Below are 72,089 nucleotides of genomic sequence, written 5' to 3'. Positions count from 1 at the left end.
AGGTGATTTCTCTCTCAAAGCTATGCCCATCCAAATTATCTTTTATAAGCACATACATTTAATTCAATTGTGTAAGTCATTCACTTAGCACAATGCTTTCATGTTTTTGTGTACATTTGGGATTGGGGATTTATGAACACCAAAAGGGTCCATAACAAGGTTTTACTTGTGTGAATGTGTTGAGTTGTTTTGCTTGATTGCACATATATTTTTCATAGTATAAAATGTTCTTGGTCATTTTTAAGAGGATTGAGATTGATTTTCCAAAGATTTTGCATGTTTTTGACTAAGCGGGGGAATTGGGGGATTAGCTCTATTTCTTGCATGTGAGAACTTAAGAATCATTTATGGTGCTTTCAAAGTAATGGTGGATCCCTTGGCAAGTGTTTGTGGGTATCGCTCTGATAACCCCTCACGAGACTACAACTCGTCCACTAGGGTGACCTAGGGGTTTGAAGGCTTGTTGCATATGCTAAATGCAACCGTGATTCCTACGTTAGTGAGTTAGGTTTTTATTTTTAGGTAGTGTTTGCATTGCTAGGGACTAGCAACGTCTAAGTTGGGGGGTGTGATCGGACCTCTATTTTGAGGTCCTAATACCATCTCAATAGGGGGTTCTAGTATCTTAAGTAATGTATTTGTGTTTAAATAAGTTAATTTTACTCTTATAGTTGCTTCTCTTTGGTTTTGTAGAAAATATGATTAAACCGACAAAGTTGGAAGCTCTCGGGACTGAAGAAAAGTGCATAGAGACGAAGAATTGTCCGGACACCTTCATTGGATGTTCGGATAGTTGAATCCAAGGGCAAAAAGATCAAAGAATCATGAAGCTACAACAAAAAAATGAAAATCTGCACAAACTGTCCAAACACCCTATAATCTGTCTAGACAGTTGGAACCAGAAGGTTTAATCCTCCACACAGATTTCAACCGTCCAGACAGTTGCCCGATTTCTGCATTCCGAGAATGATTAATTGAGCTGGGTTTTTGGGTATTTCTCAAATGTAACCAATGGGAGAAAGCTTTGTAAGGGTAAATAGGTCATTATACTTGTAAAAAGAGGGGAAAACCCTAAGATTTGGGTTTTCTTTCTCATTCATTCATTCTCCAACATCTAGCCTCCATAGTTTTTCTCTCTCTTTCTCTCTCTAGGGTTTTGCTTGGTTCTTGTGATTTTGTTTGTAAACATTGATTTTCATCTATAAAATTGATGTTTATATCCATTATGATGAGTGGCTAAGTTCCCTTTCTAGTTTCTAGTCCCGAACGGTGGGTGCAAGGTTTCGATTACTCAAGGTATGCTCAATGAATCGTAGCTTCGATTTTTTCTCTTTTAATTCCGTGATAGTTGTGTGATTGGATACATAAGAATGACATATTTGATTGTATTCTTGGATTGTCTAGTCTAGGGATTGCATCTAATGTGTTTGATTGAGAATTGTTAAATGTATTGATGATGGGGTTTTGGGCTAATTTAGGAATGTGCATGGGAGAGTTATGGTTAATTGATCTTTGAGTGTGAAACTAGGGTGTTAGCCAAACCGAGCCCCAAGGGGAACATTAATCCATAATATTAGGTGCTTATCCCTTTGCGTTCATCGTAGATTAAGAGACCCGATGGCCTACATGTATGAATTGAAGTCTTATATCCCAATTCTCTTTGCATATGCATGATTGATAGTATCACACAATGCATTGTGTATGGTTGTGTGTGTTTGCAATGATACCTTGAGTATGAGAACCAAGTAGCCACCGGGACGGATTAGATACTAGGTTTTTAATTAATTGTTTTAAATCCATTTCGTGCTTACTTTGATTACAAAATCGCTCATGCTACCGAGTCATTCGACCCATTTCATTTACTTGCTTTTATTTGATATTCATTGCGTTTATTAGTGTTAGCTAGTCATTTGCATATCATTCACTTCAAATTTGCATTGCTTCCTCGTGGATCGATACCGGACTTACCGGTTTATTACTTGACGATACCCTACACTTGGGGTAAGTACACACACACACTTTGGTGTCGGTCAAGGGGGCATTTGCCCCCTCCTTAACCCCACTTAACTATCTCACCAGCAATAAATCAAATCAAGTGGCTTAAGCCATGTGCAAGATTGCGAGTGAGATTTCTAGAGTTATGATAATCAGGTAACTATTGTAGCTTCCCGGTTAAAAATATCTTCCATTTCTACATAGTTTCTTGTAAACAATGTGAAACTTTGTCACTTGCCATACACATAGTGAACAACATGCACGTAGGGTAGTCCCACAATATTTTTACAGTCTGGCTATTTCAAGACCAGAGAGTAGAGTTGTAAAGAACACAAAAGTACCTTGGTTTCCATTCATTTTCTTATGTAGGGCAGTTTCCCTGTTGACAGACAGATTGAAATGTCTTAGTCTTACTAAATGGACTTTACCTTCTGTCTTTATATCTTTGTGAGTCTCGCAAACGTCAATCTGCGAATACAATGTGGCCTTGGGAGATGTTAATACAACTCAACAACATAATCTTTGGATCTAGATAAGAAATACAAACAAAAATATTGTAAACTACAAAGCCAAGCCAACTTTTTTCTTGTTGAAGGTGACTTAAGTTTCCTTCAACAATGCAGCATAAACTTCATCGACTACTATCATCAAACCCCACTATATATAGTTGAGCAAGTCCGATTGCTTACTATGAGTTATAAGTGAAGTAGTCTCACACATAAATACAACCAACCAACCATGTTTGTGTTTGTGTTTCTCTTTGCTTTCCTTAACCAAGCTTTTTCTAGCCCAGTTTCGGTTACCAGTGACCAAGCTTCTTCTAACCCAGTATCTTTTCCATTCCCTACAATCACCCGTTTCAACTTCCCTTCATTCACCCCAACAAGTTGCATTGATGGTAATTTAACTTGCACGGGTTCAGTTACCAGTAACGACGGCTACTTAAGCCTAACGCCAGAGCCACATCCTGGCAATCCAACCTTGCAACTAAATCAAGTTGGCAGGGTTCTATACAAATACCCTGTGTTTGCGTGGCCAGCGTATATCTATTCTACGTTCACGTTCAGGATTCTTACCTCCCCTTATTCAACCGAATCTGCAGATGGACTAACATTTATTATGGCACCCAATAGTAGTCCCTCGCCAGCTGACAGCTATGGTTCGTATCTTGGAATAATGGATCCAGCACAAGATGGTAATATAATGTGAAGCTGCGGTTCCTATCTTTATTATATGATGTAACATCGATACATATACATATTCAACTAAACCAATACATTTTGTGGTAAATGCAGGTCATGCTGGTGGTCAATTAGCTGTGGAGTTTGACACTTACAAGAATACAAATGATTTGGATGCAAATCACATTGCGATTGTCACAAAAAGTGTAATACATCCGATTCAAGTTAGGAGTCTCAATTATACCGGAATTGACTTGAAAAGTGGAAGAGATATCAAGGTTCTAATAGTATTGGATGGCATCACAAAGTCCATTAGAGTGCACATTGGATATGCATCTGATCCAATAGGTGAGACTTTTCTTGAGGTGCCTATTAACATCCCCAATATCCTGCCAAGCTTCATCTATGTGGGATTCACAGCATCAACAGGGCGTCTTACTGAGCGCCATCAGATTATCAACTGGAATTTAGCATCATTTCCAATTAAGAAATGAGGAGAATCTGTGCAACCAGTGTGATGTAGTACTCTTCTTGGGATATACATCACACAATAGTGAAGGCTTTCGAATTCTATGCAAATTTTAATTTCTTAAACTTGCAAAAATAAATGAGGAAGGCTATGTAATCCATTCATATATCAAGTTCAATAAGGAATGGTGATGTTCTTCTCTTATTTTAGTCCTTGTCATGAAATATAGACGTCATTTATTTTCCACCGTCTTCCTTATCATGAAAAATGGACATGGCATTTATTTTCCACCGTCTACACTGATTTCCAGAAGAAGGATGGTAATGTTATATTACACTGGTGCGGAGATTATTTGATATCTTCACAAAACGGGTTAAGTGCAAATGGGTCACTGAAAGATAGGTTAGTTTGCAAATAGGTCACTCAAAGAAAAAATTTTCAAATTGGGTAACTCAATATTTCAATTTTAAGCAATTAGGCCATGGGAATCTAATTCCGATCAATTGGTCGCCGGAATTTGCTTACTTGTCAGTTAACTGCCAATGTGGAGCCGATGACTGGTGGCTTTTTAATGACGTGTTTTTACAACTAATTTTGAAAAAAAAAATAGATCACCCCCCCCACCCTCACCCCCACCCATTCTCTCTTCACTAGAAAACTTCCATCGAAGTCACCCTCTCCATGTGAGATCTTGTCGACTGGAATCGAAACTCCTCCAACTTGCTCCCCTTTGTCATTAAGGAGGGCGAAGCTTTTTCAAAACTTGAATCCAAAGACGAGATCTGACGAGATACAGAACTCCAGAAAATGCAACTCCTCAACAACAACAACAAAAAATCAACCAGTATGTCGACTTCTCGACTACAAAGCCGAACATTGCACCTATTGCAGAGGGAGACCGAACAGTTTAGTTGTATTCTCAATCCTCTTAAACTCAATCTTTCCCATCCCTAAACACAAAATCCCTAAACTCTAAACGAAGCTTTTCCAACAGAAATCTAATGGCTTCAATCTTGCTATGAGGGCGGGTGAACAACATATCTAAGGATTCTTTTTATTCTTCAAGCGTGTGAACAACTGATCTAAGGCTACAATCATTTTAGGGAAAATTGGTGATAAGCCCCTCACTTAAATGTTTTATTCCAATAAGGACACTCTTAAAAATTTTACTCCGTAAAGTCCATAAAGTTTAAAACACTATTCCATAAAGGATTAAATGTTAAAATATATGGTTTTATTGCCTAAAATACCCTCATCTTCATCCTCAAACATGGCACACTTCTCCTACATATGATTCATCTCTGACCTCCGTCGGAAGCTTCGTCTCCGCGACCGCAAGCTTCATCTCTGCCCCTCGTGACTTATTCAACAATTATATGACATTTTTTAAGTTAATTTCATCCCTCTTTTTGTATTAGTACTAGATCTACTCATATTTATCACGGGGCTTGTAGATCTTGTTGTTTTTCTTCGATTTGTCATCCCATCATTATTTTTCGGTATTTTATTTGGTGATTTTCATATTTTTTAGTTCTGATTTGTGATCTACAGACCGCAGGTGATATGTTATCTATTTCGATTAATTTGATATCTATCATATGCTATCTGTTTTGCCAAATGTTATTTGTCTTCTTAAAATGTTATCTGTCTTTAATGAAATGTTATCTATTTGAAGTTCCAAAAGGACAAAAACATATCACATGACATATCAGAACATATTCGAAACAATATATATATCTGCATATTCATATTCGATTTCAGAAGAATATTGAAAGATACAAAACAAATATAATATTGACAGACACAAAACAAATATATTATCATATACTAAAGGTAGAACAATGCTTTTTCATGTTTGTTCTCTATTTCTCTCTCTAGATGAAAACTTTGCTTTGAAGATCCGTCTCTATCGAAAGTGAAGGAAGAATAAAGAGCCCCAATCTCGATCTTAGTCGCAAGGAGAAAGAAGAAGAAGAAAAAGAAGAAGAGAAATATCAATCTATGTCGCAAGTAAAGGAAGAAGAGTCGAAGAGAGACGAAGTAGCGAAGAAAGAAGAAAAAGAGAGGCGTCGAAGGAAGGAAGAAGAGAAACGCTGAAGAAAGAAGAAAGAAGAAAGAAGAAAGAAGACTCAGGGGCTAGTAGTCACATGACAATAGATATTAAGTTGTTCAAGACCCTTGATAGATCTGTTACTACTCAAGTAGTGTTGGGAAATTGAGATTTGGTGAGAGTAGAAGGAAAATGCACTATCTCTATTTCCACTTCCAAAGGAAAATATCTCATTCAGGATGTTATGTTTGTACCTAAATTAGATTCTAGTCTGCTTAGTGTGGGTCAGTTGATGGAGAGGGGATTTACTCTTGTGTTTGGAGGTAAAACGTGCAAAATCCTGGATGGAAGCAAGAATAATAAATTGGTTGTCACTATGGAAATGAAAAGAAGGAAGAGTTTTCAGTTAGATTTCAACCAAGGAGAATCTCAATTGGCCTTAAAAGTGACTGCTGAAGATTCCTGGTTATGACATCAGAGGCTTGAACACCTAAGCCATCAAAATATCAATAGGATCCATGATCTTAAATTGGTGAAGGATATGCCAAGAGTTGATACTAGTTCTCTCGTGTGCAGTAGTTGCATGGAAGGAAAACAAAAAAAGAAGCCCTTTCATGATGACTCTGCGGGAGAGCCAAGGAATGCCTAGATCTCATACACTCTGATGTATGTGGCCCAATGCACATGATTACCTCTGAGGGAAATAGGTACTTTATGTTGTTTATTGATGATTTTTTCAGGATGACCTAGATTTTCTTTTTTAAAGAAAAATATGAAGTCTTTAGTGTCTTCATGATTTTTAAAGCCTTCGTGGAAAAACAGTCTGGTAAATTAATTTAAATACTAAGAAATGACAGGAGTGAGGAATTCACTAGCAATGATTTTGAATTGTTCTGTACTGAAAATGGGATCCATCATCAATTCACAATAGGCTATGCTCTAGAATAGAATGGGCTATCTAAACGCAAGAATAAAATTATTATGGAAATGACAAGAACTCTTCTGCAATGAAGCAGCTTCCTAAGTGGTTGTAGGCTGGAGATGTTAATACTATTATTCATTTTCTTAATAGGTGTCCTACCAATGTTGTAAAAAATATGACTCCTCTAGAAGCTTGGTCGGGTACAAAACCCTCCATAAAATATCTCAAAGTTTTTGGTTGTGTGTGCTATATTATATGTTCCTTATACTAGGAGAAAGAAACTTGACAAAAAATGTGAAACAGGTATTTTGTTGGGCTACAACACAAAATCAAAGGGTTATAGAAAGTATAATGTGGAGTCAAAAAGGCTTATCATTGTTAGGGATATTGAAGTTGATGAACAAGTTGTTTGGGACTCGGATGAACATGTCACTAAACAATTACCTGTTGATGTAACTGAAATTGATCCAAGGAAAGGGCATCTAGTCAGACAGATGAAAATAATTATGACAATCTATCAGTTGTGTTTGACGACTGTTGCAACCGGGGTCACGATGCGGACTGGCGTTGGAGGATGAAAAATGTTTAGAGTCGCCACCAATTGATTTAAGGTGCAATTAGACACCATAAAGACCTGCGAACCAGAGAAAAAGGATACGGGGATCGATTGAGTGTGGGGAAGGTGTTAGGCACCCCACAACTCCCGTTTGAAAACGGTTACCCAGATTAACTTAATGGCTATCTCTTGGAAACTTGCTCTTTAGAAGATATAATTGTTTTGAGAAAAAGTTTGTATGAAAAATACTATCAACTTATGATAGTTTTGGAAAAAGGGTTTGAAATAACACTATCAACTTATGATAGTCTTTGAAAAAAGGTTTGGAATATTACTATCAACTTATGATAGTTTTGGAAAAAAAATTTGAAATAACATTATCAACTTATGATAGTGTTTAAAAAAAAGTTTGGAATATTACTATCAACTTATGATAGTTTTTTTTAGAAAAAAAAGTTTGAATTATTACTATCAACTTATGATAGGTTTAATGAAAATACCCTACCAACTTTTGGTAGGTTAAACTTTAAATACCAACTTATGGTATAAATAATTATTTAGGAAAGTGTCATCTATCAATTTAACCTATTATTGCCAACTTATGGCAAATTCATAAATGAAATCAAATAAGACCCATAATCCAAATAAAGGGAATCAACTTATGATTTCCTTAATTAAAATGACCTACATTCCATTTTAAACTCATATACCCATAATACATAAATAAAAATCCAAATAATTAATGTCCAAGTTATACATGTCAATGTGGATGATATACCCAACATAAGGGCCAAATATACATATGTAAAATATACACAACCATACCATGTACCCATACACACCTATACACATGTATAAGACACACACACACCCACGGTACATACATACCCACATATATACGCCGTATATATATACACGCAAACAAATCTACATATATAACACACATAAACCAGTATATATACATATACAAACGCATATATACAAAAATCAAAATCCAACATGTACACATATACAAACACATGTGTACAAACGTCAAATCCCAGATAATATCACAGTGAACAAAACCGGGTACCATAACCAAATAATAACACGATGATCAAGCAGAGACATCACAGCCAGGTATCAAAAACTAGTTTCAAAATCAGATATGAAAGTAAACAAGTTATCAGCATAGTGAGCATGCAGAAATATCAAAGCCAGGTATCAAAAACTAGTTTCAAAAACCAGATATGAGAGAAAACAAGCTATCAGCATAGTGAGCATGCAGAGATCTAAACCCAGGTATCAAAAAAATAGTTCTGAGACCAGATATGAAAGAACGAGAACCGGGAAGACAAGGTGCTAAGAGTGAACAACCTCCAATCACGAGAAACTCTCTCTCTTTTTCCGGCGTGTAGCTGTGTTGCCTCAAAACCTTCTACTATTTTCCTCTCAATCTCTTTTCCCTTCTCTCTTTTTTGTTTCTCTCCTCCTACGGCTGCCTTCTTTCCCTTTTTTGTTTTTTGTTTTGCTTCACCAAAAGCCAAAGCCCCCCTTTCCTCTCTCTCACGCCTCCTCTTTTTTTCTTCCTCTCTCAATTTTTTTTTCTCTCTCCTCCCTCCTTAGCTCCCTTATATAATGCCTTACCACCTCACACAAAAACCCTATTTCTACTCTTTTACCAAAAAGTCCCCTTAAACCTTATTTTCTTCCTCTTTAGAAACCCTAAGAAAATTACCCCTTTTTGTATTTTTCATTCCTTTAGCAAAACCCTAAAAAATTGTCATCTTTTCCTTTTTAAGATTTTATTTCCCAAAATCTTTTAATTTCCTTATTTTGTAGATAATTTCTAGGGTTTGGCTTTATTGGGCTAACATTTGGATGTTTGTGGGCTTAAGGATTCAAGAAACAAACTTTTGAATATCTGTGGGCTTATGGGTCAAGGAAACGAGTTTTTGTAGGCTTGTGGGTCCAAAAGTGGCTTTTTGAATTTTTGTGAGCTTGCGGTCTCAAGATTGGGCTTTTGCATTTTTTGTGTTTTTCTATTTTTTATTTTTCTGACCGGACGAAAACCGGTTACTACAACGACTAAGATGAGAATTCCAATCCAAGAAGTGAAATTTATTTTCAAGATCATTTTTGTGATGAAGACTCTGAATCACCTACGATGAAGCACAAGAGTTTAACTGAAGTTTATGAGAGTCGCAAACTAACTACTTTGGAACCTACAAGTCTTAATGAAGCTCTATGTAATAAGGTGTGGACTGATGTAATGAAAGAAGAGTTAAATCAAATTGAAAGAAACATTACTTGGAAGTTTTTGGATCTTCCTACTAATAAAGAAGCAATAGGGGTGAAGTGGGTGTTTTAGACAAAATTGAATCCAGGCAATTCTGTTTTGAATTTCGGTAGTAATTTGACATATTGTGGAAATATTATAGAAGATAGAAGAAGAAGATCAAAGATTGGAGAAGAAGAAGATAGTTGAAGAAAGCATTTCATTCAACTTAGCCACAACGGCTATCGAAGTGACAATATATACAAGATGAGTTTCAAATGTAAAGGTAACCAACGGGTACTGAATTGATGGGACATGTACAGATTGAACAAAAAATTTACTTATAATTGACCCAAAAACCAAGTATGGGCCTAATAAGTAAATCAAGCCTATGTAACCTATCACATAACATCTTGAGTCTGGGCAAGAAGCCCAGTCTGAGTCACAATAAGCTTGCAGTTGTAGATTGTTAGCAGTAGGATAAAATAATCCTTGATTTAAAGTACCTTTAACATACCTGAGAATTCTGATTGCTGCTCGCATATGAATGTCTATGGTTTTTGCATAAACTAACTCAGAGTATTCACTGAATAACTGATATCAGGTATAGTTAATGTCAAGTATATTAACTTCCCTATAATTCTTCTATAGGGCATAGGATCATCTAGTTGATTTCCTTGGGTGCTAGATAATTTGGCATTAGTATCAATGGGAGAGTTATTGTGTTTAGCATGAGTTAGGCCAGCTTCTGAAATCAAATCTAAAGCATATTTGTTTTGGCAGATTTCTAAACCCTTAGGAGTATAATTTACTTCAAGGCCTAAAAAATATTTAAGAGGACCAAGATCTTTGATTTTAAAACAGGAAGCCAAATGTTGTTTGACTTGATTCATGAGATCTAAATTATTTCCTCTTATGGCCATATCATCTACATATAAAAGGAGGAAAACTTTATTTCTATTTCTATTGTAATAAAACATGGAGTAAACTGTCTTGCTTTGGGTGAATCCAAAGTCAAGGAGAGCTTTAATGCACTTCTCATTCCATTGTCTTGAAGCTTGCTTCAAGCCATATATGGACTTGTTCAATTTGCGCACCAAATTCCTTTGAACATTTTCTAGTCGTGGAGGAATTTTCATGATCTTCTTCTAGATCAACATTAAGAGAAACATTATGGACATCTAAATGGTGAATAGGCCATTTATACATAGCAGTAATAGCTAGGAATATTCTGACAGTATCTATTTTGACTACTGGAGCAAAAGTCTCTTTGTAATCAAATCCTTCACTTTGGCTAAAACCTTGAGCTACAAGTCTAACTTTATATCTTTCAATGGTTCCATTTGAATTATATTTGATTTTGTATATCCATTTACATCCTATTGCTTTTCTTCCCTTAGGCAATTTAGTTAAAGTCCAAGTATTATTTTCTTTTAAGGCTGTCATTTCACTTTGCATAGCTTGACACCAATTAACATCTTGAATTGCCTCTTTATATTTTGTAGGTTTTGATTGTTTACAAATAGCAGCAATAAAATGCTCATGAGATGCATTAGACGATGAACAAATAGATGTTGATGAAATGGAGGATTTGGAAACCATGTCACAATAATAGTCAGCAAGGTATGTAGGTTTTCTCCTATTTCTAGTTGTGTTAGTCTCTGTTTGTTCAGTGTTTAAAATTGGATGAGATTCATTAATGGTTTCTTGTGGATTTGTATTATGTCTAAAAGGAAATTCATTTTCATGAAAATTAACATCTCTAGAAATAAAAATTTCTGGTCCAAGCCACTTTGTATTCTTATAGTTCTAGCCACATTAACTAGGTGTTGATGCTTCCTTTCTACAACACGATTTTGTTGAGGTGTGTAGAGGCAGGAAGTTTGGTGGATTATTCCTTCTTGATGAAACAAGTGTTGCATTTTAAATTCCTTTCCATTATCAGTCCTCAAAACCTTCAAAACCTTCAATCTTTTGTTAAATTGAGTTTTTACATAATTTATGAAAACCCAAATCATTCTTGAATGATCATCAACAACAGTCAAAAAATATTTAAAACCATCTAGAGAGATTGTTGAATTAGGTCCCCAAATGTCCATATGGACTAAATCAAAACTTTCATTAGATTAAGTAATGCTAGTACAAAAACTTTTTCTTTTCATTTTTCCTAGTTGACATTCTTTACAATCATGAATATCTTTGTCAACCACAATTGGCATGAGTTTGGATACATTCAGAGATGGATGTCCAAGTCTCAAGTGCCACATCCTAGCATCAATTACAGAATTAATACCCCCAAAATAGCCTAGACCTTTAAAGTTCACTCCCATCCCATCCTTCTTCAAGGTACCTATTTCCTATAATTCAGAATTATTTTGTGTAAATATAACTGCATATTTATCATCTTTTGTAAGTTTGGTCACTGAAATCAGATTAAAAGTGAAAGTAGGAACACATAGGACATTGAGCAGATTAATGTTTTCAATTAATTTTGTGTTTCCTATGTGTGTGATTTTATGTTGTTGACCATTTGGTAAAATGACAAAAGCATCATGCATGACATGAGATATATGCAATAATTGTAAGTCACACACAATATGATCAAATGCTCCACTATCAATACTCCATTTATTAGTGAGTTTAGGAGAATTGAGTTTACCTGCTACTGCTGCAGCAGTCAAGAACTGTATGAGCTTCTGATTTTCTCTCTTTGTTTTGATCATTTGTTGAGCTTCACAAATGCCATATTTGCATGATGGAATCTGTTCATATTCCTCAAGTTCATCCTACAATGCCTTTAACTTTGAATAATACTCAGTAACAGTGAGCTCTTTTTGTTTGATGTTTGAAAGTTCTCGAAAAATTTCAAAAACTCTTGTGGCATTAACCACTGAATATCTGTTTTGAGGTCTAACCACAATTCTTGTGCTGATTTCCGGGTAGATACACTTGGCAGAATTTGAGGAAACATAGAATTGGTGATCCAAGCTTTAATCAAACTGTTGGCTTGGAGCCAGAGTTGGTAGTTCGGGAAATTACAACTCCATGTGTGATAGTTAGATCCAGTTAATTCCAAAGATATTAACTTTTGGATAGAAAAATCACTTTGCAAGAAATTGTAGGGATTTTTGAATGGATTTTGTGGTGATGGATATGGATATGCAGGTATGGTGGTTTGAGTGGAATAGATGGGTTTGGGGAGAGAAACGGGTTGAGGATGAGGCACAGTTTCGGGGTGGGGTGAGTGTGAGGGAAATGTTGAGTATGAGGTGGAGTTTGCAAGTTTCTCATATAATTGGTGAAAAAAGAAGGCATGTGACAAATATTATTTATCGTATTTTATAATTTTTTTATTTTTAGTGTCAGTTTTTATACTTTAGAATGTATAATTAATAGATGACCTAAAAAAAATTCAAGGGGCAGCGACCCTCGCTAGCTTTGTCAACCCTAATATAAAATTATATGTCTACCATTACGACCCCCCTCATGCTAAGCTCTGGCTTCGTCCCTGGATGGCAAAGGCTCCGATACCATGTAGTAATTTGACATATTGCGGAAATATTATAGAAGATAGAAGAAGAAGATCAGAGATTGGAGAAGAAGAAGATAGCTGAAGAAAGCATTTCATTCAACTTAGCCACAACGGCTATCGAAATGACAATATATACAAGATGAGTTTCAAATGTAAAGGTAACCAACGGTTACTGAACTGATGGGACATGTACAGATTGAATAAAAAATTTGCTTTTAACTTACCCAAAAACCAAGTATGGGCCTAATAAGTAAATCAAGCCTAAAGAGTTAAAAGAAGAGAGCCCACAAATAAAGTGCCCAAACCAGATAACCATAGAAACCCAACTTAGTAAGAACAAAGCTAGGGCAAGAATGACAGACACCATGAGAGACGCACGATCAAGCTTCTACAAGGAGAGAATCTCAACAAATTCAAAGGCAAACTAGTAGCTAAGGGGTACTATCAGAAGTGTGGAAAAGATTATACTGAAACGTTTACTCCTTTTGCTCGCATGGAAATTTTCAGATTATTGTTTGTCCTGCTAGCTCAATGGAGTTTTGGAGGAGGAAGTTTTTGTCCAACAACCTCCAGGTTTTTCAGACAAGGTGAAGAATTTAAAGTGTTCAAGTTAGGCAAAGCTCTATATGGCCTCAAGTAAGTTCCAAGAGCTTCGTATAGCAAGATAGATGACTATTTTATTGGCCAATGATCCAAAAAAACCTCAAGTGAATCTACTCTTTATGTTAAACAATGAGGAGGTGGAAAGAAAATAATTGTCTCTCTCTATGTTGATAACTTGGTTTTGGACTGAAAATGAAGATCTTATAGCAGATTTTAAGAGGAACATGAAGCAGAAATTTGCGATGAATTATTTGGGGTTAATGAATTATTTCTTGAGGATTGAAGTAGATCAAAAACAAGGACATGTTTTCATTTGTCAGCAAAGGTATGTGAAGGATCTATTAAGCAGATTTGGAATGGTGGATACCAAGGCCGTTGTAAGTTGTAACTCCAATTTATGCTCATAAAAAAATTCACAAAGCAGATGGGTCTCCAAGAGATTACTCAAGGCAGTATAGGTCTATGGTAGGAAGCTTACTCTATCTATCATCAACATGACCAGACATTCAGTATGTAGTAAATATGTGTTCTCAGTTTAGGCAAGCTGTTTGTGAAAATCATTTAGTTGGAGTTAAGAGGATTTTTAGGTACATAGAACTATGGCATTCACAGTGGCGTACCTGAGTTTATGGGGGCCCTGGGCAAACTATAAAAAAGGGGCCCCTTAATTTTTTTCCCGTTATTATCATATAGTTTTAAAAGTTTAACAATATTCTATATACAATCCATGCATTTGAAAAACCACCATCCATTGTTTGCAAATGACTTAGTATTTCAATAGGCTTTTTTATTTCTTTAGGTAAAATGTTACACAAAACTTTGAATTCTAAAGCTAAATCTCTTCCATCAATATCATAAAAATTAAAAAATGTCACACTTCAAAAAGTCTTTTGATTTTTGAAGAGGCTTTTGATTTTTTTTTTCTTAATTTTTTCATGGACTGGTCTAACTTCTAGAGTCTAAAACCTAAAGTGGTCTTTCTTACTTTCTAATTGGGTTGGACCCCTACTTTTATTAGTTTGTTTTAATTCTCAATTCCTTTTGGGCTTTATAAGTAATATTTATGGGCTTTAAAATAGGGTGGGATTGGTTTTAAAATAAATTATCCTATAAGGCTATAACTAAAAAATTTCAAAATTTAGGGCCCTAAAAATTGGGGGCCCTGGGCGAGGGCCCAGCTAGCCCAGGCCTAGGGCTGCCCCTGGGCATTCAATATCATGACAAGGCTGGAGTTAAGTTATAGGGGTATTCTGATAGTGATTGGGCAGGATCCTTTGATGACTGGAGGAGTACAACTGGATATGTGTTCTCTTTTGGCTCTGGTGTTTTTAATTGGTTGTCAAGAAAACAGAAGATAGTTGCTCAGTCTATAGTTGAAGCTGAGTATGTTGCTATCAAATCCACTTTTTCATAGGCGAAGCAAACATATTGCTATCAAATCTGATGCTCTAAGGGAAGCTGCTCACAAGAAAATTGTTGCTATTGATTTCTGTTCAAGTGAAGATCAACATTGTTTCGCCAAAGGTCTGCTGAAGTATAAGTTTGTTGATATGCGAGCTTACTCGGAGTAAAGGAGAAATAACTTCGAGGGATGTTATAATTGTTGTTATTTCTCCTTATTTTTATTTGTATGTCTTTCACTTAAAGTGTTGTCGTTTTGGTGTTTTGTCAATACTATGTCGTTTTGGTCTTTCTCTTCTTGTTTTAGTAGTTTCGAGCCTAGGGTTTGGCTGTTGTTGTTGTATTGTTCTGTCAGACGTTTTCTCTCAATTCATATCTATGGATGATGTTTTTTTTGGAACTGTGGTAATCTTGTTTATGTGATTGAGTTCTTAACATGGAATCGGACATGCACACTCCTTATGTACGACTAGCATCATGATACTCTTTATTATTTAATTATGTCATCCTATAACTCTTAAGATATCAATTATCACAAGTTAATTATGTCATCCTAGAACTAAATACAGTGCTGGTCTTGCACCAGTAATGATATTACAATAAATCCAATCAGGTGGATCAAGCCTTCTGCAAGATTGTGAGTGAAATTTCTACAATTAGGATAATCAGGTAACTATTGTGGCTTCCCGGTTAAAAATATCTTCCATTTCTACATATATAGTTTCTTGTAAGCAATGTGAAACTATGTTCGTTCGCATATACATAGTGAACAACATGCACGTACGGTAGGTCCCGCAATATTTTTCCAGTCTCGCTATTTCAAGACCAGAATTATAAAGAACACAATAGTACCTTAGCTTCCAATCATTTTCTTATGTAGGGTAGTTTCCTTGTTGACAAACAGATTGAAATGTCTTAGTCTTACTAGATGGACTTTACCTTCTGTCTATATATCTTTGTGAGACTCGCAACGTCAATCTACAAATACAATGTGGCCTTGGAGATGTTAATATAACTCAACAACATAATCTTTGGATCCAGACAAAAATATTGTAAAGTACGCTACGTCGGTAACTACAAAGAAAAGTGTCGCAACCGGGGTCACGACGCGGACCGGCGATAAAAGGATGAAAAATGATTTAGAAAATTGTTTAGAGTCGCCACCAATTGATATAAGTGCAATTGGACACTAAAAATGCGGTCTACGAACCAGAAAATGGGTAAGGGGGTTTATTGAGTGTGAGGAAGGTGTTAGGCACCCCACAACTCCCTAAAAGGTTACCTTGATTGATATGTGTGCTTTTTCTTAAAAAAATTTGTTTGTGATATTTTGATTTTAAAAGGTAACATAATTAGTCTAGGCAGGAGCTGAATTTTATCAAGTCCTCCTCCTATTTGACTTTAATTTAGTATCTAATAAATTAATGTGAATGAAAATAACACAATTAAAGTCTAGGCAGGAGCTGAATTTTATCAAGTCCTCCTCCTATTTGACTTTAATGTAAATATCTAATAAATTAATATGAATGAAAATAACACAATTAAAGTCTAGGCAGGAGCTGAATTTTATCAAGTCCTCCTCCTATTTGACTTTAACTGAGGTATCTAATAGGTTAATGTGAACGAAAATAACACAACTAAAGTCTAGGTAGGAGCTGAATTTTATCAAGTCCTCCTCCTATTTGACTTTAATTTAGTATCTAATAAATTAATGTGAATGAAAATAACACAATTAAAGTCTAGGCAGGAGCTGAATTTTATCAAGTCCTCCTCCTATTTGACTTTAATGTAAATGTCTAATAAATTAATATGAATGAAAATAACACAATTAAAGTCTAGGCAGGAGCTGAATTTTATCAAGTCCTCCTCCTATTTGACTTTAACTGAGGCATCTTCTTATTTTGTTTATATGAAAATTTGGTAAAGACGCGGTTGTTGAATTGACGGATTTGCGGAAAATGATCTATGCATACAATTCTAATATACATTCTAGACATGCATTCTAAACTAATAACCCCTAACATACATACTAATCAATTTTAAATATGCATAAATATAAATTACACTACTCTTCACTACTTTCCATTATTTTCACTACCCTATTACATATTTGCCTTTACAAAGACATATACAAATAAAAACAAGATAAAAATATATACAAGATAAAAATATATAAAAAAAATACAAATACAAATATGACCACGGAGCCCAGTCCATTACTCAAGCCCAGTCCAATCTCTCAATGGACTCTCCGGCCCCAAATGAAGTCAAGTCCAGCCCACGTAGAGTCAAACCCGTCCAAGCCCAAACCGGACAAACACAAACACAAGCACAATTTGAGCATAGTAATACCATAGTAAAATATTCGCGAACACAATCACCATTTTCGAGTTGTACCAACGTACAAGCAACTAGACATATGCAAGCAAACAAAACCATGATCCTGAGAACCGAAAGGAACAGAGAATACAAGCATAGTGAACAATCATACATGACCTAAACATATGCAACAAACAAAAAAATAAAAATAAAAATCGGTGACCATAGGCATTACAGCAAAGGTATATATTGGGGTAGCAACCGCAACAATAACAATAAAAAAAACACTCAAAAGAAACTAAGAAACAACATAATATTGAGGTAACAACATTATAATATTGAGCGCCTGGTTTTTATATAAGCAGCAACAGCAAGATAATATTGAGGTATATGGCCCGAGAGATCATAGAAACTAAAGAACAATCAAAAGAACCAAAGCAATCTCATTTATGGAAATCAACTACATCTACCAGAATCTCAAACCGAATTAGCCACACGCAACAAACAAAACCTGTTTCAATCGAATCTAATGTCATACCTCACACAAACATTAGAAACAAGAACAGATCAATGAAACACAAAGACGCCGAAGAAGAATCAGAGAAGTACAGAACCAAAAATGGAATCAAATTGAAGATGGGTTTATTGTAGTCGTTACCCTTGAAGAACTAAAACTCGTTTTCCCTACTTCTTCTCTGGTTCACGACCGTTCTCCCTTCTCCTTCTTTCTTGCTTCATGCGATACTTTGGTTCATTCTTTTTCTCTCCATTTGGCGATTTTGCTCTAGCTCTCCCTTTTCTCCCTCTGTCTTCGTTCCCTTCTTCTATTCTTCTTTTCTCCCCCAAAAACTTTTTTTTTCTCTTTTTCCTCTTTCTCTTTCTTTCTTATCTCTTTTTCTTCTCCTTTTCTCCTTTCTCTTTTTACTTTCGGCTACTTTTTTCTTATATATATATTTTTATTTTTTATATGATATATATATATATATATATTATTATTTTTTTTTTGTATTTTGTATTTTTTTTTATATTTTTATCTTGTATATATTTTTATCTTGTTTTTATTTGTATATGTCTTTGTAAAGGCAAATATGTAATAGGGTAGTGAAAATAATGGAAAGTAGTGAAGAGTAGTGTAATTTATATTTATGCATATTTAAAATTGATTAGTATGCATGTTAGGGGTTATTAGTTTAGAATGCATGTCTAGAATGTATATTAGAATTGTATGCATAGATCATTTTCCGCAAATCCGTCAATTCAACAACCGCGTCTTTACCAAATTTTCATATAAACAAAATAAGAAGATGCCTCAGTTAAAGTCAAATAGGAGGAGGACTTGATAAAATTCAGCTCCTGCCTAGACTTTAATTGTGTTATTTTCATTCATATTAATTTATTAGACATTTACATTAAAGTCAAATAGGAGGAGGACTTGATAAAATTCAGCTCCTGCCTAGACTTTAATTGTGTTATTTTCATTCACATTAATTTATTAGATACTAAATTAAAGTCAAATAGGAGAAGGACTTGATAAAATTCAGCTCCTACCTAGACTTTAGTTGTGTTATTTTCGTTCACATTAACCTATTAGATACCTCAGTTAAAGTCAAATAGGAGGAGGACTTGATAAAATTTAGCTCCTGCCTAGACTTTAATTGTGTTATTTTCATTCACATTAATTTATTAGATACTAAATTAAAGTCAAATAGGAGGAGGACTTGATAAAATTCAGCTCCTGCCTAGACTAATTATGTTACCTTTTAAAATCAAAATATCACAAACAAATTTTTTAAGAAAAAGCACACATATCAATCAAGGTAACCTTTTAGGGAGTTGTGGGGTGCCTAACACCTTCCTCACACTCAATAAACCCCCTTACCCATTTTCTGGTTCGTAGACCGCATTTTTAGTGTCCAATTGCACTTATATCAATTGGTGGCGACTCTAAACAATTTTCTAAATCATTTTTCATCCTTTTATCGTCGGTCCGCGTCGTGACCCCGGTTGCGACAAAAAGTCAACTATTTTCTTGTTGAAGGTGACTTCATTTTCCTTCAACAATGCAGCATAAACTTCATCGACTACTATCATCAAACCCCACTATATATAGTTGAGCGAGTCCAATTGCTTGCTAAGAATTATAAGTGAAGTAGTCTCACACATAAATACAACCAACCAACCATGTTTGTGTTTGTGTTTCTCTTTGCTTTTCTTAACCAAGCTTCTTCTAGCCCAGTTTCGGTTACCATTGAGCAAGCTTCTTCTAGCCCAGTATCTTTTCCATTCCCTACAATCACCCATTTCAATTTCCCTTCATTCACCCTAACAAGTTGCAGTGATGGTAACTTGACTTGCACAGCTTCAGTTACCAGTAACGACGGCTACTTAAGCCTAACCCCAGAGCCATAACCAGGCAATCCCACCTTGCAACTAACTCAAGTTGGCAGGGTTCTATACAAATAAATACCCTGTGTTTGCATGGCCAGCATTGATCTATACTACGTTCACGTTTAGGATTCTGACCTCTCCTTATTCAACCGAATCTGCAGATGGACTAACATTTATTATGGCACCCAACAGTAGTCCCTCGCCAGCTGACAGCTTTGGTTCCTATCTTAGAATAATGGATCCAGCACAAGATGGTAATATAATGTGAAGCTATGGTTCCTATCTTTACTATTGATGTAATATCGATACATACATTATATACAACTAAACCAATTAATTTTGAGCTAAATGCAGGTCGCGTTGCTGATCAATTAGCGGTGGAATTTGACACTTACAAGAATACATTTGATTTGGATGGCAATCATGTTTCGATTGACACAAAAAGTGTGTTACACCCAATTTATGTTAGGAGTCTCAATGAGACCGGAATTGACCTAAAAAGTGGAAAAGACATCAAGGTCTCAATAATATTGGATGGCAGAGCAAATTCACTCACAATGTACGTTGGATATGCATCAGAACTAAGACGTGAGCTTTTTCTTGACATGCCTATTGATATCCCACATACCCTACCAAGCTTCATCTATGTAGGATTCACAGCTTCAACAGGGTATCTCACTGAAAGCCATCAGATTCTCAGCTGGAGCTTATCATCATATATATCCAATACCCAAGAAATGAGGAGAATCAATCAGCGTACAAGTGTGATGTAGTGCTTCATGCATGGGATATACATCACAAAATACTACTGAAGGCTTTCAAATTCTATGCAAATTTTTAAAATTTCAAAATAAATGATGGAGGCTATGTATCCATTCATATATTAGGTGCAATAAGGAATGGTGATGCGGATGCCCTATTCTTCTTTTTAGTTTTTGTCGTGAAATATAGACACGTCATTTATTTGACTGAGCAAAACCAAGTTCAACTAAGAGACCCGGAAGCCAAACAATTTCGGCACATGCTGCTGACATAGGTCGATATTGAACCTCCGTGGAAGATATGGAAACCAATATCTTGTTTCTTGGCCTTCCAACAAGTTAAAGCTTAACCTCAAAAAATACACCAAACAATAGTGACACAATATGGGTATTCATTATTCAAGAAGCCTACTTGGTCCAAGCCCAAGCTGAGTCTTGATACAAAGAAGCCCAAGCCCAAGTCCATGGATGCTAACCATATGTCCTAGGTTTCAAAGTGGGAGAAGACGGTTTTTGAAGATTGAAGCAATTGTGTAGCAGCCATGGAAGTGAGTTCCTTTGGTGAAGTGATTCCATCCCTTGGAGAGAGATTCTCCTCCTATCCTAATCACATGGTTGATGGTATGTTTGTTGGTATTCCTTTAGATGGTCTATAGCTTCTCTAGTTATAGATCGTGCTAAATAATATATGACTTCTTGTTGGCGGCACTGAAGGAATTTCTTAGTGAAGCTATAGTTGATTCATTGCTAGTTGGATTTTATTTAATATTGAAACTTTATTGAATATTATTTGTGTGTTGGGTGGATTACAAGCTGTGTTGTGTGTTGTGTGCTGGAAGTGTGATATTTGCAGTGCCCACAATGTGTTTGATAGAAGTTCCCCACCATTTTGTATTACAATGGGTTTTCTTAGTTAAGCTTGTAAGTGTTCTTTGCTTGGTGTGATTCTGTTTGCATCAAGTAGTTTACAGGCGAGTGTCGAAAAATCCTGTCCGGACAGCATCACAATAAGATGTCAAGGTTATTAGAGAATCTGTTGAAAAAAATAAGCCACGTATGGAGGTCCCATGTACATAGCGAATGATTCGACGAACCGAGTCATATGGAGGTGGCATGAAGAACCCAAGAACTGACTAACTTGCCGAACAGCAAAGGCAATCTCAGGGCGATCAATAATCAAATAAAATAAACTCCCAACTAACTTGTGGTAAAGAATGGGGTCAAAAAGAATATCACCTCCTTCCTTAAGCAACTTGAGATTCACTCCATGTGTATCAACAGGCGTATCATCTGAAAAACCTGCTAAGGTTATAATATCGGTAGTATGGTTATGTAGTTATGTTGATTCAAGAAAGTACCTTTCGGAGTTTTGATTAACTTCCAAATAGTATTTTAAATACCGGTTAACCGATTGAACTGGATAAGTCAATTCCTCAATACAATTCAATTTTAAATATAGGATTAACCCGTGCCGGTCAAAAACTAATTGTTGGGGGTTTAACCTGTATTGGTTCGGTGTTATTTATACACTTTTTAAAAAAAAGAATTTATAATTTTTCAAAACTAAAATTAAAAATTTTCATTTATAGATAAATAAAAATAAAAATTTAATATGGCTCATTAGGTTATCTAATCAAATTATTAAGACTCGTAGGATGCCTAATGAGTGGAGGAGAACCATTATAGTACCCATATACAAGAATAATGGTGATATCCAAAGTTGTAATAATTCTATGGCCATCAAACTTATGAGCCACACATTAGAACTTTGGGAGAGAGTTGTGGAATGGAGATTGAGATCGGTATCCACATTATCTGAAAATCAATTTCGTTTTATGCCAAGACGGTCCACAACGGATGCGATATTTCTACTAAGGGGACTTGTAGAAAAATATAGACAAAAGGAAACAGACCTACATTTAGTATTTGTGGATTTGGAAAAGACATATGATGGGGTGCCTAGGGAAGTAATGTGGTGGATTTTAGAGAAGAGAGGAGTCCCGACTAGCTATATCACTATGATTAAGGATATGTATGAAGGAGCCGTAGCTTGTTGATAAGCTCATATATTATCTCATTTTAGTACTCTCTAAACTTGGTTTTTGTTAGAGGATTGGCTTTAAAAAGGACTTATTATTTTGTTTTCCTCATTTTCAGTTTTCTCGAGCACTTGGATGGTTTTTGATGAAAAAGGGTCTATTTTGAGCATTTTGAAGAACCGTCAATTGAAGAATAAAGCTAAGACCTTGAAGAAAGTTAGAGAATATTTTGGGAATTTTAGGTGAAGCCGATTGACCCAGATTTTGAAGACAAGTTGACCCGAAATATGATCTCGGCAGAACTGCGCTATCTGTGAAGAAGTGGCTCTAGAAGATTCCACATAATTTTGCTAGAGACGTGTGAGATAGCCCTGGAAATCTAAGACATCAAGCTTCAATTTACATATTTTTGGAGATTTTTCTAAAGGGCGTAACATGGGAAAAACGTCCGAGACATCCAGCAGTCCAGTTTCCTAATCAAAGAAGAAGTCGACCTCTTTCCTTTTTGTTGGTTTATTGTTTTGGAAACCAGGGGTTGCCGTGAGGTTTCCTTGGAGTTTTAGTATTTGTTTTAGAGGAAGTTTAGGGTTTGAAAGAGGTTATAAAAGGAGGACTTCATAAAACTTTCGGGGGTTCAGACACTGAGATATTCAGCCGACTTTTCTAGGGTGTTCTCCAACCTTTCTTGTGGTTTTCATTCTTGACTATGTGTAACTAAACGCTTTTGCTAGGGCGTGATGAAATCTTAATATGATTCTCTAGTTTGTTTATTATTCTTATCTTTGATTGCTCTTTTGATGTTGGATTTCTAATCACTGTGCTATATACTTGTTTGATTGCTTGGATGATTGGCCACCAACTAAGTTTTCAACTAAGTAATTTGATGCAAGCTCACTTAGATACCATACGGGGTTTGGGACCAGCTTCTTGTGATTAGGAATTGGGAACGCCTAGGGTAGATACCATACTCCTAGGGTTTACATGGCATGTTAATGAATTCTTGCACTTAAGGACATCTTGCATGTTCATATTTGAGTTAGATACCATAACCAAATTGCATGTTAAGATAAACGAATTAGCCTAGATACCATAGGTAATTCACGCCTTAGTGGATTCGCCAACAACATCAATTGAGTGGATTAAGGGTGAGGTAATCAACAACTAGAGAGGATTATTAAGGTGGATTCATTGTCCTAGTGCTTTCATAAATTTGCTTTCACAATCAAAATCAACAATTTTGTATTTTCTTTACTTCGTTACTTTGATTTCATCGCTTGCTATCTACAATCAACCATATCTCAAGAATTGTTTCTTTTGCTAAGTTTAGTATAGTAGTTAATCGTATTGTTTGTCCAATCCTTATGGTTCGACCTCGTTCTTGCATAACCTATTCTACTACGGTCTTGTGCGCTTGCGAGTATTTTAATTTGGGATTTTTGTTTGCTTATTTTAAGTGATCAAAAATTGCTATCAAGTTTTTGGCGCCGTTGCCGGGGATTGTGTTATTCAATTCGATTAATTATTTGTTCTTTACTTAGTTTTAATTTTGTCAATTTTTATGTGTAGGTTGCAAAATCAGTGCGTTTTAGCTCGAGTCAACATTCTGTAGCTCGAGCTAAAATAGCCGACAGACAAATTTTTTTGGAGACGAGCTGATCAAATTTGGACTGGTGATTGAGCTTAACTTCGTGGCATAAGAAAAAAAAAGGCTAAGGGAAGAAGGAGACGAAACTTTTGGGAAAGGTACAATGACTTGTTTCTATGAGAATAATTCCAACTCCTTTCTTGAAACAGAAGTGGCAAAATTAAGACATGAGTTGAAGCTACTAGTTGGAAAGAAAGAGGTATGTGCTATGTGTTCTAGCAGTATGCATACTATTAAAACGTGTCCACATAATCCCGTATGGCAAGAGGTGACTGCATCCCGAATATATTCACAAAATAGAGTTGGGTACTCTAACATGTACAATCTGGGTTGGAGAGATCACCCAAATTTTTCGTGGACACACCAGCTAGGATAGTCCTCAATGATTCCACAGTTTGAGCAACGAATCGAGCCGAAGAAGCCTTGTCTTGAGGATATGTTTGCCCAATTCATACACGGTACTCAAGCTTCAATTCAGAAATTATGTACACAATTGGGACAGATAGCTAATGTGGTGAATGAGAGGAGTCAAACCGAAGTTAATCCAAGAGGTATGGAGCATGCAAAGGCAATTAGAACTCTACGAAGCAGCAAGTCATATGGCAGAGAAGATAAGGATGTGATTTTGGGGGATGAGAGAGTTAAAGATACATCAGTTGTGCCTCCATCATCACAATTTCAGAAGCAAAAGAAAGACAGACACATGCTGGATATCATGGAATTGTTCAAGAAAGTTCACATCAACATTCCTCTATTGGATGCAATTAAACAAATTCCATCATATGCCAAGTTCCTCAAGGATGTTTGCACTAATAAAAGGAAGTTTGCGGAGCATGAGAGGGTGATGCTAAACGAAGAGTGCAGTGCTGTTCTACTTAATAAATTGCCACCAAAGTTGAAAGATCCAGGGAGTTTTACAATCTCTTGCGTTATTGGCAATTTACGATTTGAAAAAGTTTTGATTGATTTGGGTGCTAGTGTTAACTTAATGCCTTTATTTGTTTTTCAGCAAATAGGCGTTGGAGAGATGCAACCAACGTCAATAAGCTTACAACTCGCGGTTCGGTCCATCAAATTTCCACTTAGAATTATTGAAGACGTGTTGGTTAAAGTGGATCATTTTGTACTTTCGGCGGATTTTATTATACTTGATATGGAAGAATGCCGAGAAGTTCCCATCATCATGGGTCGTCCATTCTTGGCAACCGCTGGCACTATTATTGATGTGAAGAAGGGTTTGTTAACAATGAATGTCCTAGGAGAGTTAGCGAAGTTTCGAGTATTCGAGGACATGAAGAGACAGGAGGATATGGAGGAGTGTAATCAGCTGGACATTATTGAGAAGCCTGCACACACCAATTTTATTTCTCAAGTCAATAATGATGAGATAAAAACTAGCTTCGAGCATCCAAAATTGACTCAAGCTACCTTTGATGAAGGAGTGGACATGGTAACTGTGTTAAACTCTGCTCAACCACTAAAAGGGAGGCAAATTGCTGAACTTTTAGGGCCTCCAAGTCCATGAGCAATACCATCCATACAATAAGCTCCTAAACTGCAACTTAAATTGCTGCCCACTCATGACATGCCAATTGGACCGAAAGAGTTCTCTCCGGGCCACAAAGTCCTTTTGAACAACTCTACGCTCAAGCTATTTCCATGGAAATTACGTTCAAGAAGGCACGATCCTTTTCAAGTTGCACAATTCTACCCCAATGGAGCTGTTGATAGTCAAAACTTGGAGAGGGACAAAGAGTTTAAAGTTGACATGCATCGTCTAAAACCATATCTTGAAGTTGGCTATGATGCTGCCAAGTACATCACTTGAATGAATGCATTGCTCTACGTCTTGCCTAGACGTTAAATAAAGCGCTTCTTGGGAGGCAATCCAAGCTCTCTTTTTCATTCTATTTTTTTTCTTTACTTAGTGCTTAGATATAAATCTTGATATTTCGATTTTGTTTCCTGTAGGATCTATTGGACAGGGGTAAAATTAGCTCGAGCTACGAAACTTTCACTTGATGATTCATTGAGACAGCTGCAGATTTAGCTTGAGCTAAACATTTTTTCTTGGAGGACTTGAATGGGAAGCTTGTCCAAAGACCGTCAATATCAGGTTGTATCTTTTCCTTCCCTTCTTATTGTGTGATTGTGATTTTGTTGTGATCAATTGCGTTGAGGACAATGCACAATTTAAGTGTGGGGGTGGGATACATCATGAAAATTTTCGAAAAACAAGAGAAACAAAATAAATTATTGTCATGTGTCATCTCTTTTGCAAGTACATGTGAAGTAATTTTGTTTTTCTATCACACAGATGAATTCAAGTTAAGAACACGCATTCTTATCTAGGTTTCTTTAAACTACTGAGTTTTGTTTCATCTACTCTTTTTAGTTAACAATTATACTTGCACATTATACATGTTTGTGGGGTATGCCATTTGAGATTAATCATGAATGTTACTGGTGTTTTAAGAGGAGTTGGAATTTGTTGAGTTAGATACCTTGGCATGAAAAAAAAAAAAACAGAAAACAGAAGAAAAAAAACAGAAGAAAAAAAAAAGAAAAAAGAAAAGAAAAGAAAAAATCAATAAGTATATGCAAAATAATTGTGTGTTTGTCTTTGGTTTTCTCTACTGAGTAACCGGGCCTCTTGTCTAGCAAGCAGTGAGTTTCGCGTAAAAAGGTAGAGAGACCGAGATAAGCGATTGCATGACTAGCGAAGCCTCGTAGCCTTTTTGACACGAGTCATTAAACTCGTAGGGGTGTCTATACACCTAATGTCCTAAGCCAATTGGTTGGGAGTCATTGGTTGAAAGCTCGTTACATTGGTCAATTAGAAAGCTTAATGAGGTTTAGCATTGCACAAGTCATGAGAGAAAAAATGAAAAAAATCTGAAAAAAAAGTGAAAAAGAAAAAAAATATATGCCTTGGTATTTCACTTGATGATTCTAATGATTCTTGTGATATTGCAATATTTGTGTTATGATCAACTGAAAGTCAAACATTCATTTGTGATTCATGCACAAAATACATAATGACACTAATGGAGTAGATGGTATGAGAACTTGGTTGAAGTGGCTGAAGATGTGAACTGTGGAGTTTGAATGCTTGAACTAAATTGTGTGAATACATCTCTAAATTATCTTCTGTTGCTGCTTTTAGATGATGACATTATGATGATTTGTGTAAATAAATGTTTGTGGGTATCATTCTGGTAAACCCTCACGAGACTATAACTCGTCCACTAGGGACACCTAGGGGTTTAAAGGCTTGTTACATACGCTGAATGTAACCGTGATTCCTACGAAAGTGAGTTAGGTTTTTTTAATTTGTTTGATTTATTTTCTTTGCTCGAGGACTAGCAAAAACTAGGTTCAAGGGTATTTTATAATCTCATATATTCTCTCATTTTAGTACTCTCTAAACTTGGTTTTTGTTAGAGGATTGGCTTTAAAAAGGACTTATTATTTTGTTTTCCTCATTTTCAGTTTTCTCGAGCACTTGGATGGTTTTTGATGAAAAAGGGTCTATTTTGAGCATTTTGAAGAACCGTCAATTGAAGAATAAAGCTAAGACCTTGAAGAAAGTTGGAGAGTATTTTGGGAATTTTAGGTGAAGCCGATTGACCCAGATTTTGAAGACAAGTTGACCCGAAATATGATCTCGGCAGAACTACGCTATCTGTGAAGAAGTGGGTCTAGAAGATTCCACATAATTTTGCTAGAGACGTGTGAGATAGCCCTGGAAAACTAAGACATCAAGCTTCAATTTACATATTTTTGGAGATTTTTCTAAAGGGCGTAACATGGGAAAAACGTTCGAGACATCCAGCAGTCCAGTTTCCTAATCAAAGAAGAAGTCGACCTCTTTCCTTTTTGTTGGTTTATTGTTTTGGAAACCAGGGGTTGCCGTGAGGTTTCCTTGGAGTTTTAGTATTTGTTTTAGAGGAAGTTTAGGGTTTGAAAGAGGTTACAAAAGGAGGACTTCATAAAACTTTCGGGGGTTCAGATATTCAGCCGATTTTTCTAGGGTGTTCTCCAACCTTTCTTGTGGTTTTCATTCTTGACTATGTGTAACTAAACGCTTTTGCTAGGGCGTGATGAAATCTTAATATGATTCTCTAGTTTCTTTATTATTCTTATCTTTGATTGCTCTTTTGATGTTGGATTTTTAGTCACTGTGCTATATACTTGTTTGATTGCTTGGATGATTGGCCACCAACTAAGTTTTCAACTAAGTAATTTGATGCATACTCACGTAGATACAATACGGGGTTTGGGACCAGCTTCTTGTGATTAGGAATTTTTAACGCCTAGGGTAGATACCATACTCCTAGGGTTTACATGGCATGTTAATGAATTCTTGCACTTAAGGACATCTTGCATGTTCATATTTGAGTTAGATACCATAACCAAATTGCATGTTAAGATAAACGAATTAGCCTAGATACCATAGGTAATTCACGCCTTAGTGGATTCGCAAACAACATCAATTGAGTGGATTAAGGGTGAGGTAATCAACAACTAGAGAGGATTATTAAGGTGGATTCATTGTCCTAGTGCTTTCATAAATTTGCTTTCACAATCAAAATCAACAATTTTGTATTTTCTTTACTTCGTTACTTTGATTTCATCGCTTGCTATCTACAATCAACCATCTCTCAAGAATTGTTTCTTTTGCTAAGTTTAGTATAGTAGTTAATCGTATTGTTTGTCCAATCCTTGTGGTTCGACCTCGTTCTTGCATAACCTATTCTACTACGGTCTTGTGCGCTTGGGAGTATTTTAATTTGGGATTTTTGTTTGCTTATTTAAGTGATCAAAAATTGCTATCACTTGTGTTAGGACTATTGGAGGAGTTACATGGGAGTTTCCTATCATGATAGGATTACATCAGGGGTCGGCACTAAGTCCGTTCCTATTTGTTATAGTGATGGATGTACTCACACGACATATCCAAGATGATATAGTTCTAGTGGATGAGACAATATCGGGAGTTAACTCAAAGCTTGAAATATGGAGGCAAGCATTAGAGTCTAATGGATTTAAAGTAAGTAGGACTAAATCAGAATATATGAAATGTAAGTTTAGTAAGACTAGGTAAGGGAACGAACAAGTAATTAAACTAGATGTGAAATAAGTAACAAAAGGTAAAGTTTTTAAATATCTTGGATCAATTTTCCAAGAATATGGTGACATAGGTGATGATATAGTTAATAGGATTAAAAACGGGTGGAATAAGTGGAAGAGTACATCCGGGGTGTTATGCGATCGGAGAATTTTTTTAAAGTTGAAGGAAAAATTCTATAGGTCAGCTATTCGCCCTACAATGATGTATGGTTCCGAGTGTTGGGTTATCAAGAAACAATATATCCAAAAAATGCATGTAGTAGAAATGTGAATGCCTCGTTGGATGTGTGGTCACACTAGGAAAGATAGAATAAGAACTGAGATTATTAGATCTAAGGTAGAAGTAGTACCTATTGAAGATAAGTAACGAGAAAATCGGTTAAGATGGTACGGACATGACCAACGTAGAGATAGCAGTGTGACAGTGAAGAGGAATGAGAGAATTTTTATAGGAGAGAGTAGGAGGTAGCGAGGTAGACCTAAAAAGACATGGCTTGAAGTTATAAGAAATTATATGAATTTAATAGGAGTGGATGAATGTATGATCCATGATAGAAATGAATGGAGAAAACAAATACATGTGGATTTCCAATGATGTTCTCATAGACTAGTGTAGCCGACCCCAAACTTTTGGGATAAAGGCTCGAATGATGATGATGAAAAATAAAAATTTAACCAATACCCGAAGTCTCCAAAAAGAGTCATCAAGTGGCTCTTTAAAAAAAAAGCTTTGATGAGAACCTAAGACTTTATTTTCAAGAGTCGTGGTTGTAAATTTCTTTCAATTTTTCAATAAGAGAAGTTTGTTGTACGGGTTGAAAAAATGTGTTAAAAATACTATTAATGAGAATTGAACTTGGACACTCAATTAGGAAATCATAAGTTTTAACCATTAAAGAAACATAATTTTTGTTACAGCTATCCCTTGCAATAGAAATATATATATATTTGTGTCGCTCGGCCGGTTGAACTGGTTATATCACATACCAATCACATGACCGGTATAATTCCGATACCACTATATAAAGCACTGCTTCCAAACCCAAAAAATATATGTAAGGACCTATATCCTTCACATGAAAGGATGCACTCAAATTAAAACTGCTGAAGTTGAAGAATCATAACAGAGTTTGTCACGCCCCAAAGCCGGGAAACATGAAAAAGAATGGCAACGCTACATATCCCTAATAAATTCAACCATCACATGTAATTAGACAACGTACTAACGAAAGTCAATGTAATTAGACAATATAATAACGAAAGTCAATGTAATTACACAACGTAATAATGCAATTTAATGTAATTGGATAACGTAATACTATTATAGCCGGTTATGGAAGAAGTTGTTACGTATACAAAAAGTTTTCCAGAAAAGATAGAAAAAAACAAAATTCATCAACATACACCTACGAACTAGTCAAAAATCCGGCAGCATCTATAGGAGCCAACTTTCTAGAACTATGATAATGAAGAAACCATTGTGGCTTCCCTGTTAAAAATGTCTTCCATTTCAGCATAGTTTCTTGGAAACAATGTGAAACTATACCTTTTTTTGGTGTATGGACTTGCATGTTTGGCATATATAGTAAACAACATGCCAGATCCATGCCAGTTTGGCATATAGACTTCAAGCAATTGATGACAAAGTATCTTACCAGAACTAGCTGCCACAATATTTTTTTATTTTTGTAGTCTGGCTATTTCAAAAGAAGAATTATAGAAAAAACCAAAGTACCTTAGTTTCCATTCATTTGCTTATGGGAGATAGGTCTTTGTTGAAAGACGGATTGAAATGTCTTAGTCTTTCTAGATGGACTGTACCTTCTATCTTTATATCTTTGTGAGTCTCGCAAACGTCATTTTGCAAATACAATGTGGCCTTGGGAGATGTTAATATAGCTCAACAACATAATCTTTGGATCTAGATAGGAAATACAAACAAAAATATTGTAAGCTACGCTAACTACAGAGCCAACTTTTTCTTGTTGAAGGTGACTTAATTTTCCTTCAACAATGCAGCTAGCATAAATTTCATCGACTACTATCATCAAACCTCACTATATATAGTGGAGTAAGTCCAATTGCTTGTTATGAGTTATAAGCGAAGTAGTCTCACACATAAATATAACCAACCAACCATGTTTGTGTTTCTGCTTCTCTTTGCTTTTCTTAACCAAGCTTCTTCATTCACCCCAGCTCCTTTTCCATTCCCTCAAATCACCACTGGTTTCAGCTTTCCTTCATTCACCCTAGCAAGTTGTAGTGATGGTAACTTAACTTGCACAGGTTCAGTTACAAGTCGCAACGGCTACTTAAGCCTAACCCCAGAGCCACAACAAGGCAATCCAACCTTACCACTAAATCAAGTTGGCAGGGTTCTATACAAATACCCTTTGCTTGCTTGGCCAGCAATGATCTATAGTAAATTCACGTTCAGGATTCTTACCTCCCCTTATTCAACTGAATCTGCCGACGGACTAACATTTATTATCGCACCAGACAAGAGTCCCTCGCCATCTGACAGCTATGGTTCCTATCTTGGAATAATGGATCCAACAAAAGATGGTAATATAATGTGAAGTTGTGGTTTCTATCTTTATTATATAATGTAACATCGATACATACATTACATATTCAACTAAACCAATACATTTTGAGGTAAATGCAGGTCATGCTGATGGTCAATTAGCTGTGGAGTTTGACACTTACAAGAATACAAATGATTTGGATGCAAATCACATTGCGATTGTCACAAAGAGTGTATTACATCCAATTGATGTTAGGAGTCTCAATTATACCGGAATTGACCTGAAAAGTGGAAGAGATATCAAGGTTCTAATAGTATTGGATGGGAGGACAAAGTCAATTAGAGTCCACGTTGGATATGCATCTGATCCAATAGGTGAGACTTTTCTTGAGGTGCCTATTGACATCCCAAATACCCTGCCAAGCTTCATCTATGTGGGATTCACAGCATCTACAGGGCTTCTCACTGAGCGTCATCAGATTCTCAACTGGAATTTAGCATCATTTCCAATCAAGAAATGAGGAGAATCAATGCGCAACTAATGTCATGTGCTACTTCCTGGGATATACATCACACAATAAGAAACGCTATCCAATTCTATGCAATTTTTAAATTCTTAAGCTTGCAAAAATAAAGGAGGAAGGCTGTGTAGTCCATTCATATATCAAGTCCAATAAGGAATGGTGATGTCCTACTCTTCTTCTTGTAAGATTTATTTATTGTGTCAGCAAAACAAAATGGGTGCATATCATATTATTTTAATAAATAAGAATTTGATGGATTATTTTGAAAAGAAAATCAAATCGCCCCCATTCAACTTGTTTGCAAGAGAACCTCACTACTCCACGCCCTCCTGCGGAGCAAAATCAAACTCATCATCGTTTCCACCTGTAGCCAAGTACGTCTTACTCTCTTAGTAGCTAGCGGCCGCAATGTGCATTCAATTCACCGACTCTTATCTTCCTTAACCTTTTGAATCCTAATCACACCATTTATCTGCATTAGTATATCTACATTATCTGTCTGTTTGTTTTGGTATTCCTTCTCAAGCTTCTATTTCCTCCGTTAAAGGTGCATTAGTTTATCTACATTGTCTGTTTGGTTTTGTTATGTATTGAAATTTATCTGTACTAAAATTATCCCCATTAGCTTATCTGCAATATTACATTTTCTATTGTGATTTTGTTATATTTAGTGTATAATGAAATTTATCTTCACTGCAAATAAATTTATATGCACTATAACAGTGTCTCTTTTATGTGTCAATACAATTGTCGACGACTCTTTATATGCCTTGTGACAATACCATCAAGGAGTAATTTTATGAAACAATATGTGCCTTGCGACAATACAGTTCATGCCCTCTTTATATGCCCCTGCATTAAAACTGTTTGGAAGTCCAGCTGCTTCTGGGCAACTTTAAAGCAAGCAATTGGTGGGAGTTTTTGAAACTATAACACGTAAATATTAAATTTTATTTTAAGACAATAATCCAACTTCTTTTATACTTTTTATATACAAACACATCCAATATTACTTCATTTCACAAGTCTATACTCAATACATTCTCTAATAGAATATATTCACAATCACAGTAATATAACTTGTTAAAACTAATATTTTCTAATTAAGATTTTTCATATATGTACATATAAGATGTATCATTTTAATGTCTTATTATATATATGAGGTACAATTTTAATTGACCTAAAAGTTTCTCCTGGTCCCACTTGACATTGAGCAAAAAAATGTCTTATTATATGTATTTATATATACATTATTATATATAAAAGATACAGTTTTTCTAATTCACCTTAAAAAGCCTTCCATGTATGCTTTTAGCAAAAAAAATTAGCTTAACAATCAGTTTATTGTTGTGGGGAAAACAACATCTCAAGGATAATAAGGGAAGTTGATGCTTTTCAAAAAAAAATAATAAGCGAAGTTGATTTCCATCTTACAACTCTTTATTTTGAGTTAACTTATTATAAATTTTGTTTGACTAATTTTGTTTTCCTACCTCCAAACACCACAAAGTTAGGCAAACAATTTCAAAAGGTTGATTTTCCATCAAACAAACAGAGCATTAACGTAAACTTGTCAACCATATTGTCTTATATCCTACAAAAAGTAATTTTGGTAACCGAGCCCATGCTTATCCAGACAACAAACACCTTTTGCACCAAACATCTCCTTGTCAACGTTGTCGTGTCAAATTTTACACTTGACATATAGAATCTACTCCCATATTGTCACATCCACTAGCCAAAAAGTGAGACCTCTCTCTAACGGAAACCTGAATCAAAACTGCTTCCATTAATCTAAAGACACATCCTATGAGAGAAAGCTATAAAAGAAGCCAAGGATCCTCATGAGAGAGGATCTTCTCCAACGCAAAACCTCTGATATTCTGAGCCATCCGAGCATTTGCTAACTCTCAATCTATATTACTTCTTTCTATGCAACTTTTGTTTGTATATATATCAATCTTACAATCTAACTGTCATCTAGCTAGATAACCTATGCTAAATTGATCATCGAAGGATTTTTGGCTGACACCCCACTGGTGTCCTAGAATTATGATCATCACTTTGTGTTTATTTCGCAAATCACTGGTGGCCCTCTAAAGTATTCCGTGATTGTAGAATTAGCTCCTACAGTAGCCAATTATCTTTTACTAGTACTTAAAACTTAAAAGTAAAATAATTTAGAGCCAATATGTTGAACCACATGGCACCAAATAAAAAAATTAACACGCAAAATTAATTAGAGCTCTATTACTTTAATGGTGCGTTTGGTACAGGGGTAATAGGGTGTAATGGTTACAAGGGTAATTAAATTTTAAGTTTACTTGTGTTTGTTATGTCAGTATAACTTTTACTCCTGTAATAAATTTTAGTAATTGAGCTTATTTTTTACACATAAAGTTTACTAGTGGGGGGACCTGGGTAATAAAAAGTAATGAGAAGTTTTACACCAACCTATTACCCCTTTAAATAAAAAATTCTAAAAGCTCATAAGTTATATATACACATATATATTATATATTATATATATGTATATATATATACATATATATATACATATATATATACATATACACAGACACACACATATATATATACACTGTCTGTGTATATATATACATACATATATATATATATATACATATACATACACATATATATATACACACACACATATGCACTGTCTGTGTATATATATACATATATATATGTATGTGTATTATATATATATACACATATATATGTATGTGTATTATATATATATATATATATGCAGATAGTGCGACAGTGCATGTCTGCATATTATATATATATATATATATATATATATATATATATATACACACTGTCTGTGTATATGTATATATATGCACTGTCTGTGTATATATTTACACATATATATATACATATATATATATATATGTATGTGTATTATATATATATATACACACACTGTCTGTGTATATATGTATATATGTATATATGTACATATGCACATATGCAGACAGTGCATGCACTGTCTGCATATATATATATATATATATATATATATATATATATATATATAGTATACATATATACATATACACAGATAGTGCATGCATTGTCTGTGTATGTGTGTGTATTATATATATATATATATATATATATAAATAAATAAATAAATAATGTCGGGCATGGGTCGGGTTCGGGCATGGCCAAAATTGGCCCGAGGTGTCGGGCTGACCCAAAAAATGGAGTTCATGCCTGCCCAAGAGGTCGGGCAGTGTAAAACCTTACACTTTTACCTAGGGGGGTAATTGAACTCAGACGAAAATTTTGGAGGAATTTTGGAACGTTAAGTCAATAGGGTCAAAAATAGAATTTTGATAATACCCAAATACGTAGTTTACGATATAAATACATCTCATAATCCTTTCTCTTATACAAAACCTAAAACTCACCAAAATAACGCAGCCACCCAAGGAATACTAAACTAACCTCAACCTCAAGCGCCGAAGGACATCACCCAGAGTCGACGGTACGGGGTATAGGAATTGGACGAATTGGTGAGTCAGAGATCAAAGGGAATCGTGAAATACAATTACATGGTGGATTGAGACGGAGATCGGGACAGTTTATTTTATAATACTCGTGACTGCGTCTGGAAGAAATTAGGTGAGTAATTCATCTTTAAGTTGTTGTGTTTGATATACACGACCTTGGCCACCATGAATAGTCTTGCAGTGTGATGTCCATAGAAGCGTCATCAATAAAGAGAAAATAAATTGGTTGGGCTTGGGTTTTGTTTTGTGATCACGTGTGTTAAGCCTGGTGTTGGTTTTAGAGGTTCAAGTGAATATTGGTAAAAGAAAAGTCTATGCATAGTGTATTAATGGTTTTGTTTAAGTCTTAGGTGTGCAGGTGGTGAACAAAGGCATGTTCTAAGGTGTTTTTAAAATGAACCATAAAAGGGTGGATTTAATAAAAGGGGAGTGAGGTCCACGGGTCAAGGGATTCATTAATTGGAATCAGCCAGGTCTCGATAAATCTGTCCAGAGAATTTGGCCAGTTGAACTTACGGGCTTATTTAGATCCTTGAGTAAAATTTATTTTAATTAATCTAAAGTTTCTAGACAGTCTCTTAACCTATTATATGCCGGTAATTGTTTAGGGAATCGAGGAGACGCGTTAGACGTTTAGCATTGATTGCACTGCTATCGAGGTAGGGGTTCTTCATTTATTGACCTCTATTACCCGATACTACGTGTTCTACAATTTTCTATGTTTTCCTCGCGTGTTAAATACCTGCCTCTTGAATAATTCTTTGTTGTCTCTTCATTGATTCGCATTTCTCCGTGCTTGACTATAATCTTTCCAGCATGTAGATAGGCATGTGAAATTTTGGCTATGGGAAAAAATGGTTGATTTGATTTGATTAGGACTCTTCGTAGAGCTTTCTGCCCCATTTTTCTAAGGAAGTAAAATATTTTCTTAACTAGTTTGGAAATGGGTTTTGGATGCATGGAAAAACTTATTGTAATACATGCATCATGATATATGTTGATTGTGTGTTCGGATTGTGGATTTTGTGGAGATGGGTGGTTGTGATAGCCTTGTTGTTGTTGTCTGGCTCTGGTTTGTGTGGTGGTTGTGACTCGCAACACACCACCTTGAGACGTGATCACTGTCTGGGATTTATTCTCCTTAATCTGTTCCCATGTGATTATACGGGGATTTGAATGTCGCGGCCTCCGAGGGGAAATCCGGACTGCTGTGCGACGTGATTATACGGGGATTTGATTGCCACGGCCTCCGAGGGGAAATCCGGACTGCCGTGTGCCGATGATTGGATGTGGATGATTTGTGGCGCTATGCGCATTGGGAGGAGATGTGTGTTTGCATATATAATTTGCATGTTTATATATATATGCATATTGGGTTGTGATTGTGACATGAGCATAATCCTTTTGTTCCTGCCTATTCTTGTATTACTCGAGCTGATTGTTGTATTTGTAGACTAGTTCTACTCTTTGTCATATCGTATGTGATTCCCTCTCTCGGTATTCGCATCATGGATATCCGAGTCCTTATCGGGTACTATACCCCTACTGGGCTATTTAGCTCAATCTCTATTTTCTTCTTTCCCTTTCAGGTGAGTACGTAGATGGTGGCCAGCTTCTCGAGGCGTGAGCGGTGTCCCCATGGATACAGTTGTGGTTTATGGGTAGCATAGGGTTTGATTATTAAAGACTTCCGCTTTGTTAAATTTTAAAGACTTATTAATTATCTCTTAATGGATTTTTAAATGCATTTTATTCATTTTTTTTTGGATTATATTAAATGATTTTGGAGGATTTACATGGATAGTTTATGTTTTGGACAAATTGGTAATTCCGCAGACCCCCCCTCCGGGATGGGTCGTTACAGGCAGGGCCGGGCTCGGACCTAGGCCGGCGGGCCAAATGGTGACCCCTACTCTTGTGTTACGTCTTTGTCATGGATTTGAACGTTATCAGATTATTTTGTTGAAATTGTTAACAATTGTTGTTATATATATATATATATATATATATATATATATATATATATATATATATATATATATATATATATATATATGTCTGGCTGTGTGTGTATATATATGCATATGTATCTATATTTTTAAAATTTTGGTACATGATAGTCGTAACAATAAAAAACATAATCTCACTTTTTTCTAGTTTGGTTCATTACAATAATAACAAACAAAGGTAATGGTATTACACCAGTAATGTATAGTCGTAACAAACAAGAGTAATGAATACTTGGGTAAATTTTACCATTCTTTACCAAACAAGGGTAACACTTATTCTCCATAATTGTTAATACCCTTGTAACATTTACATGGGTAACAAATTATACCCCTAAATTCTTACCCACATACCAAACGCACCCTAATTATTATAACAGAGTGTACCTAAAAATAATTTAAAAGGAAAGAAATCAATAACATTCCATTACAACTATAGTACTCTAAATAAACACTACATAAATTTAATATTTCTACATGAAAGTTAACGAAAAAGAAATAATAAAAATAAAATTATTTTTCTGTAATTAAGTATAATAGTAAGTTATTAGCAATAATTGAATTAATTGATTTTGTTTTAGACATCAATTAGTTGAATTTTTCATTATCATATGATAATAATTAGTTTTATACGATACTTAAATGTAACGTTTTTAACTCGTAAGTTGTGCCACATGTTACACAATATATATGACAATAATAAAAAAGAAAATTTAAAAAGTAATTTCATTATAACTCTATTTAATTAAATATACTAAGTAATTATTTAAAAAGAAAATTGATAGTATTTCTGTTAAGAGTAATATTTAGGCTACTAGAGTTATATCAGTCTAAATATAACATTATATAATGAAAACGAAAAAAAAAATTATTCAATTAGAATTAATGGAGTATATTTGAACTATTGCTTGTGTGGATAATATCTGTGTGTATGTGATGCAAGCGAGAGGTTGTGAGTTCAAGTCTCATGGGTATTTCTATTATCGTAATTTGCGAGAAGAGTCATGCTTAGCCCAGCGTATGTCAATATCACCCTGCATTATTTCCCACACTTGGCCCCAAGACTTTATTTAGGAGAGTAATGGTTGTAAAATTCTTTCAATTTTTCGTCATGTGATGTTTATTGTATATTTATTGCATGCGTTGAAAAATATGTTAAAAATACTACTCCTTCCGTCCCATTTTGCTTGCCCATCTTTCTATTTTGGGTTGTCCAAAACTAGTGTCACTGTTCTTCATTAATTACTAATTTTGTTCATCTATTCCAAAATTAACCTTGTTACTTTAAAACACCAAACTTCAAGGAAAAAAAGATATTTTAAATCAATAAGGGCAAATTTGGAATAACATAGTTATTTTGTGGAGTTGACCCCTTAAACAGTTGGATTTTCGAAGGATGACAAGCAACTTGGGACCGAGGGAGTATTAGCGAGAATTAAACATGGGCGTAAAAAAATACTAAGCCTTAACCACTAAAGAAACATGATTTTTGTTAATCTTGTCTTGTGCAATATATTGATATATCTTTGTGTAGATCGACCAGTTGAACCGGATATATAACATACCAATCGCATGAATGGTATAATTACGATACCGATATTTAAAACACTACTTCCAAGCCCATAAAATATGTGAGAGGATACATCCTTCATATGAAAGTATACACTCAAAAACTGTTTAAGTTGACAATCATAATAGAGTTTATCAAGCCCCAAAGCCGGGAAACATGAAAAAGAAAGAAAAAACAAAATTCATCAACACACACCAACGAACTAGTCAAAAATCCGAAAGCATCTATAGTAGCCAACTTTCTACACCTATGATAATGAAGAAATTATTGTGGCTTCCTGGTTAAAAATATCTTCCATTTCAGCATAGTTTCTTGTAAACAATGTGAAACTATGCCTTTGTTGGTGTAAGGACTCACATGCTTGACAGATATAGTAAACAACATGCAAGATCCACGCTATTTGGGCATGTTGGACAGTTAGAGTGGGGTTTGACCTGAACTCTCCAGAGCCCATGAAACACTGATATGGAGGGGTCCTTAGCATAATTCAAATCAGACAGTTTATTACCCATCCTCCAATCAATATACAAACAACGTCAATTTCACATATCTAACACAAATTAATCCAATAAATCAAGAACTCATTACCTTCTCTTACCCAAAACTTCCCAAGTTCTTGAACTTCACCTACTCAAGCTTGCTACTCCAATCAACAATAGAATCTAACAATACAACCATAAACAAGTCTAAATCAACCTATTAGATCACTAATTTCATCTAATTTAAAGATTTTCCCCCAAATCTACAAAACCCACAAAACCCTAGAATCCCAAATCACCCAATCTCTAAATACTAGCTTTTAGGTTTAAGAAACTTACCAAGGTTGTAGAAACAAGTAGAAGGAAGAGATTCATGCTTCCTTTAGGCCTCACATGATGTAGGAACTCATGGATTTGAGTTTGGGTTTAAACCTTGAAAGATTAGAACAAAGAGAAGAATTTAGGAATATGTCAACTAGAGAGAGAAGTCATGAATCCAACTTGAAACAACTTGAAAGAGAACAATCTTACCTTGATTGATGATATTAGGTTGATGGGAGGAAGGAAATTTGAGAAAAAATAGGGTTTAGGGCTTGTTTAGGTCGGGTATGTTAAGAGGATTCGAGAAATGGGTGTTTAAAATCATCCTCGGGTTGTTTTTTTTGAAGAGGTGTCCGGACGGCCTTCTTTAAAGAGGTGTCCGGACACCCTAGAAGGCCATCCGGACACCTCTGCCCATTTGACAGATTTGGGCCATTTTCCTAAAACTGTCCGGACGGCTTTTAAAAGCCGTCCGGACGGTTACACCTGTAACCCAAATTTTCAGTTTTTAAACCACCCGTACACCCCCAATTCACTCGGTATTAATTTCTAATGATTTTATACATATAGATATACTCAACACATGTTGATCCTACTTAATTTCTAAAAGAAAAAGAAGTTTGGGGTATCACACACACTCCTTATGTACCACTCTAGCATCATGATACTCTTTACAATTTATACTGGCGGACTCCTATAACTCTTATGATATCAATTATCACAAGTTAATTATGTCATCCTAGAACTAAATAGGGTGCTGGTCCGGCACTAGTAATGATATTGCAATAAATCAAATCAGGTGGCTCAAGCCTTGTGCAAGATTGTGAGTGAAATTTCTACAGTTAGGATAATCAAGTAACTATTGTGGCTTCCCGGTTAAAAAACATCTTCCATTTCTACATATATAGTTTCTTGTAAGCAATGTGAAACTATGTTAATTGGCATACACATAGTGAACAACATGCACGTAGGGTAACTCCTGAAATACAATGTCGCCTTCGAGATGTTAATATAACTCAACAACATAATCTTTGGATCCATATAGGAAATACAAACAAAAATATTGTAAAGTACGCTACGTCGCTAACTACAAAGAAAAGCCAACTATTTTCTTGTTGAAGGTGACTTCATTTTCCTTCAACAATGCAGCATACACTTCATCGACTACTATCATCAAACCCCACTATATATAGTTAAGCAAGTCTGATTGCTTGCTGTGAGTTATAAGTGAAGTAGTCTCACACATAAATACAACCAACCATGTTTGTGTTTGTGTTTCTCTTTGCTTTCCTTAACCAAGCTTCTTCTAGCCCAGTTTCGGTTACCAGTGACCAAGCTGTTAGATTGAGTATATTAGAATGATTTGATAAGGCATATTGAGATATATTCAAGTTAATGGAGTCTTATGATAATAGATTGATATTGAGACTCCTTGTGCAAATAGACTAACTATTTATTAGAAAATATGATTAAAGATATCATTATTGTTATATTGGCAGTTACAGAACCATCTCCACTAAGTGATAGGTTTGGGGAGTTGGCATGCTTTGTGGGTTAGTGGTCTCTACTTTCTTGAATAACTGCTCGCCTATTGATTGGCTTGAGTACTCTTGATTCAACGAAAGGAGAAGAACTACTTCCAAAGGAGAATCTATCCTAGTTATAATCATGTCTACAGGTTAGTGCCTTACTCTATATTATTGTTAACATAGAGTTCTATTTCTATGTTCATGTAATCCCGCTGCTTTGTTGAAACATGATGTAAATAAGGTTTTATGTTAATATATGGTATCGGAGCAGGTTCAACAAGCTTAGGATTCATTTGAAATACTGTTAATAATAATTAAGCATTAACAACAAATGTTGATGGTCATATGGATGAAAACTTTGAATTATTCTTTTGATGGCTGATTATTGTTGTTTCGCATATCTTGAATTTTGTTTGTGTTTTGCAAAAGATCCTGGATTTTCTACAGAACAAACTTATTGCCTTATGTAAGTTTTCAATTAATCTATTTCTAATCAAAATTGCAGTTATTTTTAACACATTTTGTCTACAGATTTATTCCAAATCTGATTAGGTGTTTTAAAATGAAAACGAGGACTGATTCATTATGTTCGAAGTCACTCAATTATATGGTTTATCATATTCTGCATATGATGAACATGATCTTTAATTAGATAACAGGCCATTGATTTTGTATCATTCAAGAAGTTGTAAAATTTTCCACTAAAGTGGATTATTTATCAATTCCTTGTCTGGTCATTTTGAAAATCAAACTTGTAATTCATTGTCTTTGCAAGATAAAACGATTTCCTAAAGGAGGTTATTTGTCTAGGCTGTCAGTGAATTAGTGTATAATGAAGCATGGAATATTAGGATCATACATTTTCATCTGCCCAAAGGTGTTGGAAATTGTACTTTGTCCTTGTATTTTATGTTTTGGTTATGCAAAAGCTTTTGATAATTCTAATTTTCTGCCCAAAGGTGAATTTTAGTCTTATAACATATGCAGAAATTGGGAAACATATCGTTTTCTAATTAATTTTGTTGACTTATTCATAATTTCATACACTATCACCTAATAAGAACCATGTCTACAGTTTTTGGTTCTAGTGCCTTGAACTTTGCTAACATTGAACCTCTCAATGGGAGCAACTACAAGAAATGGAAACGTGAGATTGATCTTTTTGTCTGCTATGGTGATCTTGAGTTTGTGATGAAAACTGACATGCCTGCTGAGCCTACTGAAGATTCCACAGAGGAATATGTCAAGGATCATGAGAAGTGGAAGAAAGCTAACAGGCTTGCTATGTTGTTCATCCAGAGATCCATGACTGAAACTGTCAGAGGAGGAATTCCAGAATGTGTCACTGCAAAAGACTATCTTGCTGCCATTCATGAGAAGTTTAAGGAGTCAGAGAAGGCTCAAACTGGAAGCCTCCTAACTAGTTTGACCAATATGAAGTATGATGGTGCTGGGAGTGTTCGAGAGCATATTTTAAAAATGGTGGACATTGCTAACAAGCTTGGAGATTTGGATGTGCCTCTAAATAATCAGCTGTTAGTCCACATGACTCTTAATTCCTTGTCATCTAAGTACGAGCAGCTGAAAATTAGCTACAACACTCAGAAAGAAAAATGGACTATTAATGATCTGATTTCCATATGTGTCCAAGAGGAACAGAGAATGAATGACAAGGGAGAGCAAGCTGCACATGTGAATCTTGTCAATGTTGCTGCAAAAGGGAAGAGGCCAGCTAATCAATCATCTGGTAAGCCTAACAAAGGCAAAGGTACTGCTGCTTCCTTTTCTGGTATTTCTGTAACTGCCAAACTTAACCCCCCTAAAGGATCTCAAAAGCTGAAATTTGCAAAAACAAATAGTGGAAAGTGTTTTTTCTGTAAGAAAACAGGTCATCTGAGAAAGGACTGTGAGGGTTTTAAGGCTTGGTTGACTAAAAAGGGTAAGATTATAAATGTTTTTGTAACTGTTGAGTCAAATTTAATTTTGGTTCCTAAAGATTCTTGGTGGTTTGACTCAGGGTGTTGTGTTCATATTACTAATTCATTACAGGGCTTCTCAAAACTGAAGGAACTAAATAGAGAAAACTACAATGTTTTCGTTGGAAATGGGAGCAAAGTAGGGGTCGAGTCTGTTGGAGTCGTCAAGCTTAAAACGTCATTAGGTTTCTTTTTAGAGTTAAATCCTGTTCTTTATGTACCTTCCATGAGAAGGAATTTAATTTCTGCTTCTAAGTTGTTTAAATCTGGTTATGGTTTTCATTGTGACTTTGATGGTGTAAAACTTTTTCAATTAAATAGAGTTGATGTTGTGCTTGGCATTGCTTTACTCAAAGAAGATCTATGGCAGTTGGAATGTTCTGTTGAAGAATGCCTTAACGTCGATTGTATTAATTCAAAAAGATTGCTCACAAATGAAAACTCTTCAATGCTTTGGCATAGAAGATTAGGGCATATCTCTAAAGAAAGAATTGTGCAACTTATCAGAGCAAACATGTTACCAACTCTAGATTTACAAGACTTGAATCATTGTGTCAGTTGCATGAAAGGAAAACAAACAAATTTTACCAAGAAAGGTTCCAACAGAAGTCAAAAGTTATTAGAAATCATTCATACAGATGAATTGTGTACCTTTCACTTTCTAAACAATTTGTGGAAATGTGTATTTTGTCTCTTTCATTGATGATTTTTCCAGATTTGCATATGTCTATCTGATTTCAGAAAAGTCTTCAGTTTTGAATTGTTTTAAAACATACAAGTCAGAAGTCGAAAAACAATTAGATGCAACTATTAAAATAGTGAGATCCGATAGGGGTGGTGAATATTTTGGCAAGTATACTGAATCAGGATAGCAAAAAGGCCCTTTTGCAGTGTATCTTGAGCAAAATGGTATCATCCCTCAATATACAACACCAGGAAACCCCCAACAGAAAGGTGTGGCAGAGAGAAGAAATCGGACATACATAGAAATGGTCAGGACTATGTTTGCAAGAACTCAACTTCCTATGTTTTTATGGGGAGAGGCATTGAAGACAGCCAATTATATCAGTAATAGAGTTCCAAGTAAATCAGTTATCAAGACACCTTTTGAGCTATGGACAGGAAGGAAACCCAGTTTTAATCATTTTCATGTTTGGGGTTGTAAAGCTGAAGCAAGGCTAGACAATCCAAATGAAAAGAAGTTAGATTCAAGAACAGTGAGCTGTTACTTCATTGGCTACTCAGAGAAGTCCAAGGGTTTCAAATTTTATTGTCCTAAGCTGCATACTCGTATAGCTGAAACTCACAATGCCAAATTTATTGAAGATGAATTCTCCTCAGAAGATACTGATGAAGCACAAGAATTTGAAGAGCTGGTTTTATCTGGAAATGAGACTGTTTCACAAGCTGTTACTCTGCCTATTTCTTTAGAAGCTTATAATGAGCAAGGTGCTGATATACAAGTCCACATGCCAGCAGCAGAACAAATTCAATTACCTGAAGGGGTTTCGATTCCAAATGATTTGCCTACTGCTTCTGAAAATTCAAATCAGCAAGCAGCATCTCAACCTTATGCATATCAAGCTCTGGATCCAATTTTAAGAAGATCTCAAAGATCAAGAAAGTCTGCAATTCCAGATGATTTTATGGTATATTTACAAGAAAGTCTGCAATAGGGTGCAAGTGGGTTTACAAAACTAAAAGGGATTCTCAAGGTAGAGTTGAAAGACATAAAGCTAGATTGGTAGCGAAAGGGTATACACAGAAAAGGGGTTTTGATTATAATGAAACTTTTTCACCTGTGTCCTCTAAAGATGCAATGAGAATCATAATGGCTTTGACAGCTCATTTTGATCTGGAATTACACCAGATGGATGTCACAACAGCGTTTTTAAATGGTGATTTGTTTGAAGATATCTATATGCAGCAGCCACAAGGATTTGTTGAAAGGGGGAAGGAGCATTTAGTGTGCAAACTAAACAAATCGATTTATGGTTTAAAACAAGCTTCAAGACAATGGTATTTGAAGTTTGATGAAGTAATTATGGCTGATGGTTTTGTTGAGAACAAATTAGATGAATGCATATATCAGAAAGTGAAAGGTACACAATTCATTTTCCTTGTTTTGTACGTTGATGATTGTCACGTCCCTCTCTCCTAATGTATACCGAAGTGTACCTAAACCCATAAGAACGTGACCGGCAGGGGACCCCGTCCCCCGAACCAACCCTTAATCCAATATTCCTAAATCAATATATAAAATATATAAAATCGTAACAACTCCTGAAATATAACATGAGCATAATCTCTCCAAAATACCACATATATACACCTATCGAAAACATCGGAGTATCTACACAACAGCGGAAATAAGAAGACTTATCTACCCGAGATCAGACTGAGTAAATAAGTAACATATATACAAAAACAAAACCCAAAGTCCTCAAAACTTGCTAAAGAAACAGCTCGAGGCTACACACCAGCTCATGCGTCCCGCCGCTGACTAGCATCACCTAAATCCAACTCACCTGAAAGGGAAACAAGAAGAGGGGTGAGCCAAGAAGCTCAGTAGGGCATAGAAAGGGAACACCGATATCCAAAAAAAAAAAAAGAAATCCAGGGATATGACGCATAATATGCTGCACAATAAATATACAATCATTGGCAATTCAACCAAGTAATATGGTAGCCGATAAGGCTATACAGTGATAGGTATGATAATACCTATTGTTTTTGGTAGAAATATCCCCCTCTTAAGCTTTCTTTTGATAAATAATGAGTGTATTTATGTTTTGATTTGTATTTCTGATAGGTTGATTGCGGTTTGGATGAAAAGTGATGAAAAAAGGGCTGAACTGAAGAAAATGTCCACCGACCTTCGTGTGTTCAAATACTTATAACTTTTTGTCACGTTATCGGAATCAAGCGAAATAAAAGGCATTGGAAACTAGACATCTCAAGCTTTCCGTAGACGCTAAAATCGTGCAAATCGGACGTCGTATGGAGATTTTGGAATCATTCCACGCCTAGGCGCAATATTTGTTCACGCCCAGTATCACTTGTGCACGCCCAGTCCAGCGAGTTGGGCGTGAATTTGAAGTTGTGCACGCCTAGGATTGCGCCTAGGCGTGCGCCTAGGCGTGGTGCGCCTAGGCGTGAATACAACGCGCCTAGGCGCACAAGACAGTTTTTTGGTATGTTTTAATTCGCGAACTTGCCGAGCCGCAGGACACTTTGAACCTAGAACTGATTTTCTGGGGAGCGAAACCAGAGGGGGAAGGCGATTCTTGGAGCTAGGAGGAGAGATTCTTCAGCTCAACTTGGATCTACTCAACTAATTGGGTTTATTCATGATTTTCTCATCTCTCCTTTTGTGTTTTTCTCTCATTATGTGTAACTAAATCTCTTGTGCCAAGGCTAGGTTGAAGCCTTGGGTTTGATGACTTTGTTTATGACTTGATTTACATATATATGAGTTGATTTGGGTATAAATCTTGTGTTTCTATGTTTGATTGCAATTTCTTCATGCTTGTGGTGTTTGGCCAACACCTAGGTTTTTTGGATGAAATTGTTTGGAGAATTTGCTTAGACAATAATATGTCAAGTAGATTATGCTTCTTGAAACACTTGATTATGAATGTGTCTCCCTTTAATTAGGTGACAATTTGTATGAATCCTAATCTCCATAGAACTCCATGAATTTCTATGCATGTTTAGACCAATAAGATGGCTAGAATGTATTTAGGAATATCCGACCTAGACCAATAAGATGGCTAGTAATCGATTTTAGGGAGATTTGGCTTAAGTGCGCTAAAACCGACTTAAGTACGGATTCGTTATGCCCGAATTAGCAAATATGTGTGTGAATTTGTGTCATCGCAAGTTATTTCCCAAGGGGGATTCCAAAGCTTTGGTGTTTATCTCATTTGCATTAGTTACATCCTTATTCAAAGAAAATACCAAAAGTACTTTACTATTTGCTTGTTTTAGTTTAATTACCCAACCAAACAATCTTGAGTTGAACTTTACTTTTGTTTCCATTGTCCATACGTAAATACAAGTATAAATTTGGATTAGATATAACACCGTCCCTGTGGATTCGACCCTTGCTTATCATTGTGCTGTAGTCGCCGACTAGTACACTTGCTAGTAAGGTTAATTTAGACCCAACAAGTTTATGGCGCCGTTGCCGGGGATGGTAGCTTACGTTTGATCCATTTTTATTATTTGTCCATAATTTTTTTTTCTTTTCCTTTGTTTGTACATAATACTTGTACATAATATTTGTTAACTAATTTTGCTTTTGTTGGCATATGCTTCAAGATGGAATATCCTCCACCATGTGCTTATCAGGGAGCAGGTTTTTATGGGTCGAGCTTATATTTGCAAGGATATAATGCAAGGACAACTCCTCCAAACCATGCCCCATATCCACCATGCAACTCCTTCTCCAACACTTATAACTCTGGAAGGTGTGAACAACCTCAATTCCTATGGAACAACTACCAGCATCAATTTGTTCCTACACAAGCAGCACCACCACCATTGCTTGAGCAAGCACAAGACTCATCTCTACAAGACGTACTAAATGCATTGGTTACGAGTACCCAAAAGTTGAAAGCAAAAACTCAAGCTTGTAGAGAGGAGATGTGTCAATGGGCTTCACCACCACCGCTTGAGCAAAGACATGAGTCATCTTTGGATGACATACTCGATTCCTTAAATGCGAGTACCCAAACTTTAGAAGAGGCAACGCATAGGATGGTATCAAGCAAGAATCAACTTTACCAACCTATGATGAAAACAAGTGAGGGGGAATGTATATGTGAGACAACTCAAGCAGTTACATTAAGCAGTGGCAAAGAGTTGGAGCTTAAAGGAAAAGTTGAGTATAATTATGTGGATGAAGAGGAGTATGAGATAATGCTTCTCACTTCACTTTCGGAGATGGATCCACCAATGAAGGAGGGCATGGATTTCGAAGAATCAAAAAATTCTCCATCAGCTGCAGAATGTGAGATAGTTTCAATCGAACAAGAAATTAGCGGACCTACATGGGTTGAGCAAGATATAGAAGAGAAAGCTCTTGTCGATTTTGAAAAAAATTTGAAAGCTGAAGATTTGGAGAACAAGTATGATGATAAGGTGGAGGAAGAATGTGATAACTTTGTAGAGAGGCATGAGGATAACACACTCCACAATCAGGTGCTATCACCATTTGAAGCACAATTCATTGACTTTATTGGAGTTGAGGAGCCTAATGTAAATCTCAGTGCTTCCATAATGCAAATCCTGGAGGAAATTTTGCCAACAAAGAAAAAATGGAAGCTTCAACAAAGCATGGAGAGCTACATTGCAAGATCATTGAAGAAGCTTCCCCTCTACTCAAAATATCTCTTCCATTGGCATGGAAAACTACAATTTCAACCAAGAGGGCCAAAGGAATTTAGAGATAGAATCTTTTTGATGGGCACATCAAAGAAGGATATTTGTGCCCTATTTATTGAGCCACTGCAAAGTGGTGGATCTCATCTAGCTGAAGACAAGAGGAGGGTGCATATAGACATTGAAGAATTGTGGCCAGGCCAGCACCTCAATCCACTCGATGCATGACTCCAACCCCCAGGTTGTATTGTTTCAACTTGTCCTCTTTTTAGTGCATTATTACATTGTTATGTTTTGCATTGAGGACAATGCATTCTTTAAAGTGTGGGGTGGTGGACTGCATATGGATTATCTTGTGCAAAATTTCACATGATTTTTGTAGTAGCTGAATTTAAAAAAAAAAAAAAAAAAAAACAAAGAAATTGAAAATTTTAAAAAAAAATTTAGTGCTTGAATCTTGCATATTTATGGGAATTTTCTGTTGAATTGAGTGCTATATTGAAATGCAGCTAATCTTGGTTTGTGGAACCCATCATATCCTTCTATATGCTTGACGTCTACTCTATTGCACAATCACCGTAATTCACCTGCACGAGAATGTGTGCTTGTGGGGTATGACTTGGGTGAATAGATGTTGGATGTGGACTTTCTCTAAGATGATCTAGAACACCGTGTTAGTTATATTCTTGGCACTAGTTAATTACATGCATGTTAAAAAAAAATGAAAAAAAATAAATTTGATGATGATTAAAAGCATGTTCCGCTCTTGTGATCTTACCGAGTAACCGGGGCTCTTGTCTAACCAACTCGAGTTTCGCGTAAAAAGGTAAGACAATCATGATGAACATACTAGGCTAGCTTAACTTCGAAGCCTTTTCAACTCGAGTGATTGATCCGAGGCGTGCTTTATCACATAATGCCCTAAACCAACTGGTTGGGAGTCATTGGTTGAGAACTCGTTACATGGGTTGACTAGAAAGCTTAAAGGAGTGAGCATTGCACGGGCCTAGTAAAAAAAAAAAAATTAAATAAATAAAATAAATAAATAAAAAAAAATAATAAGAAGAAGAAGAGAAGTATGTATATAAATAAAAGTGCCTTGGTATTACTACTTGACTGTTCTTGGAATTCTTGGAATGTGACTATGTTTGGCGCCTATGAACTCTTGGAAGCCAAATAATTATACATTTCTTCTTTGCACGCACTTAATGTAGACGAAGTGATTGAGTAGACGGATAATCTTCATTGAGTATATGTTTGGATGAAGTGTGGGGTCTCCACATCTTTTTGATTGCATGGCATTGATGTATATTGTTTCGATTCTAGTGATTTCCCTCCCATATGTTTGATTTGAGTTATCTTGAAACGTTTGTGGGTGTCGTTCTTGTAAGCCCTCAGGAGACAAAACTCCTCCACTAGGGACACCTAGGGGTTTAACGGCTTGTTGCATATGCTAAATGCAATCGCGATTCCTGCGTTAGTGAGTTAGGATGTTAGTTGGTAGATGTACTTTGTTTAGTTTTACTTGAGGACAAGTAAGGTTTAAGTGTGGGGTGTTTGATAGGTATGATAATACCTATTGTTTTTGGTAGAAATATCCCCCTCTTAAGCTTTCTTTTGATAAATAATGAGTGTATTTATGTTTTGATTTGTATTTCTGATAGGTTGATTGCGGTTTGGATGAAAAGTGATGAAAAAAGGGCTGAACTGAAGAAAATGTCCACCGACCTTCGTGTGTTCAAATACTTATAACTTTTTGTCACGTTATCGGAATCAAGCGAAATAAAAGGCATTGGAAACTAGACATCTCAAGCTTTCCGTAGACGCTAAAATCGTGCAAATCGGACGTCGTATGGAGATTTTGGAATCATTCCACGCCTAGGCGCAATATTTGTTCACGCCCAGTATCACTTGTGCACGCCCAGTCCAGCGAGTTGGGCGTGAATTTGAAGTTGTGCACGCCTAGGATTGCGCCTAGGCGTGCGCCTAGGCGTGGTGCGCCTAGGCGTGAATACAACGCGCCTAGGCGCACAAGACAGTTTTTTGGTATGTTTTAATTCGCGAACTTGCCGAGCCGCAGGACACTTTGAACCTAGAACTGATTTTCTGGGGAGCGAAACCAGAGGGGGAAGGCGATTCTTGGAGCTAGGAGGAGAGATTCTTCAGCTCAACTTGGATCTACTCAACTAATTGGGTTTATTCATGATTTTCTCATCTCTCCTTTTGTGTTTTTCTCTCATTATGTGTAACTAAATCTCTTGTGCCAAGGCTAGGTTGAAGCCTTGGGTTTGATGACTTTGTTTATGACTTGATTTACATATATATGAGTTGATTTGGGTATAAATCTTGTGTTTCTATGTTTGATTGCAATTTCTTCATGCTTGTGGTGTTTGGCCAACACCTAGGTTTTTTGGATGAAATTGTTTGGAGAATTTGCTTAGACAATAATATGTCAAGTAGATTATGCTTCTTGAAACACTTGATTATGAATGTGTCTCCCTTTAATTAGGTGACAATTTGTATGAATCCTAATCTCCATAGAACTCCATGAATTTCTATGCATGTTTAGACCAATAAGATGGCTAGAATGTATTTAGGAATATCCGACCTAGACCAATAAGATGGCTAGTAATCGATTTTAGGGAGATTTGGCTTAAGTGCGCTAAAACCGACTTAAGTACGGATTCGTTATGCCCGAATTAGCAAATATGTGTGTGAATTTGTGTCATCGCAAGTTATTTCCCAAGGGGGATTCCAAAGCTTTGGTGTTTATCTCATTTGCATTAGTTACATCCTTATTCAAAGAAAATACCAAAAGTACTTTACTATTTGCTTGTTTTAGTTTAATTACCCAACCAAACAATCTTGAGTTGAACTTTACTTTTGTTTCCATTGTCCATACGTAAATACAAGTATAAATTTGGATTAGATATAACACCGTCCCTGTGGATTCGACCCTTGCTTATCATTGTGCTGTAGTCGCCGACTAGTACACTTGCTAGTAAGGTTAATTTAGACCCAACATACAGCACCGTAACCACAAACACTAATCTCCAGTAATCCATAATCCATAATCCACCCCTGGACCCACCCTAATCCCCGTAGGGTGTCTCCCAGTCCAGGTCCACACCGAAACTGGATGAGGATCGGATATCCCGATAGCATAGCCTACACCTGAGAGCGTCCCCTGCGATGCACCTCACCTCAGACGGTCTACAGGTACGTACCCAGTTTACTGTATAATCCATCATAATCCAATATATTGGGCTCCTATATGGGCCCCACAGTGTACCTCAACCACCTCCAATCACCCTACTCCCAAAGACGTACCAAAAATGATAATCAACATAGAATACGTATAAATTATACAAACAGGTCATATTTCCACCCCTGGAAACTGACAGATTCATAATATAATAAGAGTCCGTGAAACCGGAACTCTAGAATCACATGCAAGATACATAGAAAACCCCTACCTGAAAATAAAAAACCGAATACCACGCACGCGTCCCCAATAAACCCCTAACTCTGAAAGTCAACCTGCTTCAAATCTCAACCGGGATCACCGTCTACATCGAAAAACACATTATACGAAAATACAGTTAAAATACGTTCGGTCAACTATGGTCAACGGTCAAAGTCAACAGTCAACGGGCAAACCGGATCAAATGGGTCAAAACCGGGTCAACCTGCCAAATCTTATATCAAATCTGCTGGTGCCATCCTGTACGGTGGTATAGAAATAAGATCTGTACCCGGATACAACTCAATCACAAAGTCAATCTCCCTCTGCAGTGGCAACCCCGGTAAATCATCAGGAAAAACATCCATATAGTAATCCACCACAGGTATAGGAGTCAAAGACTCCTCCCTAGACTCTGAGGTAATCAAACCTGCTACAATACAATCGGTGTACTGAGGATTATCTAAAAAATGTGGACACGGAAGAAGTCTCGTCCCACGAAATCTAACCCTCCCCGCAGGTGTGGTCAGTGTAATCCTCCTCTCAGCATACTCTATAATTACCTCATACTCAGTCAACCAGTCCAATCCGAGAATAACATCAAAATCAGTAAATGGCATCACAAACAAATCTACTCTAAACTCATGGTTTGCAGAACTAAATACACAGTCCCTACAGATACCACTAATCACGGTACCTGATCCTAGGGGCAAATCAACTATAAATCTCCTCGCCACTCCTGTAATCCCTAAACCCAATGCCTCAGCAAATGATGCAGAAATAAATGAATGCGTAGCACCAGTATCAAACAAAACACGTACCCAAGAACTGAATAAGAGAAACCTACCTCCCAAATGATCTCGCTCTACTGGTACTGCATCAGGCCCGAGTGATACACTCCACCTCTCTGGACCTGCTGCTGCTGCTGAGCTAATGGTCTACCACGTCTTGCAGGACCTCTCGGTGCTGGAATCGGTGCTGGTGCTGGAACTGGAGCTAGAGCTGGAGCTCTCTGACCTCGAGGTGTGGGCGGAGCAGGTCCTCCACCCTGTGGGCAATCTCTCCGAGTATGTCCTGGCAAGCCACACTGAAAACATAACGGGTTGTTTGCCATAGGACAATCCCAACGCATATGGCCCACATGACCACATGCATAACAATGCTGGGGCTGCTGATCCCGTCTCAGAGCCTGACCCTGCTGATCCAATCTCTGCCTCTGCTGACCCTGTCTCTGCCCCTGCTGACCCTGTCTAGGACCCTGCTGTCCCTGTCTAGGTCCCCGATAACTCTGTCTCTGACTCTGAGAACTCTGCCCTTGACTCTGCTGCTGCACACGGGTATCAGTCCTCTGTCTGCGCTGACTACTCTCACCAGTAGTAGATGTAGAACTCTCAAGCTTCCTCTTATGAATCTCCCAATAATCCTTAATCTCCACTAAAGTCCTCTCAACTCCGAGTGCCTTATCAATACACTCGCGATAGGGGGTAATAGTTTGAGCCGCCAAGTGAGGTGAAATCTTTGGAGACAATCCTCTCCGAAATCTCAGTATCTTCTTTTCCTCAGTGGAAATATACTCCTCCCCATATCTCCCTAACTCCTCAAAGCGAGCCTGATACTGAGTCACTGTCATGTCCGGGGACTGAATCAACTCAAGGAACTCTTTAGCTTTAGCTACACGCACTGTCTGTGGTACGTACTGTGCTAGAAAAACTGTCTCAAACTCCGCCCATAGCATACCCTCTCTGCCCCTACTAACTGTCATCACCTCCCACCATGTAAAAGCATCACCCTCTAAAAACTCTGCAGCCAATAAAGCCCTCCTCTCCTCAGGAATCCGCAAGGAAGTCATCTTCCTGCGTAGCTGGCGAAGCCACTCCTCTGCTGCCACTGGATCTATCACTCCTCTATAAACCGGAGGGTTCGTCTTTCGTAACTCAGCTAGCTCCTTGATCGAAGTATCAATCGCCAAAGGAGCTGCCTGCGCCTCAATAATCTGTCTTGCACCCTCCTGTAACCCACCTAAAATAGGAACCTGTGCTGGAACCTCAGCAGGAGCCTGTAATGCAGCTGGGGTTGGAGCGGCAATCTGTGTCACAAGTCCGGTAACAGTCTGCCCAAGTACTCGCACCAACTCAGTAACATCACGGACCTCCTGCCGTAAAGTAGTCACTACTGCCTCTACCCCCTGTGGTGCTGGTTGTACCGGTGGTACCTCCCCAATATCATCTACTGGAGCTACATACGCTCCTCGCCTGCCCCCGCCCCTCCCACGTCTCACACCCCTACCTCTCCGTCCCCGCCCACGCTCCAATGGAACCACCTCGGGCATACCCGCCTCATCTACCCCCTGAGGCTCATCCGTCTCATGTCGTCCCCTACCCCATCCATGTCCTCGCACCCGAGTATTACGTGTGTCAACCATATCTACAAAATGTAACACACGTATACATAAATCTAAAAGCAAGAAACACAAAAATAAAACTCACCAGGTCAGCCGGGAAGCGCATGATGTGTAGCCAACGACATAACTTAGGTAGTCTATCCCCATAAGTATCAAAACCTACAGCTCCGATACCAAACTGTCACGTCCCTCTCTCCTAAGGTATACCGAAGTGTACCTAAACCCATAAGAACGTGACCGGCAGGGGACCCCATCCCCCGAACCAACCCTTAATCCAATATACCTAAATCAATATATAAAATATACAAAATCGTAACAACTCCTGAAATATAACATGAGCATAATCTCTCCATAATACCACATATATACACCTATCGAAAACATCGGAGTATCTACACAACAGCGGAAATAAGAAGACTTATCTACCCGAGATCAGATTGAGTAAATAAGTAACATATATACAAAAACAAAACCCAAAGTCCTCAAAACTTGCTAAAGAAACAGCTCGAGGCTACACACCAGCTCATGCGTCCCGCCGCTGACTAGCATCACCTAAATCCAACTCACTTGAAAGGGAAACAAGAAGAGGGGTGAGCCAAGAAGCTCAGTAGGGCATAGAAAGGGAACACCGATATCCAAAAAAAAAAAAAGAAATCCAGGGATATGACGCATAATATGCAACACAATAAATATACAATCATTGGTAATTCAACCAAGTAATATGGTAGCCGATAAGGCTATACAGCACCGTAACCACAAACACTAATCTCCGGTAATCCATAATCCATAATCCACCCCTGGACCCACCCTAATCCCCGTAGGGTGTCTCCCAGTTCAGGTCCACACCGAAACTGGATGAGGATCGAATATCCCGATAGCATAGCCTACACCAGAGAGCGTCCCCTGTGATGCACCTCACCTCAGACGGTCTACAGGTACGTACCCAGTTTACTGTATAATCTATCATAATCCAATATATTGGGCTCCTATATGGGCCCCACAGTGTACCTCAACCACCTCCAATCACCCCACTCCCAAAGACGTACCAAAAATGATAATCAACATAGAAGACGTATAAATTATACAAACAGGTCGTATTTCCACCACCGGAAACCGACAGATTCATAATATAATAAGAGTCCGTGAAACCGGAACTCTAGAATCATATGCAAGATACATAGAAAACCCCTACCTGAAAATCAGAAACTGAATACCACGCACGCGTCCCCAATAAACCCCAAACTCTGAAAGTCAACCTGCTTCAAATCTCAACTGGGATCACCGTCTACATCGAAAAACACATTATACGAAAATACAGTTAAAATACGGTCAACAGTCAACGGGCAAACCGGATCAAATGGGTCAAAACCGGGTCAACCGGGTGAAATGGATCAAAACCGGGTCAAATGGGTCAAAACCGGGTCAAACCAGGTGAAATGGGTCAAAACCGGGTTAAACCGGGTCAAATGGGTCAAACCGGGTCAAACTGGGTTGAACCGGTCAACACATCAGTCAACCGAGTCAACTCGGCCTGACTCGGTCAACTCGGCCGAAACCCATTCAACGTCACCGCCGGCGATCCGGCCACCCAAACCTGCCTAATCTTATATCAAATTGAAGAGCTCAATGAAATGAACTCATAGGTACCTGAATCAAGCCAAACCGTCGCCGGAATCGGCCGGATCGACCAAAGAAAGTTCACGGTGGCCGGAACTTCAATCTCAGATTTCTCCCAAACCGAAGCTCCGATCGACGTGATTCAAGTTGGGTTACACTCGTCTCGTCCGTACGCTTCTTTTGATATCAGCCTCGATCGTCACCGTCGCCGGAATCATGAAATCACAGTTGAACCCGTTTTAGAGAGAGAAAGAGAAGAGAGAGAGAGAAAATCGTGAGAGAAGAGGGTATTTTTGCAATTTTTTATTTTTTTTTATTTTCTTTAATTTTTCTTTTATACAATATTATACTTTCAAAAAGACCCATCTTTCAAAAACACCCCTAACTAAAATGTTCAAATTAACTTCAAAACTTTATAATAAATCCAATTTAAATCCGATTCGAGTAATTCTTGCGCCAATAAATTTCTTTTTAAATCCCCCATTTATTAAAAATATTTTCATAGTTTTATCTTGATTTAATTTTTATTCTCTCTAAATCCCGATTCACGATTACCGAGGTTCACTCCACCTCGATCAACGTGTCAAAATACCATAAATAGTGTATAATCGGGTCAGGATATTACAATGATATTCTTTTGGCAAGTTCAAGTTCTCAATTGCTTTTAGAAACCAAAACCATGTTGTCTAACAATTTTGAGATGAAGGATATGGGGGAAGCACATTTTGTTTTGGGAATTGAAATTACTAGAGACAGATCCAAGAAGTTTTTGGGATTATCACAGAGAAACTACATAGATAGAGTGCTTAAAAGATTTAACATGGAACATTGTTCAAGTGGTGAAGTCCCTGATGTCAAAGGTGACAGATTAAACCAAGAGCAATGTCCTACCACTGATTTAGAAAAGAAAGAGATGTCAAACAGACCTTATGCTTCATTGGTGGGTAGCATTATGTATGCTCAAGTTTGCACAAGACCTGATTTGGCCTTTGCAATCAGCATGTTAAGTAGGTTTCAAGCAAATCCTGGTGTGGCACATTGGAATGCTGGAAAGAAGGTTCTCAGGTATCTTAAAAGAACAAAGGATTTCATGTTAATTTACAGAAGGCAACCAAATCTGGAAATTACAGCATATTGTGATTCTGATCATGGTGGTGACAAAGATGACAGAAAATCCACAGGTGGATACTTTTTTTTATTGGGAGGGGCTGCTGTTTGTTAGAGAAGTGCCAAGCAAACATGTATTTCTGTTTCCACTATGGAAGCTGAATTCATACAATGTTTTGAAGCTACTATGCAAGCAATTTGGGTTAAGAATTTTGTCAATGCCATGCAAGTGGTGAACTTCTGCAGTCAGCCATTAAAAATCTATTGTGATAATGCATCTGCTGTGTTATTTTCAAAGAACAATAAAAGGACATCAGCTTCAAGATCAATGGATATCAAATACTTGAAAGTTAGAGAAAAGGTCAGAGAAGGTGTTGTCAATATTGAACATGTAGACAGTGGCTCCATGATTGCAGACCCTATGACAAAAGCATTGCCTGTTGGAATTTTTAGGAAGCATGTGCTTAAGATGGGAGTTTTTGCATCATTTGACGAACTTGAGACATAGGAATGACAGGTTCTAACTTGTTAAATTGTCATTTTCATTTTTCTTAATGTTGATGTGAATTATTTGAAATCAGCAGACTATTATCCTTGTTCTCTCTGCTGTCTAGTTTGTTAAGTGTATGGTTTCATGAATATTATGCAAATTTTATTAGCTACACATTTAGTTTTTTGTGTAGTTATTTGAGATAACAATAATGGTGAATTTTCTTAGTTGAAATTCAATTTTTTGGACCAAATGTGGGACTGTGGGAGTATTCCATGATCTTGATCATAATAGTCTGCAACATTGTATAATTTGTTTTAGTGGGAGTAATTATAGTATAATTGATGCAATTTTGTGTCAAGGTTGCTATGGTTCTACATTGAGATAAATTTGACAGTTGTCTTTTGGAGTATTTCTGTGTTCATGAGACTCAGTGATCACTGTTGACTTTTTATATATTACTAGCCATATAAATCTTTTGAAATATACTCAAGTGGGAGAGTGTTAGATTGAGTATATTAGAATGATTTGATAAGGCATATTGAGATATATTCAAGTTAATGGAGTCTTATGATAATAGATTGATATTGAGACTCCTTGTGCAAATAGACTAACTATTTATTAGAAAATATGATTAAAGATATCATTATTGTTATATTGGCAGTTACAGAACCATCTCCACTAAGTGATAGGTTTGGGGAGTTGGCATGCTTTGTGGGTTAGTGGTCTCTACTTTCTTGAATAACTGCTCATTCTATATAAGCCAAGGCCTATTGATTGGCTTGAGTACTCTTGATTCAACGAAAGGAGAAGAACTACTTCCAAAGGAGAATCTTTCCTGGTTATAATCATGTCTACAGGTTAGTGCTTTACTCTATATTATTGTTAACATAGAGTTCTATTTCTATGTTCATGTAATCCTGCTGCTTTGTTGAAACATGATGTAAATAAGGTTTTATGTTAATACAAGCTTCTTCTAGCCCAATATCTTTTCCATTCCCTACAATCACCCGTTTCAATTTCTCTTCATTCACCCCAACAAGTTGCAGTGATGGAAACTTAACTTGCACGGGTTCAGTTACCAGTAACGACAGCTACTTAAGCCTAACCCCAGAGCCACAACCAGGCAATCCAACGTTGCAACTAAATCAAGTTGGCAGGGTTCTATACAAATACCCTTTGTTTGCGTGGCCAGCATTGATCTATACTACGTTCACGTTCAGGATTTTGACCTCCTCTTATTCAACCGAATCTGCAGATGGACTAACATTTATTATGGCACCCAATAGTAGTCCCTCGCCAACTAACAACTTTGGTTCCTATCTTGGAATAATGGATCCAGCACAAGATGGTAATATAATGTGAAGCTATGGTTCCTATCTTTACTATTGATGTAATATCGATACATACATTATATACAACTAAACCAATTAATTTTGAGCTAAATGCAGGTCGCGCTGTTGATCAATTAGCGGTGGAATTTGACACTTACAAGAATACATTTGATTTGGATGGCAATCATGTATCGATTGACACAAAAAGTGTGTTACACCCAATTTATGTTAGGAGTCTCAATGAGACCGGAATTGACCTAAAAAGTGGAAAAGACATCGAGGTCTCAATAATATTGGATGGCAGAGAATATTCACTTACAATGTACGTTGGATATGCATCAGAACTAAGACGTGAGCTTTTTTTTGACGTGCCTATTTACATCCCACATACCCTGCCAAGCTTCATCTATGTGGGATTCACAGCTTCAATAGGGTATCTCACTGAAAGCCATCAGATTCTCAGCTGGAGGCTATCATCATATCCAATACCCAAGAAATGAGGAGAATCAATCAGTAGACAAGTGTGATGTAGTGCTTCATGCATGGGATATACATCACAAAATACTACTGAAGGCTTTCAAATTCTGTGCAAATTTTTAAATTTTCAAAATAAACGATAGAGGCTATGTATCCATTCATATATCAGGTGCTATAAGGAATGATGATGGCCTATTCTTCTTGTTGTCTTTGTCATGAAATATAGACACTCATTGATTTTCCACTGTCTAGACTACACCGACTTTCAGAAGATTGTCAATCTTTTTAGGTAAGAACATCAAGAAGTTGTAAATCAGTGGGGACATGGGAAAGTGTAATAGCATGTCGGTCATATGCTTCACGGATGGGATGAAGATCAACTTCTGTGTTTCGTAAGTGTTGGAGAAATTTAAAATGATATCAGTGGAAAATGGATTTAGTAAAGCTGAAGATTTGAGGCACGTTACAATGTCGCTCTCCTTAAGGGTAAATTAACCCTTACCAATTTGACAATGCAACTGGTTACCAACTAATTTCCTTTAGAATACAACAAATCTTCCTTTCACTTGCATGTGTACTATTGAAAGTGAATTGGATTGGCCACAGACTGAAAAACGCTAGTGTTATTGGCAAAAAAAGGAGTTGGATTTGACCTGAGCAAACCAAGTTTCAAACGGAGCCTAAAAGTCATAAAACATGTTAAAAGCAATATTAGTGAGAATTGAACTTGGACAATCAATTAGGAAATCATAAGCCTTAAACATTAAAGCAACATGATTTTTATTACTCGTATCCTCTGTAATACATACATATATATATATATATATATATATTATTTTTGTGCTGTCGGTCGATTGAATCATTTATTTCACATACCAATCACATGACCTTTATGATTCTGGTACCACTATCTAAAACACTGCTTCCAAACCCAGGAAATATATGTCAAGACCCACATCCTTCATATGACAGGATGCGCTCAAATTAAAACTGCTGAAGTTGACCAATCATAATAAAGTTTGTCACGCCTACGAACAAAAATCATCAACACACACCTACGAACAAGTTAAAAATCCGGCAACATCTATAGTAGCCAACTTTCTAGAACTATGGTAATCAAGAAACTATTGTGGCTTCAAGGTCAAAAATATTTTCCATTTCAGCATAGTTTCTTGGAAACAATGTGAAACTATGCCTTTCTGGGTGTATGGACATACATGCTTGGCATATATAGTAAACAACATGCCGGATCCATGCCAGTTTTGCATATAGACTTCAAGCAGTTGATGACAAAAGCATAATTATAAATAAACACAAAAATAAATAAACATTAGCTTATGCAGGGTAGGTTCCCTGTTGAAAGACAGATGGAAAAGTCTTAAGTCTTTCTAGATGGAATGTACCTTCTGTCTTTATATCTTTGTGAGTCTTCCAAACATCAATCTGCGAATACAATGTGGCCTTGGAGATATTAATATAACCCAACAATATAATCTTTGGATCCAGATAGGAAATACAAACAAAAATATTGTAAGCTACGCTAACTACAGAGCCAACTTTTTCTTGTTGAAGGTAACTTAATCTTCCTTCAACAATGCAGCTAGCATAAATTTCATCGACTACAACCATCAAACTCCACTATATATAGTGGAGTAAGTCCGATTGCTTGCTATGAGTTATAAGCGAAGTAGTCTCACACATAAATACACCCAACCAACCATGTTTCTGTTTCTGTTTCTCTTTGCTTTTCTTAACCAAACTTCTTCATTCACCCCAACTCCTTTTCCAGTCCCTCAAATCACCACTGGTTTCAGCTTTCCTTCATTCACCCCAGCAAGTTGCAGTGATGGTAACCTAACTTGCACGGGTTCAGTTACCAGTCACGATGGCTACTTAAGCCTAACTCCAGAGCCACAACCAGGTTATCCAACCTTACCACTAAATCAAGTTGGCAGGGTTCTATACAGATACCCTTTGCTTGCGTGGCCATCAGTGATCCTTACTAAATTCACGTTCAGGATTCTTACCTCCGCTTATTCAACTGAATCTGCAGACGGACTAACATTTATTATTGCACCATGCAGTAGTCCCTCGCCATCTGACAGCTATGGTTCCTATCTTGGAATAATGGATCCAGCACAAGATGGTAATATAATGTGAAGCTGTGGTTCCTATCTTTATTATATGATGTAACATCGAAACATACATTATATATTCAACTAAACCAATACATTTGGAGGTAAATGCAGGTCATGCTGGTGGTCAATTAGCTGTGGAGTTTGACACATACAAGAATACAGGTGATTTGGATGCAAATCACATTGCGATTGTCACAAAAAGTGTAATACATCCAATTCAAGCTAGGAGTCTCAATTATACCGGAATTGACCTGAAAAGTGGAAGAGACATCAAGGTTCTAATGGTATTGGATGGGAGGACAAAGTCAATTAGAGTGCACATTGGATATGCATCTGATCCAATAGGTGAGACTTTTCTTGAGGTGCCTATTGACATCCCAAATACCCTGCCAAGCTTCATCTATGTGGGATTCACAGCATCAACAGGGCTTCTCACTGAGCGTCATCAGATTCTCAATTGGAATTTAGCATCATTTCCAATCAAAAAATGAGAAGAATCAATTCGCAACTAATGTCATGTGCTACTTCCTGGGATATACATCACACAATAAGAAACGCTATCCAATTCTATGCAATTTTTAAATTCTTATGCTTGCAAAAATACAGGAGGAAGGATGTGTAATCCATTCATATATCAAGTTCAATAAGGAATGGTGATGTCCTTCTCTTATTTTAGTCCTTGTCATGAAATATAGACGTCGTTTATTTTCCACCGACTTCCTTATCATGAAAAATGGACATGGCATTTATTTTCCACTGTCTACACCGATTTTCACAAGACGGATGGTAATGTTATATTACACTGGTGTGGAGATTATTTGATATCTTCACAAAACGGGTTAAGTGCAAATAGGTCACTGAAAGATATATTAGTTTGCCAATAGGTCACTCAAAGAAAAAAATTTCAAATTGGATAACTCAATATTTCAATTTTAAGCAATTAGGCCATGGGAATCTAATTCCGATCAATTAGTTGTCGGAATTTGCTTACTTGTCAGTTAACTGCCAATGTGGAGCCGATGACTGGTGGCTTTTTAATGTTGTGTTTTTACAACTAATTTTGAAAAAAAAAATCAGATTTACCCACCCACCCCCACCCCCACCCCCTCTCTCTTCTTTAGAAAACTTCCATCGCAATCACCCTCTCCACTGAGATCTTGTCGAGTGGAATCGGAACTTCTCCAACTTGCTCCCCTTTGTCCTAAAGGAGGGCGGAGCTTTTTCAAAACTTGAATCCAAACACGAGATCCGACGAGATACAGAACTCCCGAAAATCCCACTCCTCAATAGCAGCAACAAAAAATCAACCAGTATGTCGACTTCTCGACTGCAAAGCCGAACATTGCACCTATTGCAGAGGGAGACCGGATAGTTTAGTTGTATTCTCAATCCGCTTATGCTCAATCTTCCCCGTCCCTAAACACAGAATCCCTAAACTCTAAACAAAGCTTTTCCTATAGAAATCTAATGGCTTCAATCTTGCTATAAGGACGGGTGAACAAAAGATCTAGGGATTGTTTTTATTCTTCAAGTCCTCATGTGATCAACAAATCTTCTAAGGCTTCAATCTTTTTAGGGAAAATTGGTGATAAGCCCCTCACTTAAAAGTTTTATTCCAATAAGGACACTCTTAAAAGTTTTACTCCGTAAAGTCTATAAAGTTTAAAATAGTATTCCATAAAGGATAAAATGTTAAAATATATGGTTTTATTGGCTAAAATATCCTCGTCTTCATCCTTAAACATGGCACACTTCTCCTACATGTGATTCATCTTTGACCTCCATTGGAAGCTTCGTCTCCACCGCCAGAAGCTTCATCTCCGCCCCTCATGACTTATTCAACAATTATATGGCATTTTTTATGTTAGATTTCATCCCTTTTTTTGTATTCGAACTAGATCTACTCATATTTGTCACGGGGCTTGTAGATCATGTTGTTTTTCTTCGATCTGTCATCCCATCATTATTTTTCGGTATTTTCTGTGGTGACTTTCATGGTTTTTTAGTTCTGATTTGAGATCTGCAGACCGCAAGTGATATGTTATCTATTTCGATTAATTTGATATCTATCATATACTATCTGTTTTGTCAAATGTTATCTATCTTTAATGAAATGTTATCTGTTTGAAGTTCCAAAAGGACAAAAACATATCATGTGACATATCATAACATATTCGAAACATATATATCTGCATATTCAAATTCGATTTCAAAATAATATTGACAGATACAAAACAAATATAATATCATATACTAAAGATTGAACAATGCCTTTTCATGTTCGTTCTCTATTTCTCTCTCTAGATCAAAACTTTGCTTTGAAGATCCATCTCTACCGAAATTGAAGGAAGAATAAAGAGCCTCAATCCCGATCTTAGTCGCAAGTAGGAAGAAGAAGAAGAAGAGAAATGTCGATCTATGTCGCAAGCAAAGGAAGAAGAGTCGATCGAGGAAGAAGAGAGAAGAAAGATGGGATATAAATGTTGCTTTTTGTCCTTGATGGGATATAAACGTTGCTTTTTATTCTTCTACCTAATTTCCCCATCTTTTTATTATTCAATCATTTTTTTTTTGCCTTTTTATATGTGCCACATTTTTTTAAAATTTTTTAAAAAGATTCATATCATTTTTTAAATATATTTTGATATTCCACATGGCTTTTTAAATTAAATTTTATTTTATATTTGGACAAATGTGACATGTCAGCAATTTCCGGTATCAAATCGATTGAAAATTGATCGGAATGACCCAATTGCTTAAAATTGGAACATTGAGTGACTCAATTTGAAATTTTTTTCTTTGGGTGATCTAATTGCAAACTGACCTATTTTTCAGTGACTTATTTGCATTTAACCCTTCACAAAACAGACTATAAGAAACTCAAAATTTAGCTTAACGATATAGAAAATGAAATCAATAGAAAAATAAATGGCAAACAGATCATCTAAGAGATTCTAACGAGCCTCACTTAGTATGTAGAGTCACCCAAAGGTAGCCCAGATTGCTGGAGATGAATCATGTTAACCCAAATTGAACTCCTCGCAGTTCGCATTAGCATTCACCAATTTGACAAGCAATTGGAATGGTTTTATAGGCCCATGGACTTGCTCTTGTTTACATGAGTCATCATTGGGTTCGTTTTTGGGAAATTAGGATTGGTTTGTAGCAAAAGAATTTCACTTTATTGTCCATAAAAAAATTCAAAATCAGTGGCCTTTCCTTTGACTTTGACCAATCTTGTTAAATGCCATAATTTTTTTAAAAAAATTAAATTAAGTGACTTGCACATTAGTAGAGGTGTAATGTGAGCTGTTCCAGGCCGTTGTTGGGATGGGCCGGGCAGGCCCGACCCTCTAATGGCTTTAGAGTCGGGTTTGAGTGCCGAGTTAGGTGGGCCTACGAGGCCCACCTACTACTTAATAGTAACCAAAGTATTTGGCGCTAGAGCGACTCTAGGGGCACTCGAATGATACAGAATTATGAAATTGGACAGAGTTTTTGACGATTGTGACTCTAAATCCACGCCCTACAGTGGATACAAAGGTTACATTTGGCAAAATTTATTGATTGTCAAAATAAATTATGTTATTAGTTGTGAAAAATAAACTAACTTTTAAGTCGTGAAATAAGCTGCAGGTCTTTCGTGAATTGGTCAAAGGTGGTTGCTCATAAGAAAAAAAGCGGGCTCGGAATCAGTTCTCTATAGAAAAAGAATGGAGCGCTACTTTTTAATTAGAAGCAGTGTTTTGGTTAGGAGAGGGAGTCTTATTGAAGGAAATTTATATGTGAAAACTACGACAAATTTAAGAATTTTATCATCTATGGGCCAGTAAAAACTCACCATTGTGACTACCTAACATAGCTTGATTTGGAAACCATATCTTCTTTCTTGACCTTCCAAGAAATCAGAGCATAACCTCAAAAAATTCACCAATCAGTAGTATATAGGGACTATTCGGATATCATGTCCAATCAGCATCACAATAAGTTGTCAAGGTCTAACAAAAAAGCCACGTCTGGAATAGCCCAATAAACTAAACTCCCAACTAATTGATGGTAAAAAATGGGTCAAAAAGAATATCCATCATCGCCTTTTTCCTTGCACAATTTGAGATTCACCTCCATAGGTGTTTCAATCGGCGTAGCATCTGAAAAACTTATTATGGTAATATTATCGACAGTATACTTATGCTGAAAAATTATTTTAAATATCAGTTTGGATCGACCAGTTCAACCTGTTGAATCGGGCATTGATCAATCCATCAATACGATTCAATTTAAAATATTGGGTTGTACTGTGCTGATCAAAAACCGATTGAACCAGATGGTTTTCCTGATATTGAAATTTTTTATATACATATTCTTTAAAACTAAAATGAATTTTTTAGAAAATTTAAACTAATACCTAAAGTTTTCAAAAAGAGTCCTTTAGTGAATTTTTTAATAGGGACAACTAAACATAAAGTCCTTGTACTTTTCAAAATCAATTTTTCTGTGCCAAAGAAGCCCATCTACTTTGAACAGTGGACCATATTAGCCCTTCCGTCCCATTTTTCATCAAATATTGTTGTCATTGCAGTTAGTGAATGACATGTAATTTTTAAAAAAAATTTTTGATACTCCACATGTAATCCAGATGTCATTGACCAATGATTTACATTATTTAAATTCAGATGAGGAAAGAAATTCTGGAAACTTTAGCTTATTGATATTGTGGAGCCCTTGTACTTTCCGAAATGGAACAAATAAGCCCCTACGGTCTTAAAAAATGGGTCAATTGACTCCCTCATTTCAATCAGTTACAAAATACCCTGTAGTTTAAATCTGGTAACAGAAAAACCAAGAAGATAGTTCCTAAACCAATAATTGAAACCCACGTAATAAAACATCAAAACCAAACCCCCCTTACTAAATTCACGTTCAGGATTTTCTATTGGGTTCTCCACACACCATTCGATTCTTGATGGGAAAAGCACCACCATGTTTATCAGAGCTTGGGCTCATGTCTGCAAAAACGGCAACTCTTCCTCATTACCAGCCGATCTTACACCCGTTTTGGACCGAACCCTTATTCAGGACCCAGATAGCCTTCAGATGAAGTTCCTAGTCGAATGGGCCAAACTCCTCCGAGACCCAAATCCACGAAACTTGAAGGTAATGCCACAAATCAGTTCTCCAGAGAGCTTGATTTGGTCCACATTTGAGTTGACCGGTGAAGATATCAAGAAACTGAGAGAGAAAAAATCGTCTCAACTAAGTGAGGAAGAAGAACCCAAATCACTCCATTTATCTACATTTGTTCTTGTTTGTGCTTATACATTGTCTCTCACGGCCGAAGCCAAGAACTTTGAGCAGAAGAAGAAGGATTTTTTTGGTTTCATGGCCGATGTTAGGACCCGTATGGAGCCACCGGTTCCGGTGAACTATTTTGGTAATTGCGTTGCAAGTTTTAGTACAAGTTTTGAGGCAAAAGACATGGTGGGAGAGGACGGCGTCGTTTTAATTGCCAAGAGAATTAGCGAGATGATTAAGGGAATGGAGAGAGGAGTTCTTGAAGAAACAAAGGGAGCGCCTGAAAAATTTTCGGCTATTGAACCGGGAACACCAACTGTTGGAGTTGCTGGGTCACCCCGGTTCGAGGTTTACGAAGCGGACTCCGGGTGGGGCAGGCCGAAGAAAGTAGAGATCACGTCTGTGCATAAGACTGGGGCCTTTTCATTGGCGGAGAGCCGTGCCGGAAGTGGAGGCATTGAGGTTGGTTTGGCTTTAAGGGAGGAAGGAATGGACGTTTTTGCAGCTTCCTTTGCAGATGGGCTGAGACATTGAGATCAAGCAGTAAAAGGGTGTAACTATGAAACTATCTACTATATTGATTCTCATGAATAATGGGTAATATGTCCGAGTCTAACAATTAGGAGCGTTTATTTCCTTTTTGAAGGTCGTAGGTTCGATTTCTAACGAGCATATATGCACATATGATTATTACTAAATTCACGTTCAGGATTCTTACCTCCCCTTATTCAACTGAATCTGCAGACGGACTAACATTTATTATTGCACCATGCAGTAGTCCCTCTCCATCTGACAGCTATGGTTCCTATCTTGGAATAATGGATCCAGCACAAGACAGTAATATAATGTGAAGCTGTGGTTCCTATCTTTATTATATGATGTAACATCGATACATACATTATATATTCAACGAAACCAATACATTTGGAGGTAAATGCAGGTCATGCTGCTGGTCAATTAGCTGTGGAGTTTGACACATACAAGAATACAGGTGATTTGGATGCAAATCACATTGCGATTGTCACAAAAAGTGTAATACATCCAATTCAAGCCAGGAGTCTTAATTTTACCGGAATTGACCTGAAAAGTGGAAGAGACATCAAGGTTCTAATAGTATTGGATGGGAGGACAAAGTCAATTAGAGTGCACATTGGATATGCATCTGATCCAATAGGTGAGACTTTTCTTGAGGTGTCTATTGACATCCCAAATACCCTACCAAGCTTCATCTATGTGGGATTCACAGCATCAATAGGGCTTCTCACTGAGCGTCATCAGATTCTCAACTGGAATTTAGCATCATTTCCAATAAAAAAATGAGGAGAATCAAAGCGCAACTAGTGTCATGTGCTACTTCTTGGGATATACATCACACAATAAGAAACACTATCCAATTCTATGCAATTTTTAAATTCTTATGCTTGCAAAAATGAAGGAGGAAGGCTGTGTAATCCATTCATATATCAAGTTTCATAAGGAATGGTGATGTCCTTCTCTTATTTTAGTCCTTGTCATGAAATATAGACATCATTTATTTTCCATCGACTTCCTTATCATGAAAAATGGACACGGCATTTATTTTCCACTATCTACACCGATTTTCAGAAGACGGATGGCAATGTTATATTACACTGGTGTGGAGATTATTTCATATCTTCACAAAACGGGTGAAGTGCAAATAGGTCACTGAAAGATAGATTAGTTTGCCAATAGGTCACTCAAAGAAAAAATTTTCAAATTGGATTACTCAATATTTCAATTTTAAGCAATTAGGCCATGAGAATCTAATTCCGATCAATTAGTCGTCAGAATTTGCTTACTTGTCAGTTAACTGCCAATGTGGAGCCGATGACTGGTGGCTTTTTAATGATGTGTTTTTACAACTAATTTTGAAAAAAAAATCAGATTTACCCACCCACCCTCACCCCCACCCATTCTCTCTTCACTAGAAAACTTCCATCGCAGTCACCCTCTCCATTGAGATCTTGTCGAGTGGAATCGGAACTTCTCCAACTTGCTCCCCTTTGTCATTAAGGAGCGCGGAGCTTTTTCAAAACTTGAATCCAAACACGAGATCCGACGAGATATAGAACTCCCGAAAATCCCACTCCTCAACAGCAGCAACAAAAGATCAACCAATATGTCGACTTCTCGACTGCAAAGCCGAACATTGCACCTATTGTAGAGGGAGACCGGATAGTTTAGTTGTATTCTCAATCCGCTTAAACTCAATCTTCCCTGTCCCTAAACACAGAATCCCTAAACTCTAAACAAAGCTTTTCCTATAGAAATCTAATGGCTGCAATCTTGCTATAAGGACGGGTGAACAATAGATCTAGGGATTCTTTTTATTCTTCAAGTCCTCATGTGATCAACAGATCTAAGGCCTCAATCTTTTTAGGGAAAATTGGTGATAAGCCCCTCACTTAAAAGTTTTATTCCATTAAGGACACTCTTAAAAGTTTTACTCATTCTGGCGGCGGAGACGAAGCTTCCAATGGAGGTCAAAGATGAATCACATGTAGGAGAAGTGTGCCATGTTTAAGGATGAAGATGAGGATATTTTAGGCAATAAAACCACATATTTTAACATTTTATCCTTTATGGAATAGTGTTTTAAACTTTATAGAGCTTCATCTCCGCCCCTCATGACTTATTCAACAATTATATGGCATTTTTTAAGTTAGATTTCATCCTTTTTTTTGTATTCGAACTAGATCTACTCATATTTGTCATGGGGCTTGTAGATCATGTTGTTTTTCTTCGATCTGTCATCCCATCATTATTTTTCGGTATTTTCTGTGATGATTTTCGTGGTTTTTTAGTTCTGATTTCAGATCTGCAGACCGTAGGTGATAAGTTATCTATTTCGATTAATTTGATATCTATCATATACTATCTGTTTTGCCAAATGTTATCTGTCTTGTTAAAATATTATCTATCTTTAATGAAATGTTATCTGTTTGAAGTTCCAAAAGGACAAAAACATATCATGTGACATATCATAACATATTCGAAACATATATATTTGCATATTCAAATTGGATTTCGAAAGAATATTGACAGATACAAAACAAATATAATATCATATACTAAAGATTGAACAATGCCTTTTCATGTTCGTTCTCTATTTCTCTCTCTAGATCAAAACTTTGCTTTGAAGATCCATCTCTAGCGAAAGTGAATGAAGAATAAAGAGCCCCAATCCCGATCTTAGTCGCAAGTAGGAAGAAGAAGAAGAAGAGAAATGTCGATCTATGTCGCAAGCAAAGGAAGAAGAGTCGATCGAGGAAGAAGAGAGAAGAAGTAGCGAAGAAAGAAGAAAAAGAGAGGCATTGAAGGAAGGAAGAAGAGAAACACTGAAGGAAGAAGAAAGAAGAAAGATGGGATATAAATGTTGCTTTTTGTTCTTCTACCTAATTTCCCCATCTTTTTATTATTCAATCTTTTTTATTTTGCCTTTTTATATGTGCCACATTTTTTTAAATTTTTTAAAAAGATTCATATCATTTTTAAAATATATTTTGATATTCCACATGGCTTTTTAAATTAAATTTTATTTTATATTTGGACAAATGTGACATGTCAGCAATTTCCGGTGTTAAATTGATTGAAAATCGATCGCAATGACCCAATTGCTTAAAATTGGAACATTGAGTGACTCAATTTGAAATTTTTTTCTTTGGGTGATCTAATTGCAAACTGACCTATTTTTCAGTGACTTATTTGCACTTAACCCTTCACAAAACAGACTATAAGAAACTCAAAGTTTAGGTTAACGATATAGAAAATGAAATCAATAGAAAAATAAATGGCAAACAGATTGTAGTAACCGATTTTTGTCCGGTCGAAAAATAATTAATAAAAATCAAAATACAAAAAAGTACAAAAATTCAAAATTCAAGAGCCCGTGTCATAGGCCCGCATGCTTACAAAAAAATCAAGGGACTTTTGGAGGCCGATACACCAGATTATACTTAATTGTAAAAAAGTGCAATCACTAAAACATCCTTTTAAAAAAGTACACTGGGATCATCTTTTACCAAAATAACCTCAAATTTGATTTTCTCTCTCCACGAATTGTGATACAATAGTGATACTTTTAAATAGAAGATCCAATTTAGTGTTCAATTTATATCTTTTGCTTATAAAATGATGATATAAATGTTAGAATGTAAATTTGATTGCATTACATGTCTTTCTAGTTCAATTATGTCATTTTAGTGGATTTTTGGTGTTGGTGATACTATAGTGATACATCTCTGCAGCTGTAAATGTTTTTCCAAAACGAGCAAGAGATGTACAAACCAAGAAAAGAAAACCAAGAAAGGAAAAGTGATTAGGAAGAAGAAGTATGCATATTGGTTCAATTACATCATTTTAATGAATTTTTGGTGTTGGTGATACTATAGTGATACATCTCTGCACTTGTAAATGTTTTTCCAAAACGAATAAGAGAGGTAACCAAGAAAAGAAAATCAAGAAAGGAAAAGTAATTAGGAAGATGAAGTATGCATACTAGTTTCATTGTATCATTTTAGTGATTTTTTGGTGTTGGTGATACTATAGTGATACATCTCTGCAAAAAACGAACCAGAGTTTAGATCTGCAAAAAAACAAAGCACAGCCCAGATTGAACAAAAAAGCATCGTCC

General features: G+C 36.5%; 5 protein-coding genes and 1 long non-coding RNA gene across 6 annotated transcripts; all 6 read left to right on the top strand.

Moving 5' to 3' along the window:
- The first annotated feature begins 31,389 nt into the window (after positions 1-31,389).
- On the top strand, positions 31,390-32,299 carry LOC119981926 (anti-H(O) lectin 1-like). Its single transcript, XM_038825064.1, has 2 exons — positions 31,390-31,816; positions 31,920-32,299. Exons 1-2 carry the CDS (start codon positions 31,390-31,392, stop codon positions 32,297-32,299), a joined length of 807 nt encoding a protein of 268 aa, XP_038680992.1.
- Positions 32,300-35,756: 3,457 nt separating this feature from the next.
- LOC119983106 lies at positions 35,757-37,606 on the top strand. The gene is made up of 3 exons (XR_005464553.1): positions 35,757-35,962; positions 36,459-36,509; positions 37,440-37,606. It is a non-coding gene; the product is annotated as an uncharacterized LOC119983106 (long non-coding RNA).
- Positions 37,607-59,044: 21,438 nt separating this feature from the next.
- On the top strand, positions 59,045-60,028 carry LOC119981925 (anti-H(O) lectin 1-like). The gene is made up of 3 exons (XM_038825063.1): positions 59,045-59,054; positions 59,165-59,545; positions 59,646-60,028. The coding sequence occupies exons 1-3, from the start codon at positions 59,045-59,047 to the stop codon at positions 60,026-60,028; spliced, it is 774 nt and encodes a 257-aa protein (XP_038680991.1).
- A 1,696-nt stretch (positions 60,029-61,724) lies between these two features.
- Positions 61,725-62,634, top strand: LOC119981924 (anti-H(O) lectin 1-like). Its single transcript, XM_038825062.1, has 2 exons — positions 61,725-62,151; positions 62,255-62,634. Exons 1-2 carry the CDS (start codon positions 61,725-61,727, stop codon positions 62,632-62,634), a joined length of 807 nt encoding a protein of 268 aa, XP_038680990.1.
- A 4,489-nt stretch (positions 62,635-67,123) lies between these two features.
- LOC119981923 (phenolic glucoside malonyltransferase 1-like) lies at positions 67,124-67,969 on the top strand. The gene has a single exon (XM_038825061.1). It carries the CDS (start codon positions 67,124-67,126, stop codon positions 67,967-67,969), a length of 846 nt encoding a protein of 281 aa, XP_038680989.1.
- A 59-nt stretch (positions 67,970-68,028) lies between these two features.
- LOC119981922 (anti-H(O) lectin 1-like) lies at positions 68,029-69,980 on the top strand. Its single transcript, XM_038825060.1, has 4 exons — positions 68,029-68,032; positions 68,180-68,272; positions 68,376-68,626; positions 69,837-69,980. The coding sequence occupies exons 1-4, from the start codon at positions 68,029-68,031 to the stop codon at positions 69,978-69,980; spliced, it is 492 nt and encodes a 163-aa protein (XP_038680988.1).
- Positions 69,981-72,089: the final 2,109 nt, after the last annotated feature.

This window comes from Tripterygium wilfordii, chromosome 17 (assembly GCF_013401445.1).
Source record: "Tripterygium wilfordii isolate XIE 37 chromosome 17, ASM1340144v1, whole genome shotgun sequence".
Taxonomy (NCBI): Eukaryota; Viridiplantae; Streptophyta; class Magnoliopsida; order Celastrales; family Celastraceae; genus Tripterygium; species Tripterygium wilfordii.
Note: the sequence above shows the minus strand (reverse complement) of the source record. Positions and strands in the feature narration are given on the sequence as shown.

Excerpts from the sequence above, each read along its gene's own strand:
- LOC119981926 (XM_038825064.1), top strand. The coding sequence starts at position 31,390 with ATGTTTGTGTTTCTGCTTCTCTTTGCTTTTCTTAACCAAGCTTCTTCA. Across the intron at positions 31,817-31,919 it reads AATGGATCCAACAAAAGATG|GTCATGCTGATGGTCAATTA; the intron begins GTAATATAATGT and ends AGGTAAATGCAG.
- LOC119981925 (XM_038825063.1), top strand. Across the intron at positions 59,546-59,645 it reads AATGGATCCAGCACAAGATG|GTCGCGCTGTTGATCAATTA; the intron begins GTAATATAATGT and ends AGCTAAATGCAG.
- LOC119981924 (XM_038825062.1), top strand. The coding sequence starts at position 61,725 with ATGTTTCTGTTTCTGTTTCTCTTTGCTTTTCTTAACCAAACTTCTTCA. Across the intron at positions 62,152-62,254 it reads AATGGATCCAGCACAAGATG|GTCATGCTGGTGGTCAATTA; the intron begins GTAATATAATGT and ends AGGTAAATGCAG.
- LOC119981923 (XM_038825061.1), top strand. The coding sequence starts at position 67,124 with ATGTTTATCAGAGCTTGGGCTCATGTCTGCAAAAACGGCAACTCTTCC.
- LOC119981922 (XM_038825060.1), top strand. Across the intron at positions 68,273-68,375 it reads AATGGATCCAGCACAAGACA|GTCATGCTGCTGGTCAATTA; the intron begins GTAATATAATGT and ends AGGTAAATGCAG. Across the intron at positions 68,627-69,836 it reads TAGGTGAGACTTTTCTTGAG|GGAAAATTGGTGATAAGCCC; the intron begins GTGTCTATTGAC and ends CAATCTTTTTAG.